The sequence below is a fragment of the Anolis carolinensis genome, chromosome 6 (assembly GCF_035594765.1).
Source record: "Anolis carolinensis isolate JA03-04 chromosome 6, rAnoCar3.1.pri, whole genome shotgun sequence".
Classification (NCBI taxonomy): Eukaryota; Metazoa; Chordata; class Lepidosauria; order Squamata; family Dactyloidae; genus Anolis; species Anolis carolinensis.
Genome location: NC_085846.1, coordinates 25,595,986 through 25,668,074, shown reverse-complemented (window position 1 = coordinate 25,668,074; position 72,089 = coordinate 25,595,986). Strand labels below are relative to the sequence as shown.

The window sequence follows — 72,089 nt, the reverse complement described above, 5'->3', positions numbered from 1 at the left end:
ATTCCTGATAGAGAACACACTACTCTGAACAACAATTTTAAAACTTCATTTTGGGTCTGTAACTCCTTAAATTTGCTAAAGGCTCTGTTGGCTAGAGGTTTGGGGAATTGCAGCCTACAATCACAACATTTCCAAGTTCTGCTGTCATCATGCTTACACAAAACCTCCAAAATAGCAACAAAAATCTACAATTCATGGCATAAAATTAAAAATGCTTGAAAACTAGAAAAGGCATAGAAAAGCAAAAAGTCCTGTACAACATATGTTCAGCTAGAAAGTAAGGAGTGACTGAAGATACATGCCAGGTTTCCAAACACACGTTCATATAACAAAGAACAATTAATTTGCACTCTTCCTTTTAACAGGCCAGGCAGATAAGAGGAGGAGTGTGCCATGATGAGCTTTATCAGTGCCACCATATCAATTTTGAAAGTAAAGGAAGATTGGAGACATGTGGGAGAAAATATGTAGACGTCATAGATTGAAGAAAAGAACTTCAAGACGCTTAAATAATCTGTTTATGGTTAATTTCCTTTGGATAAAATTAGCTTGGAATTCTAGGTTCCTGGAACTGAAACAGCCATCGTTGCCTTAGTAGATGATCTACATCGGGAACTGGACAGGGAGTGTGTGTCCCTGTTGGTTCTCCTGGACCTCTCAGCAGCCTTTGATACTGTTGACCATGGTATCCTTCTGGGACGCCTCACGGGAATGGGGCTTGGAGGTACTGTTCTGCAGTGGCTTCAGTCCTTCCTGGAGGGTCATTCCCAGAAGGTGTTGCTGGGGGACACCTGCTTGGCCCCACAGCCATTGTCTTGCAGGGTCCTGCAGGGCTCAGTATCATCCCCCATGTTGTTTAACATCTACATGAAGCCATTGGGAGAGATTGTCCGGAGTTTTGGAGTTTGATGTCATCTGTACGCAGATGATGTTCAATTCTATCAACTCCTTTCCACCTGCTACTAAGGAGGTTGTTCAAGTCCAGAACCAGTGCTTGGCAACTGTGACAGATTAGTTGAGGGCGAACAAATTGAAATTGAATCCAGACAAGACAGTCCTGGTCAGTTGGAAGGCCAAACAGGGAATAGGGTTACAGTCTGTGTTGAATGGGGTTACATTCCCCCTGAAGTTATAGGACTGCAGTTTGGGAGTGACCCTGGATTCTAGGCTTGATCGATCCATGAAAAATTTGATTCTAAACTCGTTTCAAAACTAGAGGGGGCAGTTTTTCGTTTTTGTTGCTAATAACGAATTTGGCCCCCAAAAATTTTCGAAATTAACGAAAATTCGTTATTTTCGAAATTAATTCGTTAATGGCGGACGTGCATGCGCGGTGGCCCAAAAACAGCCCGAAGGGGGGGGGACTTAGGGGGCTCTCCCGCCCTCATTTTTTGAGTGATCTTCTTCAAACTTGGTACAGTGGTAGAACACATTTAACACTGATAGCTCACCAAAATGTGGAACGTTTCCCTTATCCTCTGATTTTTGGCAAATTTTCATAGCTTTTATAATAAACCTTTTTTTAATAATTGCAGTAATCTGTTCCTGGTTTGAAAGTCTTATTTCCTGTTAAATTGGGTTGTCTTTACTGTGAAAGTCATTGTTCTACTTCAGAAACTTTGTTTTTGTGGCTGAAACTTTGTTAAATTGGTGTGTGTGTGATATATATTGTGTATATATATATATATATATATATATAGTCCCTGCTTTTGTGTGTGTGTGTGTGTGTGTGTGTGTGTGTGTGTGTGTGTGTAGGTAAAGGTAAAGGTATCCCTTGACGTTAAGTTCAGTCATGTCTGACTCTGGGGGTTGGTGCTCATCTCCATTTCTAAGCCCAAGAGCCAGTGTTGTCCATAGACACCTCCAAGGTCATGTGGCCGGCATGACTACATGGAGTGCCATTACCTTCCCAGAAACACCCAGAAAATGGGAATTCCAGACAGGAAACAATCAGGGCCAGCTAATACCTCCCAACAAAGGATTCCCCCAGGTAGGAAGCAGCCAGGCTTTGAAGCTGCAAGGCTATTCAATGCTAATCAAGGTGACCAATTGCAACATTCACACTTGCCTCCCACAGACAAGAGTTCTTTCTCCCACCCTGGACCTTCCACAGATATATAAACCCCACTTGCCTAGCTTCGCACAGACGTCAAAACCTCTATGTCTGCCACAGATGTGGGTGAAACGTCAGGAGAGAATGCTTCTGGCACATGGCCATAGAGCCCGGAATACATACCACAACAGTGTGATCCCGGCCATGAAAGCTTTCCACAACACAACCACAGTATCCATTCAAGTTCATGTAGCGTGGTATGGACTGGAGACCTGTATTGGGGGGAGGGAGGGTGCGAATCTGGGCCCCTGGGAGCAGCCGAGGACGGGCCTGGCCCACACCCCCTCGCATCCCGGGCCTCTTCCTTCCTCTTCCTTTTGTTATTTAAACTATATATTGTGAAATTATGGTGTGTTTTTTTTCATGCGTGTTCTGTGTTCAAGATAGGGAGACCAAAGAGGAAAAGCAAGGGAGGGACGGAGGCCCCAACACTTCCGGCTCCCATGCGAACTCCCCCCTTGTGTGCCTTGGAGGGTGGAGCATGCGCACTGGCTCTCCCTTTCTCTATGGCTCTTTTCAGGTCGCTTGGGAACCCGAAGTGCCTCCTCCCTTTGCCTTTGTGTCCAAGAAGGAGAGAAGGACGTTGCAAGGTTTGCATTGAGGGTGTTTCTCTGGTGGGTTTGGCTTGGAAGGGGGCTCATTAAGGCCCAATTAATTAATGCACTGAGCTGAGGCGAGGCGGCGGCGGCGGCGGCCATTTCCCCCCTCCGTCTTCCTCCTCCTCCTCGGCCTCCTTCCCCCTCGCCCCCTCCCATTGGCTGAGCCTCCCATTGGCTGAGGGGCAAAAGGAAAGGAGTTTGGGTGCTTTGCAAAAGCTCTTTTTTCTTAACGAAAAAAACGAAGAAATTAGAAAAAACGGCCTCTTGCGATTCGAAACCGCAATATCCAGACGTGTGGACAACCAAGGTTCGATATTGCTTCAAAACAATAGAAAATAACGAATCAATAACGGTAAACGGGGAAAACGAATTATTTGAGCAAGCCTACTGGATTCATCATGACGCCTGGTACCCCAGGTTTCGGCGGTGACCAGGGGAGCTTTTGCACAATTAAAACTTGTGTGCCAGTTGCGTCCATACCTTGAGAAGCCAGACTTGGCCATAGTGGTCCATGTTCTTGTTACATCCCAAATAGACTATTGCAACATGCTCTATGTGCGGTTGCCTTTGAAGATGTTTCGCAAGCTACAAATGGTCCAATGGGCAGTATTATTTTATTTATTTTATTTACATCATTTATATTCCGCCCTTCTCACCCCGAAGGGGACTCAGGGCGGATCACATTACACATATTAGGCAAACATTCAATGCCTTTTTAACACAGGACAAAGACGAACAACATAGCTCCGAGCAGGCCTCGAACTTATGACCTCCTGGTCAGTGACTCATTGCTCTCCCGTCTGCGCCACAGCCCCGGGCTGTAGCCAAATTCCTCACTGGGGTGGCGTACAGGAAGCACCTAACCCTGTTACATGAGCTCCACTGGCTGCCAGTCTGCTATTGAGCACAATTCAAAGTGCTGGCTTTAGTCTATAAAGCCCTAAATAGTTCTGGCCCAGGTTATGTGTCCAAACGTATCTCTCTCTACAATCCACCTCAGATATTAAGATCTTCTGGGGAAGCCCTCCTCTCAGTCCTACTCGCAGGCACGATTGGTGGGAACGAGAAATAGGGCCTTCTTGGTAGTGGCCCCTCGGCTATGGAACTCCTTCCCCAGCTAAATTAGAGCAGCCCCCTCTCTCCTGTCCTTCAGGAAGAAAGTAAAAACCTGGTTATGGGACCAAGCTTTTGGCTAGCAAGTTACTGCAATATAAGTACATGGAATAGTGAAATGACTAATGGAACAACCTTGGATATGGATTCGAAATGATGTGATTTTAATAATTATTTTAATATTGTTGTCTGGTTTTTTGGTTTTAATGTATATGTTATTTTTACTGTATGTATGTATGTATGTATGTATGTATGTATGTATGTATGTTCATGGCATCAGATTGCTACCTTTCTATAAGGCCGCTCTGAGTCCCCCTGTTGGGGTGAGACGGGTGGGATATAAATGTAGTAAAAAAATAAAATAATAAATGCGCAAGATGGGAAGAGAAAGACAAGGAAGAACTTCGCATGGATCCTGCTATATTGGTCCATGAGAAGTGACTGGCAATACCGAAAGTACTTGAAGTTGTGTTGTTTAGCTAATACCCAGAATCCACCAGCCACCAGGCTGACAAAAGGATGCTAGGTGTTATAGTCTTCAAAAATAATGTTATAACCTCTGGAAACAGTGATGACTGATCAAGGAGACCAATGCATGTGGGAGCAAGATAACTAGTCTCAACCAGGAGGAAGAAAGCTATGATGGCGACAGAGAGGGAGACAAAAAGGGAGTCATGATCCTCAGGGATCAATGAACAAAATTGCAGTGCAGGGCATCTGGATTCGTTTTTCTGTTAAGGAGTGCCAGATTGCACAGAAAGCGGAATGGAGCAAGAGGCTGGTCAGTCAGCAAGGTAATTCTGTTCAGGACTTTTTCAAGTCTGTCATAAGCTGCAACAGAGATGGTTTGGTTTGGAAGTGGGGTGGAGAGACAGAGACATTAATTTGCAGTCCAGAGCTTCTTCAAAGCTTCCTTTGTTCCCAGGGCCACACATCCATTTCCCTCGCAGCCTTCTTTCATCCATCAAATTGCAATGGGAAAAATTCCCCTACCAGACACCCCCAGATGCCCTCAAGTTTCTACCAATTAGTAGCTCAGATTTCGCTCAGCACAGCTCAGCTGGAAGTTCATGTGTTTCAAAATCCAAGGGGATTCTGTAGACGCCTATACAAAGAAGGGCAGCTGGTTCAAAACTATGCTGCCCAATGAAAGGCATGATTCACAAATGGCAGTGGTTATGGGGGGAAAGGACAAAAACAGGGTTACAGTTGAATATTAAGGGGAAAAAACTATGACATTGAAATTAATATTTTCTATGGCTCAGTCATTCACAAAAAGAGAGGTTGCAATCAAAAATTCAGAAGAACCCTAGGACTTCGAAGGGCAACTATGAACTAGATAAAATCCTGATTAGTAAAGATATATTATTAATAGCAGGAGCCCCTGATGGCACAGCATATTAAAGCGCTGAGCTGCTGAACTTGCAGACTGAAAGGTCACAGGTTCTAATCTGGGGAGCGGAGTGAGCGCCTGCTGTTAGCCCCCACTTCTGCCAACCTAGCAGTTTGAAAACATGCAAATGTGAGTAGATCAATTGGTACCGCTCCGGTGGGAAGGTAACGGCGCTCCATGCAGTCATGCCGGCCACATGACCTTGGAGGTGTCTATGGACAATGCCAGCTATTCGGCTTAGAAATGGAGATGAGCACCAACCCCCAGAGTCAGACATGACTGGACTTAATGTCAGGGGAAAACTTTTAGCCTTTCCTATTAAAAGCAGAGTCAGAATTATTTGTGCCATAGTATTTTCTGTTTCTTTGTATGATTGTGAAAGCTGGACAGGGAAGAGAACAGATGGGAATAAAATCAACTCATTTATAATGTCGTGTTGGAGAAGACAAAAACAAGAACAATTAAGCATCCTAAAAGGACACAAATCCATATTCTCATTCCAGCTAGAGTAGTCACATCGAATACATGGAAATTTGGAGTGCATCTACACTGTAGAATTCATGCAGTTTGAGCCACTATAATTGCTATGGCTTAAAACTATGGAATCCTAGGATTTGTAGTTAGGTTAGGCAGAAGTACTATTTGGCAGAGAAGACTAAAGGCCATGTAAAGGCCTACAACTCCTAGGCTTTCATAGCATTGAATCATAGCAGTTAAAGTGGCGTCATGTGACATCCACATTTCTGTAAGTTCCACAAAATGCTGCTAATTATGGTATCGCAACTGCCGGTGCTGTAGTGAAATTAGAACTCATAAGATTGAAGCTCTGAGACTTTTTGATTAACAGGAACAATGTTGTTGGCTTCAGTCCACCATAGCTATCCCTGTTCTTTTGTTGGCTTACCTGCAGACCTCACAGTAACAAGATATTTCCAGAGACAGAAGATTGTAATGAGCTATTCTTATTGTGATGCAAAGTATTACTAGGCTGGTCACCTTCATTAATGCATCTCTCTGTGATGCCAAAGCAATGTCACTTTGCTGCTGTCTGATCCCGCAGCAGGACTTACTGTTAGGAAGAGAAAAAAATCACAGTTCCATATCTCAGTAAGGTTTTAAAAAACATATTTTAAAAAAGAAACTACTAGTTTTGCAAAAATTAGTAAACAAAAAAGAAACATAAAATTTAATCCTTGATCATTGCACAAGATAGTCCTGAGATTGTGGCACAATCAGGGGCTCTTGACAGGTTTTCTAGTCAATAGCTAGGGATAGCTTTGTTGGAGAAAGGTGATAGATCAGCAATGGGTAGCACACAACATTATGCAATAGGGATTGTGACTGTCCAGGTTCCATGACAGTCTGTACCTCTGTACAATAAAGTCCCTAATCTCCTGAAGAAAATTAAAAATGACTAGGTCTAGATTATTGAATTTGAGAAACAATACTTTTCTTGGATGCTAGTACATCCAGCTTGGATGCTTGCTTATCCAACCTTCGCTCATCCAACGTTCTGTATTATCCAACACAGTCTGCATCCCGCCCGGATCCACAGCTGTTTCTCTAGGCAGCAATTCTATCTTTATTTGTAGTAAATTGTTTAGTAATCAATGTTTTTGTAGTCAATATTTTCGATACATTGTGATGTTTTGGTGCTAAATTCGTATATACAGTAATTACTACATAACATTACTGTGTATTGAACTGCTTTTTCTGTCGATTTGTTGTAAAACATGATATTTTGGTGCTTAATTTGTAAAATCATAATGCAATTTGACATTTAATAGGCTTTTCCTTAATCCTTCCTTCTTATCCAACATTTTTGCTTATCCAACGTTCTGCCAGCCCGTTTATGTTGGATAAGCGAGATTCTACTGTATGTACATCGTGAGACTGCACAATTCGAATTGTACCACTGTATCACCAGTGATGACCTTCTCTAGATGCATCCAAGTACCGTGTTTCCCCGAAAATAAGACAGTGTCTTATATTAATTTTTGTTCCCAAAGATGTGCTAGGTCTTATTTTCAGGGGATGTCTTATTTCCATGAATAAGAATTCACATTTATTGTTGAACAAAAAAAAAAGAACATTTATTATATACCATACAGTAGTTGTTATCACAAACCAGCATAACCAGACAAACTGTGAATCCTATCAAGAATTTCTTCTTACTACCAATATTTCCATGTACAACACTCTATGGTACTTACATTTACCGATCCTGCATGCTCTGGTGTTCTGTTCGTTGGGCATGCTTCCAAACAGAAGCTTTACTAGGTCTTACTTTCGGGGAGGCCTTATATTTAGCAATTCAGCAAAACCTCTGCTAGGTCTTATTTTTTGGGGATGTCTTATTTTAGGGGAAACAGGGTAGGTATGCCTGAAATCTGTTTTAAGATAAATAATTATATGCATATTTATGAATTGCCCCATTGTGGACAACAGAACCTACTCCCTGGCAAGGGAGTATTGGATTTCAGCCTCTGGCTGCTTATTGCTATGTGTTCTTTTTTAGGGACTAAGCCCCACAATGGATTAACTTCTAAATAAACATGCACATCACTACATGCTGGTAGATTTAAACTGATCCAACAACAAGCATAAACTTACAATGAAAGTGGGTGCTTGCTAACCAGCTCTTTCCAAAAACCACCCAGGCTTTTGAAACTGCTTAGCTTAATGGAATTTGCAAACATGGTCATTAAAATAAGTTGTTTATCTGTTGTTTTAATTGATTTTTGGACAGACTTCTAAATAATTTTCCCTTTCCTTGTGGAGATTAGTTTTTTGGCATCCATGAGTTATTCCTCCTCTTCTCCATCTCTAGAAAAAGGGTAGGAATCCGCTTGAACGTACACATTTCTGACACTTTGCTTTCAGTATTTCTCACCAGGAGGAGAACGGGAAGCAGAAATTATGGATGCCAAATTTATTCTAAGTAGAAACACATGGGACTGAAAGTGAATTTGCCAAGGGATCAACTCAGAGCATGGAATTTGGGGCAATAATAATAATTTTAAACACCATTCAAACTCAAAGCTTTTTTAATCAATGGAAGATCGCTGACACCGTGGTCAGATTATTAGACCTGTCCAGGAGGGGAGAGTGGACCCGGAGTTTAAGTAATCCAGGGGTTCTTGGAAGAAAAAACAATGAAATGCCAAAAAAAGGGGGGGGAGAGAAAAGATGCTCCAAAAATTTGTAGTGCAGAGGAAATTAAAAACCTTAGTAAAACAGAGCCATAAACCAAGCCAAAGCAACTGGGATCGTGTTGCCAAGTTAATTATGGTAAGTTTGCAAAAACAGAAGAGGGGAGTTATATCCAAAAATTTCTCACTGTGTTTACACTGCTTTGAATTAAGTCGGGACTGAGAGAAGGTTTGAATATATAGAAGAAAGGCCTTATCAGGTAAATCGTGAGCTCTTAAGATACCCCAATACACTGCCTCTTATACCTATAGTATGCTTAGAATTTTAAAATAACTAGGTACAAATAACTCATTTCTTGTGATTGTAATAACAAAGTTACGGCTAAATTACATTGCAGCTGTAGTTTAGGTAAAGGTAAAGGTTTTCCCCCTGACATTAAGTCTAGTCCGACCCTGGTGGTTGGTGCTCTCTATTTCTAAGCCAAAGAGCCGGTGTTGTCCATAGATGCCTCCAAGGTCATGTGGCCAGCATGACTGTCCACTGGAGGCTCTGTATAGCTTCTGTAAAGCTGTAGTTTACAGAAGGATAATGTCACTTTGTTTGCAATGTAGTAAAAACCAACATAGTGTATTGCTTTGAGTATTGGGCTATGACTCTGGACACTAGGGCTCAGCCTTGGAAATGCACTGGGTGACCTTGGGTAAGTCACAGTCTCTCAGTCTCTTGTCAAGAAACCCTTATGATACTTTTGTCTTCAGTTCACATAAGTCACACACAACAACAATTTGCAATGTTGCTATTTTTTCCTATTATTTTTGTAATCAGAAGAGCTGAGGCCTCAGTAAATGGTACTTCGATACTCAGTTGTGGATGAAAAGGCAGGTGGAAGAAGAGTACGGTATGTTTTATATCACAGGCCAGTGATATATAGCATGTGAGGCCTTTTAAAAGTACTTTAAAAATTTATAAATATAACTAACTGCTTGAAATGCTACCAGCTTCTTCCTCTCAGTCTCCAAGGTGCTATTTAGATCCCCTCATGTACTAATCGAGACTAACATCAACATATTTTTGGATATAAATGCTGTACTTGAAAAGAGATCTTGGAACCATAACGGTAATTAAACTTACAGTTGGCCCTCCACATTTGCAGTTGGACTTTTGTGAATTTAATTAAAATGTTCTTCTAGAGGTCCTCCAGTGTTAACTTCCAGCAGAAAAAGAACAAAGGTGTTGTTCTTCTGCTCAAAGAAAAACACCTCAGTTTAAAAAAAGCATATTGTTTATGTATTTAAAGATCTACCCAGAGGAAAGGTGTTCTTATGTTCTTACCATACATCAAGGGAACCACTGACCACATAGGCAAACTGATGAAGAAGCACAACCTACAAACTATCTACAGACCCACAAAGAAAATCCAACAAATGCTACGGTCAGCAAAAGACAAGAGGGATCCTCTCTCCTCTGCAGGAGTCTATCAGATACCATGCAGTTGTGGACAAGTCTATATAGGGACCACCAAACGTAGCGCCCAAACATGAGTCAAAGAACATGAAAGGCACTGGAGACTCACTCAACCAGAGAAATCAGCCATAGCAGAGCACTTGATGAACCAACCCGGACACAGTATATTATTTGAGAACACAGAAATGCTTGACCACTCCAACAACTATCATGTCAGACTACACAGAGAAGCCATTGAAATCCACAAGCATGTGGACAACTTCAACAGAAAGGAGGAAACCATGAACATGAACAAAATCTGGCTACCAGTATTAAAAAACTCAAAAATCAGAACAGTAGACGAGAAGCAACACTCTGAGGGCAGAGGAGCCCCAAGGACAGCTAATGACTCTGAACAAAGGATGCCCCCCAGGCAAGAGACAAACCTTTCCAATGCTAATTAGGTTGATTAACTGAAACATTAATGCTGGCTTCCAACTGACAAAGGACTCTTGTCACACCCTGGACTCTCCACAGATATATATTTTTACCTTCCTTGCCTAGTTTATCCATGCCTCACAACCTCTGAGGATGCCTGCCATAGATGTGGGCGAAACGTCAGGAGAGAATACTTCTGGAACATGGCCACACAGCCCGAAAGACATACAACAACCCTATATTGTTTATTTAATTGGCACTTTCACAGGACTCTTAATTTTCCACTTTTGTGGGATTCTTGAACCACAAACCCCAGTGAATGTGAAGGTTAACTGCTTCTTAAAGTAATATTCCAAGCTCTGGCTCCACTGCAGTATTATCTGCTCAGGAATAAACCTGAGGATATTAAGGGTTGTACAGCCTAAACTGGTCTTGAAGGAATTCTGACGCCTGACACTGCTGCCTTGTGGACTCCACACTTTCTAATACCATCTTAAATTGACCTTGAAGAGGAGACCATGTGAGGGGGGGGGGGGGGTTGGGCTACCACATGCAAAGAATTAAGAGCCAGCCTTCCCTGTGGCATCTGGCTGCTTTCTTTTCAGAAGACAGAGTGCTGAGTGGGATGGAGCCAGCCGGGGCCATGCATAGGTTCTCTCATATCACATTCCCTGTTTTGTCATAGGTCACTGGAGGCAGGGATGGAAATGAGGTGGGACTAAAATGGTCATGTTACTAATGCCTTGAGGTTGATAAATTAGCAAGATTCTTTTTTGTAGACACACAGAGCGAATTCGGCCAGGGTGTCCATCTGTCCCTTGTCCAGATGCTCCCCCCATCTGCTAAGATCCCAATCTAGTAAATCAAAACAAGATATTAACTAGCTGCTGCTGAGGTGCCCCACACCCACTCTCCAAAGGAAGGGGAAACTTCTTTTCTAATTCAGGTTTGCCCACCACCTGGCTGGCAAAGCCTTGCAACTTAATGTTCTACACAGAACTTTTGCAGTTTTGTGGGCTAGGTAGGGAGATGTGTTGTCGAAGGCTTTCATGGCCGGAATAACAGGGTTGTTGTGTGTTTTCCGGGCTGTATGGCCATGTTCCAGAAGTATTCTCTCCTGACGTTTCACCCACATCTATGGCAGGCAATCCTCAGAGGTTGTGCTCACAGTGACCCATGAAAACTGGGAATTTGCGAGCTGGCAAACCTAATTCAGAGCCAGAGATGGGGGCATATCTATGGCCATGTGGTTATCCCAGGTTATGGCAGCATCAAGAAGAGGGCTTAATGGCTTAAGTCATCCTCAAGGGTTGTGTAACTATCACCTTTATAACTTCTCCAAGACCCAGCTTCTGTAACATCACAAGGGTCCCAGGTTTGGGATGTGAAACCTCAGGGCCTGGGATAGTCCTGATCAGGCAATCCAAATCTCATACCGTATAAACCCTTTTCCCAACAAGGAGAACTGCCTTGCTGAGGCTCAATGTATAATGAATACATGGCCATTAGTTATATGCCCAGCCACAAGTCAAGATTTTTCTTCCCCCGCCCCAAAAAAAAGTAACCATGTGCAAAAGTTCATTTTATTTTTGCAGCTTAAGGATATTTGAATATTATATCTGGGAAACACAGGACATCTGGTAAATGTTCCACACTAATGTGAGTTCTCGCAGAGTGGTGAAATCATGACTTAAATCACCAAGAGAAATGACTGATTAAAATACTGGATTTAAATCAAGTTTCCCATTTGTACTTCGAAATGTCCCTAAACTGGCGCACATGCTAATTGGTTTTAATAAAGCCATTAAAACATGCTGATTTACAAATAAGCAGAGATGTTATATGGCCCAGGAGAACACCCTGATTCCTCCGATCTCTTAAAATTAATATTTTTACGGCATTGCTAGTTAAAAAAATTGCAAGCAATACATCGCTCGCTGTTTTATTAGATGTATAATTCAAGTAGCTTGTGACAGACTTGTACGGCTAGCCAAACGTAGATTCTGCTATGTGTGTTCAGCTGGCAAGATGCAGTTGTCACATATGAATGGGGATGTTGCTCAGTTTTCATTTTGCAAACCTTCTCCACCTCACTCCACTGAGCATGAAGCTGCTCATTACACTATCTGTCTATCTTCTGGCTCATAGTATACAGTGACAACACAACACTGAAAAAGAATGGATGCGTCAGATTTGTTAAAAGAGGGCAATAGAATGAAGAGGGCAACCTCCATGAAGGCGGGTATTGATAAATTGAATTTTAGAAAAAAATTAAATAGAAATCCAAGAGATCTAATTCAAGAGGAGAAGACTGTGAGGGGATGATTTGTCATTCTGACAGGTGGCATCTCTCCAAAGTCTCAGGCTGACCATATAATGCAAGTCAAACTGCATTTTATGGCTGTGTAGAGTCCAGCTTCAGACAATCTGGAGATGCAGTGAGACTGAACCAGAGACCTGCTAGGCAAGCATGTCCTCTACGACAAAGCTATGGTTCCTTGCTCATGGCATTCAAGGATCTGTCTCATTAGGACACCAATGCGAATATTGATGGGATGGTGGAGGAGAGGAAGGGCAAACAAGTTGAGGCTACCATCATTCATCTACAGCTTTGCTGAAGAACCTACCTAAGGAAGCCACTTAAGAATAGAGGAGATCACTCATTCTGGGCAAGAGATATACCGTATTTACTCGATTCTAACACTCACCTTTTCTGACTAAATTGCCTTCCCAAAATCAAGGTGCACATTTGATTTGCATAATATGGTAAATAGTTTTTGTGCGGTTCAGGGTTTTGAAAATTAAGGTGCACATTTGATTCGATGGCACATTAGACTCGAGTAAATATGGGTACTATGGAGTGATATTAGCATTTGACAATATCTGTTAGTGTTTAATGTGATTTTACAGATAAATGACCTTTGACAGACTACAGTGTTTCAAATTGGAAGCTTGCCTTAATATACAGAGAGAAGGGGTTCTACCCAAAGCATGGGAATTTCATGGTTAAAATGTCACATTTAAAATGCAATTTAACATTCAAAAAATCTCTCAATAAGCTGGAGAAAATGACCAAAAGATTTCAGTACAGTTCAACATTCAACAGCAATTCTCTCCATATTTATAAATTTAAAAAGAAGGAAGAATTACACTGTGTAATATGATTTTTGTTCCTGGGCTATAAATGTCATTTCCTAATTGGTTCTATCATAAAAAATGGAAAAGGTTTATTAAACTGCAAAAATGTTTGTTTTTGCAGCACATCCTACAGCACATTTTGCTATAGTTTATCAATGAATATCTCATAGAATCTCAACTAATTCAACATTAATTGAATTCTCCCATCTTGGACATTCCACAGATATATAAACCCCACTTGCCTAGTTTCCAAAAGATTTCACAACCTCTGAGGATGCCTACCACAGATGTGGGCAAAACATCAGGAGAGAATGCTTCTGGAATATGGCCATACAGACAAGAAAACTCACAGCAACCCAGTGATTCCAGCCATGAAAGCCTTCAACAACACAATTCAACATTTTTATGGAAGCCACAAAAATGAAGTTTCTGGAGTACAACCACTACTTTCAAAGTAAGTAACGTACAATTAAATAGAAATAACACTTTCAAAACCAGAAACATAGTGTTCTAGCACTATTTTCCATTTTAACTGTCATGGTTCCATCCTATGGAATTGTGGGATTTGCAGTGTAGGGAATGAGATTTAGAGTTTTCAGATGAAGAACTCTGGTTTCTCTGATGAAACTACAAATTTCAGGATTCCACACAATGGAGCCATGGCCATTAAAGTGGAATCATAGCAATATAATTCTATACTATGAATGGGCCCAGGTTGCATGAAAACCAATTTCGTCTGAAATCCCAGCAGAATCTTAAGAATTTCAGACAAGTTCCTTTTGAATAGATATGCTCAGCATATCAGAGCTTTGAAAAGTTACATTTCTGGACCACAAGCTTTAGAATTCCTCAGTGACCATGCTAACTGGGGATTCCAGTAACTGTAATCCAAAAAAAGTAACCTTGCCAAGCTCTTTTCAGAACATGCATCAGGAATAGGAATCATTTACTGGAGAACAAGGGAGTAATGGTAACACAATTCCAGGTCATAAGTGAAAAGCCCTTTGGTACAATGCATCAGAGTAATCTTTTGCTGCCACTACTGGTATGTCAGGTGCGGTTAAGGACTAAAAACCTTCAAATCATGTCCAAAAAATGTAAGAATGACTTATGGGTTAGAAATAACAAATTGCAGCCAAACTTGGAAAGTTTGCCTTCTTGGCTCTCCAGTTTCGCTGCGGATTAAGCCAGTCTCTGCTTTTGCAGGGCGTTCAGCCTCCCAAAACAAACTTTGCAAGTTTCAAATTGGCCAAAATAAAAGGGAGGAAATGGGAGAAGAAAAAAACAGAGAGAGAAGGAGAGGTGGAGGATTTCAAATAATAAGTGTGTTTACTGGGTTTAGGCTCTGATAAAATGGTTTCTTGCAGAATGGAGGAATTACATGGAAGGGGAATTGCCACTATGGAGAACTTCATCTCTATAGCATTGCGAAGGGAATAACCGTCATTGTGAATGTCTTCTCTGTTGATCAATGCACTCAGAGGTCAAAGCACTTGGAACTCAGAGGATCTCCAAATGTGTTGAACAACACTTTTCATTCCTCCCAGGGAATAGATTATGGGCATTATAGTCCATTGTATTTGGGGCCCTCCAGTTTGGGGGTGAAATTACTAAGGCAGCTCTTTAGAAGCTTACAAGTGAGCAAGGGTTGGGTTTTTTTTTTTTGGTGGGGGAGGCATGGAATTGTGATGAATGGGAGCAATGGGTCACATAGATACATGCAACTGGGAGACCTGGGGACTGCAGAAGGGTGAAAGGCCAAGGGGAATCAAAGTCATTTTCACTTGAACTTCATCTGAGATTTGTCAGCAGAATGCAAAATCAACCCCTACATATTTATTATTGTATACCTTCAAGTCAGTATCCTTCCACACACATATATAACCCAGAAATGTATTATTGTATGTCTTCAAGTCAGGGCCCTCCACACAGCTATATAACCCAGAATATCAAGGCAGATAATCCAGAATATCTGCTTTGAACTAGGTTATCTGAGTCCACACTGCCATATAATGTGAATTGTATACTGCTGTGTGGAAGAGGCATCATATCTGACTTGAATGTAGCCAACATACAACTCTATTATGGTGTTTTCTTAGCAACATATTTTCAGAAGAGGTTTGCCTTTGACTTCCTCTGAGGCTGAAATAGCGTGACTTTCCCAAGTTCATTCTGTGGCTTTTACAACTGAGCAGGAATTTGAATCCTGGTCTCCAGTCATAGTCCAATACTCAAATCACACTGAAATTCCACTGAATAAGTGGGACTTGCTTCATGAATCCATTCTACTGTTTTTAGATCCATCAAAAGAATTGCAGAATTGCAAGTTTTTCCACTTTCTCATCTGTTCATAGTAATATTCCTTCTGAGTATCAAATGAGACTATCAAATGAGACTAAGTTAGCTCCCACATTCAAATCCCTAGATGGCAAAACTGAAAACCACTGAAGCTAAAAGAAGTTCACTGGAGTTTGTATTGGTGCTTATTTTTTATTTGAGCCCTCGAAATGAAAAAAATAAAACCCACATTTGGAAAAATCTTTGTTTATTCCAGCCTGGCTTGCTTCAAAAGCCAAGTCACTTCCCAGCTCTGAAATATTAACAGGACACAGATCTCCCTGCCAATGTCCGGGAGATTTTATGAACTAGGCACGCACAATGCCTCGCTGATACACTTCTTGCTGTTTCCCTCCCCTGCCCCTCCCCTTCACCAGGTTGAACAGAAAAACGTGACCAAATAAAGCCATCCGTGGTCTCACAGTGGGCCTCCTCCTGCCTCGACATCACCTGAAGGAAAACAGACCTTCGGAAAAGGAAGCCGGGCTCTTGTTTCCACTCCGGCTTCTGTCGGAGGATCAGGGCCATTGGTGTCAGAGCGTTTATTGGGGTATAAATGTCAAAGAAGAGTGGGAGGGGGAGAGATGGCCTGGATAACATCTCCACACAGAGTGTATTAAGAAACAGCTGCTAACTTTCCAATATCAGAGAAGGGAATGGATGCTGATGCCCAAGGAGGCTGACTGGGTCAGATGGAGAGCCACTCGGTGGTCAAATGGCCGCTGTTCTGTTTTCTGGAGAGCCTGAAAGTTCATGGCAGTCTTTGAAATGCTACATATTCATGGGTCAATGTGAGTACTGCACCTTAACTCTTGTCAAAAATGGATCTATCCCTTTCTCTGAACAGAATAGTGAAAGGTGAGGACTTAATCTGTCCCGGGAGCATCCAAAAGAAGCACTGACCCACTCTAATCTCTTTACTGTGCTTTCCCCTCTTCACAGCATAACAGTCAACCTTTCCATGAGTCTTGTCCTATATTCAACTTGCCAAGCTATCTAATGGTATCTGAGGAGGAAATAATGAAGAGTTTGCTAAAAAATAAAATAAAATAATAAAGACTGGCATTTGAATATTTGGAAAGAAAGACAAATGTTGACTTTAAAGTAACCACATGGGGAATTTACTAAAGTAATTATAGCTTGGTGGCACAGTGGGTTAAACTGCTGAGCTGCAGAAATTGTTGACTGAAAGGTTGGCGATTTGAATCCGGGAAGCAGGGTGAGCTCCTGCTGTTAGCCCCAGCTTCTGCCAACCTAGCAGTTTGAAAACATGCAAATGTGAGTAGATCAATAGGTACCGCTCTGGTGGGAAGGTAACGGTGCTCCATGCAGTCATACTGGCCACATGACCTTGGAGGTGCCTACGGACTACGCCAGCTCTTCACCTTAGAAATGGAGATGAACACCAATCCCCAGAGTTGCACACAACTAGACTTAATGTCAGGGGAAAACCTTTACCTTTACTTTAGTCATAGTTTTATTAGATATAAGATTCACAGTGAGTAGCAACGGAAGTCATGGGTGGTGGGTTTACAGGTGAGGTATGAGGGAAAGGATTTGTTAGAATGTTGCAATGTACCTGTTTTGCTAGTTACTGTAATTTTTGCTTATGCTTGTCACATGTATACAATAAAATTTAAAATTTTAACCAAAAAACCTACAATTTTTCCATGTATCATGTCTAAGGATATTATCCCACTCAGTACTCTCTCCCATTTCTAAACAGTTCTAAAACATTAAAGAGACAAAGTAAAATTAAGTCTATAACACGACACAAGGAGACTTCCCCTATTGCCCTTGATGCTTTGTTAGGGTACTGTTTCAAAAGCGTAAAGAATTTGGGGAGGGTGGGAGGTAGAAGACAGGGAGAAATCATCTTCTGAGTACAAGAATCCCTTGGAAACCGAAGAAAATGGTGAAAAACGTGTGGGATGGGATCTGTCAAATTTGCCCGCATTGAATCAATTTGGTGATGCGGAGGAATGGGCATTCCTATGGGCGATGTCCTACAAAGAAGCGATTACCCAGTAATCTCCCAAAATACAGCAGCCTAATCCTTGCGTGGTATATTTTAAAAATTAAATGTATTCAGTAGAAATTGCACTATTTCAGGAGATCGCTACTTTGCTTTCACTTGATTCTAACCTTTTGAGATTGCACTTTTCCCTGGATTTTCTTTCCTTTTTTATTTAGTGATCCATATAAAGGCCACTTTTTATTGTGTCAGAAGTGAATTGAGAATATACTACAAGTTGCTTCTGGTGTGAGAGAATTGGCCCTCTACAAAGACATTGCCCAAGGGGCGCCCGGGTGTGTTACCATCCTGTGGGAGGATTCTCTCATGTCCCCGCATGGGTAGCTGGGGCTAACAGAAGGAGCTCACCTCATCTTGCGGATTCAAACCAGTGACCTTCAGGTCTTCAGGTCAGCAGTTCAGCCTGGGCAAGGGTTTAACCTATTTCACCACTGCGGCTATTAAAAAAAACCTACTGGGAAGGGGAGAAGAACAACCCATGGAGAGAAATGGGGTCTGCCTTAACTGCACTCGCTCATGTGATAAATCTGAAAACGGATACTTTCGAGAGAAAAGACAAGAAACATTACTGTGTGATGGTTATCAATAAATTGTACAATTCGCTTTTTAATGCAATGGGATTGAACACCATAGTAATATGATGCTTTTCCCCCTCATAAAGATGAAGTCCTGAATTTTGGTACCCAAACCTGCCGTTTACTTATATATGAGGTCAACTTATGCATGGGTATATACCAACAATTCCATCATTTTCTCTCAGCAAATATGTCTTATAAGCCACTCTTTTGTTTCTTCTATTCTGCTACTTATCTTCTTTTTCCTCCTATTCTGTTCCTATCTCAACTGGCACTCTCTCAGGGCACCATCACCCCTTGCTTCTTGCCCTTTAAAGATCCCATCTCATCAGTCTTAAACCTTTGCAATCCATCCCTCCATCACCAGCATGACTTACTCTTCTGCCTGAAATGTCAGTATGAACTTGTTTCTCATAGAATAATTTCACAGAATAGTGTCTCCATATTTTATTCTATAGCAATACTGCTACAAGAGACTTACTACCTTAAGTACAAGCTTGGAATCTGGGCCAGATGGTGGTTCAAACAGGCACCAGATGGCCTGCCTATAATCCAGGTAAAACCCAGCCAAAACAGGGGTATGGCAAGGCAACCCTATTCTATCCTACTTTGCTTGTTTTGTGTGGACAACCTCCATTTTCACTAAGCAAGATGCTCAAGAGGGCTGATGTCCAACAATGTCATATTTAGACCCTAGTTCCCTCTGCTCGATTAGATTTCAAAGAGACGATTCTTTGGTTCATTTCCAAGCATTCCACTACAGGAAAAGAATCTCTGTTTCCTAAGCACTTAATGCATGTAGCTTCCTGTTTCCCACATTAGTTCACTCCACTGAAAGGCAGGTCTGTCTATCTATCTATCTATCTATCTATCTATCTATTCCCCACAAATACTCTCTGAGGATCTAATCCATCACTCCCTTTCCAGATTTCAAAATCCCAAAATGCTCCAAAATCCAAAATTGTCCCGGAGGATGATTGAGATAGTGACACTTCAGTTTTTTGATATTTCAATGTACACAAATTATTAAAAATATTGTACAGCCTATGTGTATAAGGTATGTATGAAATATGAATGAACTTCATATTCAGACTTGGGTCCCATCTTTCAGATATCTCACTAAGAAGATATATGGAAATATGTGGTATATACATGTCAACAAGGGAAGGCTTCTCTGTTGTGCTGGCTCAGCTGGAGCCACCACACTTCTGCCCAAGTTGGGCGATGCGTCAACTGTGTGATGGGGAAGCATCGCTACACCAGCGTGGTGTGCGAGCGAATAGAGTCACCCTGTGTGCCTACCATTTCACCACGCTTGCTGGCAAAACAGCATGGGTATGTGTGTGTGATAAGGTCCTTAAAGATATAAACAATGCCTCAGGATGTGGTGGAGTCTCCTTCTTTGAAGATTTTCAAACAGAGACTGGATGGTCATCTGTCGAGAGTGCTTTGGTTATGGATTCAGATGGCTGGACTTGATGGCCCTTCTTACTCTATGTTTTAATGCACATGATAGCCCAAGGTTGCACTATAAATTCTGCAGTGAAGCAGAGATTTGAACTTGGGTTTCCTCTTACATACTTACATCTGATCCATTCCCTGAAGCCCATCTGACTTGCACTAGCTCTGCCCACCCCTCAGAAACTGTTTACTACTCAGGCCATTGGTGGTTTGTTTGATGGTGTTTTATACTGTATTATGTTATATGTTGTTTATTTTGTCCTGTAATGATGTTGTTTTATCAGTTTTATTATGCTATATTTTAACTGTGTTGATTGAGCTTGTCCCATGTGAGCCGCCCGAGTCCCTTCTAGGAGATGGAGGCGGGATACAAAAATAAAGTTGTTGTTGTTGTCATTTATTGTTGTTGTTGTTGTTGTTGTTGTTGTTATCTTCAAAGCCATACTGAACAATGGAATTCTGTGGCATATATCATTTGCTTGGTGGTTGGGAATGGCTGGTTATACCATCCAGCAAGACTGCATTCTACCAGCACTGCAGGACTCTGACTTTTATGGTATGTTCAGGGACATTTATGGTAATGGTATCAATATTTGTTCTCTGTGGTTGAAAGATCACGATCTGGCCACGATCATCCAGTGGATTACAGTGCCCACTGTGTCCTAGAGTCCTAGTCCAACATTCAAATACTACTGGATGATAGTTATCATCATCCCCAGGAGCCATGGTCAAAGGGGACAGAGATAAGACAGAGAGGAAGAAAGGAATACAGAAAGTTGGGGAAGAAAACATTTTTGACACCATTGCAACATACTTTATATGAGAATGGTTTCAGATTTGTGTAAAAGGGACCTGTTGTTCTAATCACCCCCAGACTTACCAAAGCTAGTGCTGCCCTGGGGCAGTTAACAAGGATTCTGATATCTTGGTTTATCACTGCACCCTAATTTATAGTTGGGTCAAAGAGATTAACTGGCTCATAATCCACCTCTGTGCAGGCAGCTTTGAAGGATAACCAAAGGGCAAAAGGTCTTGTGTCAAAACCATGGTTCCAATTTGTGAATCTCCTCCTAGCATTTTACTCAATTGCTTCTGCCACCCAACCTGCATTGATCCCATATCGCACAAATATGCACCTCTCGCCTCGGTCTCAATTGTAGGCTCAGACCAAGGCTTAGAAAACAGACTGTTGATTAGAACTGATTTGCAACTTCTGACCCTATCACTTAGATCATGAACTCTAACCTGGAGTGAACAATCACAATGGGAGGGGGCTAGGGAACTGGTAGAGGGGGAAAGCAGCAAAGATGGGAAGTAAGCTCATTCTTGTTACTTAGCACTTTCATTTTGTACTATTTTGTGTGGTTCAAAATACTTAAATTTGGATCAACCTCCACAGCCTCTTTGGCAAGTGGATTAAGGTGCTATAGAACTTGCTGCCCAAGGCTTTCCTGTGAGTCTCAGGGTCCTTCCACACGGCCATATAACCCAGTATATCAAGGCAGAAAATCCCACAATATCTACTTTGAACTGGGTTATCTGAGTCCACTCTGCCATATATTCCAGTTCAAAGCAGAAAATGTGGGATTTATTCAGCTGTGTGGAAGGGACCTCAGGTGTCTAAGGGTACATCTACATATAGAACTACTGTAATGCAATTTGATACCACTTTAATTTATATGCCTCAATGCTTTGTAATCATTGAAGTTGGAAGGGAAACTTCCAGCATATTCATTCCACATCCCTTATCAATTTATGATATGCTAGACTACAACCCTATCTCCAAACCAGGTTTCAGACAGGTAGCTTAAAGCATTTCTGATCATATTAAGAATGTCTTTGCTTCATTCAAGGGAGGGAAGGAGAGGAGAAGGAAGAACAGGAGAAGGGAGGAAACTACTTGCACACCTTGGTTAATTGATATAATTTCCAGGAGGGATGTAATCTCAACTCTTCAATTTTCTTGAATTGTTAAAACAAATTAATACCACTATTTAAAAGTTGATAGACTGAATATTCTACTTTCTGGCTAGAAACTATTTTGAGCCCTTTAGGTCCCCTTGTCCACAAGGAAACGCACAGGCTGGCTGAGATGAGAACTGTGCACACCAGGATTTAATAACTGAATAAGGAAGAGGAACCAACCTCAGAAGGGGGCAAGGGAAGGGGGAGAGCTTAACATCCATCCTAATCTCCTTATCGAGGAGACGGGCCAAAGAGGTGTGAAAGTTCACATTCTGGGGCCCACCGCTCATTGAAAGGAAAATGAAAACTCATTAGAGTGTTTGTTCAGAAAACAGGGCCTCCCCAGGCTTCTCTGCTTCAGCAGAAAACCGAGACACGGATTTTGATCCCTGCGGATCAGCCAAAACGTCTACACTGTTTAAATGGAGGCAGATGGACAGCGTTTGCAGGGCCTCTCCGGAAGTGCCAGAGCTTCTAGGGCTGACAGGAGTTGGGAGCTTTGGGGAGTGCAGAGGACTGAATGGTACCCAGATCCTGACAGCTCTGCTTCTTTTGAGGAGGAACAGACCAGGGCAATTTGGGGAGGGGTGCCCCCATGCCTAGGAGGGGAATGCTGAAATTCTACAAAGACACTTCGACAGCTCAAGACAACAAGACTTGATGGGCAGGAAAGAGGAAATCCAGCCAAAGATCCCAGCATCCTAAATATTTAATTTGCAGATTTTCCCAATCAATGCTAGGATGTACAAAAATTAGAGTTTAGCTCTCAGCCAAGAAAAATCAGCATGTGCTAAATATTTGTTGTTTCTTGTCATCGAGTCAGCATTGATTTATGGCAGGCCTGAAAATGAGAAAGCTCCAAGATCCCCAGTCATCAGCAGACCTGTTCAGGTCTTGCAAATAGGGGCAAAATAATAACAATAATCATCATCATCATTATCATCATCACAAGTTTAACACTTCCCAAGCATTTAGGAGTGTGCAATGTATTTTCAAATGATGTGCGCAGATCCAAGTAAGGTGGCCTTTTTCAGTTGACACTGATTTTGTCAATGTTTATTGTTTTCAAGTGCCGGTTGAGATCTTTTGGCACGGCACCCAAATTTTGTATACAAAATCTAGCATATATATCTCGTTTGCTGTGTCATACTGTGTTTTTGTGTCAGTATAATAATAATAATAATAATAATAATAATAATAATAATAATAATAATACATCACACAGTCCTAGACACTTAGGAAGTGTTCAACTTGTGATTTTGTGATATGAAATCCAGCATGTCTATCTTGTTTGCTGTGTCATACAATAAAATAATAATAATAATAATAATAATAATAATAATAATAATAATGAAAAAGTTACAGAAAACGAACAGGTAAAACTACACTGGGACTTCTGAATTCAAATTGACAGAGTTTTGGAGCACAATACTCCTGACCTTATGTTCATGTTAAAAAGCAAATATGGATTGTCGGTGTCGCAATCCCAGGTGACAGCAGAATCAACGAGAAGCAACTGTAAAAGCTGACAAATTACGAGGATTTAAGGATCGAACTGCAGTGATCCCAGTGGTGATCGGCACACTGGGTGCAGTGCCTAAAGACCTTGGCCTCCACTTGAAAACAATTGATGCTGTGAAAGGCCACCCTACTCGGATCTGCACACATTATTCACTGATACATCACATAGTCCTAGACACTTGGGAAGTGTCTGACATGTAATCTAATGCAACAGCCAGCATAGTCGCCTTGTTTGCTGTGTACTAATCTTATTGTGTAAATAATAATAATAATAATAATAATAATAATAATAATAATAATAATAAACCATAATAATGGTTTATTATCATAATATTATCATAATAATGGATAATAATGAACCATTGATCATATCCTCAGCTGCTGTAAGAAAATTGCACAGACAGACTACAAACAGAGGCACAACTATGTGGCCCAAATGATTCAAGTACCACCTGCCAGCAGCAAAGAACTGGTGGGATCACAAACCTGCAAAAGTATTGGAAAATGAGCATGCAAAGATACTGTGGGACTTCCAAATCCAGACTGACAAAGTTCTGGAACACAACACACCAGACATCACAGTTGTGGAAAAGAAAAAGGTTTGGATCATTGATGTTGCCATCCCAGGTGACAGTCGCATTGACGAAAAACAACAGGAAAAACTCAGCCGCTATCAGGACCTCAAGATTGAACTTCAAAGACTCTGGCAGAAACCAGTGCAGGTGGTCCCAGTGGTGATGGGCACATTGAGTGCCGTGCCAAAAGATCTCAGCCAGCATTTGGAAACAATAGACATTGACAAAATTACGATCTGCCAGCTGCAAAAGGCCACCCTGCTGGGATCTACGCGCATCATCCGAAAATACATCACACAGTCCTAGACACTTGGGAAGTGTTCGACTTGTGATTTTGTGATATGAAATCCAGCATATCTATCTTGTTTGCTGTGTCATAATAAAATAATAATAATAATTGTTATTTGCCTCTTCTCATGACACAACACAGTCAAAATGAGGAAATCCGTTCCAAAATAAGAATTCTTCCTATCCACCATTAAATTTTTCTTCTCAAATTTCTAGCATTGTAGTAACATACCATTTCAGCTGGACATTTTGAAAAATAGTATGATATAACATCAATATGGGATGTTATATGCAAAACAATAATAGCAAATCCTATTGAAATGAAGGATTTCTGCCCCAAGAATACTATAGAAACATGCTGGAGGGTTTAGAAAACGCTTAGATGGGTCAAATATTTTGTCATATGCAGATAAATGAAACCATAGGGCCTGGTCCCATGGATTCAAAGGTCATATTTCCCACTTTAGGCATCCAAGGAAAAGGGGCCGGCAAACATCCCAAGGGAATACAAACACAGCAAATATAAAAGTTCTAAATGTGAACAATTTTCAATGTCTCACTCTGAGCAACCTTCAAAATAGGGTACTAAAGGAAATAACCCCATTTTGCCGCCGACCCCCCCTCGCATTTATCTACATTCCCCAGATAACTTCTTTTATTGACTCAATCCATCTGTAATGTGGTTTGTCCTATTGCTTTCCACTTTGATGAACATTATGGCCAAAGCCTGTTATCACGATCTACATTTATGTATACGTAGCTAGTAACAGAGGCACTAGGAAACTCTGAATTGCAAAGTTGTCTAACAGGATGCAGGTAAGAATGTTGTGGCACACATCAGGATCTACTGAAAAGTCTCTTACTGATCAAGGATGTACAAAAATTAGAATGTAGCTCTCAACTACACTAGATCTGCTTAAGAAGATATACATCCCCAAGAGGAGGTAAGGTAAAGGTTTTCCCCTGACATTAAGTCTAGTCGTGTCCAACTCTGGTGGTTGGTGCTCATCTCCATTTCTAAGCCAAAGAGCTGGCGTTGTCCGTAGACACCTCCAAGGTCATGTGGCCGGCATGACTGCATGGAGTGCCATTACCTTCCCACCCGAGCAGTACCTATTAATCTACTCACATTTGCATGTTTTCGAACTGCTAGGTTGGCAGAAGCTGGGGCTAACAGCAGGAGCTCACCCTGCTCCCCGGATTTGAACCGCCAAACTTTCAGTCAGCAAATTCAACAGCTCAGTGGTTCAATCCGCTGCGCCACCAGGGAATCTACCCTATATTTTCAATATGTCATGTCATCTTGTGATGTGTCAAAAGTATGCCTGACTCAATTTAGTCTTTGTGGTTTCTAATGAGGAGTCCAGTTAAACATTATACACCTTTCAAAATGTGGCTTGCATATACTCTTTCATGAGGTTTTGTTTAGGGTTTTTGCAAATCGCTAACTGTATGCCAGGCAGAAACATATCTGTAAAGTCAGGTTTTTTTATAGACTTCCTGCTTTTCCTGTTGTGAAATGCATTCTGTGCTGGTTCAGAAATAAAACAATGATTTATAAGCATTTTTCAAATTGAAGCATTACTTGGGTACCACTATCTGCTTAAGTTCTGTGAATTTTGGAAAGGCGTGAGGTGGCGTTAACATGTTTTTCAAATGTGTGCATATGGGTGAACTCAGTTTCCCGCCTTTCTTTCATGGAATGCAAAATCTATGGTCTAGGAAGTACAGAATCAAGTCAATTCACAAAACAAAGTGCGGATGGAACAGATTATTCACACATTCCTAGTGCCAGGATGCAAAGGGATATTGTAACACCTTTGAGAGTAATGAAAATCATATGCTATAACCTTTCTCTCAGTTATTTTCAAAGGTGTTACAATATCTCTTTGCATACTGATACAGACTAACATGGGAGTTGCGGTTTTCCAAGGCATTTAGGCTTTCCTGCCAGAGTGCTGATGTCTTATCAAACTACAACTTCCAGAATTTCATAGCATTGAGTCATGACAGTTAAAGTGATGTAAAACTGCATAAATTCTACATTATAGATGCACTTTATGGTTTTGAATCCCTAGTATCTGTCAAGAGTGACCTTTAAATCAAGAATTTTCAGTGGGTTTTCATTTTCACTACACCATATGATGTATTGCTAAGGAAATATCTAGAGACTGTGTCCAAGTATTTTCCAATGTTTTTTTTGCATAGTGAGAACTGGCTTTTTTTTTCTTTTTTCTTCCTACACTGTTTGGGACTTCAGCCTCCCTTGCCACCATTTATCCATTTTCATAAATGCTGAGTATATTATTGAATGCATTTTCAATCATAATTTCAGATTCCAGGAGAAACAGGTGTGCCATAATTCCGGAAAACTCGGTCCAAAGACTCACATTCTGCTGCTCTTTCCAAGATAAAGAAAAACCTATTTTCCTAGACTTTATAGAGACCATATAAAATGAGTGTGGACAATCATTGTTTCCTCAACATAAAAGGAAAGGGCTATGTCAAGAGATCATGGAAAAGTACTGAGACAAGACGTGGTTGAAATTAGCCCTTTGAAATGAGTAAGGACTTCATCACGTGCAAGATCTTCCCCCCTCCCTGCCCATTTCCACAGACTTCTAAAACAGTTAATAGACAAAATAGCACAGATGCTGTCATACGATGAAGCAGACCTCCACCAGACATTCATGCTACTTTGGCTATGAAGTGTTTCAGAAGTGTGGGGAAACAGGGAGAAATGGTCTTCTGAGATTCTGGTGTGCATAGAAACAGGAGAAAGTAATGATTAACACGTTCAATGGGGTTTTTAAGAACAATGCCTTGTGTCACCTTGAGAGTAAGGGGCTTGAGAGGGAAAGTAAAGGAGCCCATAGAAGTGGTGTCTGTCTTAAGAACGATGTTGTGTGTCTCCTCTACAGATGGCTGAGCTAGAAGCGGGGAGAGGCTATCTTGTATGATAAGGTAACTAAATTCTCCAACTTTTAAAACATGGAATACTATGCAAAGAGGAAAATTCTAAAGGCAAAGAAGATGATTTCCCCCATTTCCCCCCCCCCCCTTGGCTCTGCTAGATGAAGTCCTAAGTCTCAACATTGGTTTAGTCCCATTGATTTGAAGGAGACTACTTGGGTATGACTCAGGACCTTTTCACACACACTTATAACCTGTCAGAGGAGCCCCGGTGGCAAAGTGTGTTAAAGCACTGAACTGCTGAACTTGCAGACCGAAAGGTCGCAGGTTCAAATCCCAGCTACAGCTTCTGCCAACCTAGCAGTTCGAAAACATGCCAATGTGAGTAGATCAATAGGTACCACTACGGCGGGAAGGTAACAGCACTCCATGCAGTCATGCCGGCCACATGACCTTGGAGGTGTCTACGGACAATGCCAACTCTTTGGCTTAGAAATGGAGATGAGCACTAACCCCCAGAGTCAGACATGACTGGACTTAACGTCAGGGGGAACCTTAACCTTTACCTTATAACCTGTCTCTGATGCTCTTTGCTTACAGGCACTATCACATGGTGCAAGGCTTATTTCATCTAACATTTCTTAGGCACTCATAGGCAAAGAAGCCACTGTGAGTACAAGCTGCTCTGAGTCCCTTGTTGGGAGATGGGGCGGGGTATAAATAAGTTGTTGTTGTTGTTGTTGTTGTTGGAAAACAGGAAACAAATTCATTCATCTTTAATTTGTCTGTCAAAAGTGCATTTTTGTGTATGATGGTAGATCGTCTGCAGCTCATCTTCAGCTCTTCCTCTGTGCTATTGGTATGTCTTTCAGTGCATTTTTGGGGCTCAATTCTCAATTCTCCTGCTCAATTCTCCTTTGCCGAAACGATGGGCAGTACACTTCTAGTGGCAGTCAGAGAAAGACCCTGAATAAGGCTTTCCCATTATTGTTTCCTTTTCCTTAACAATTTTTTTAAAAAAAAAATTGGAACTGCACAGCTCCCTAAAAACAGAAATACGTTTCTCCATTGGGATGGTGGCCACAATCTGCATGGATCATGAGATAACAAAAAATAAAAAGGAAGACAGCAAAGTTGGGCAGGGCGTTTTAAACTTTTTCAACTTTTTCAACCCCTTTGAACCAAAATAATGTTTAAGGGAAGGCAAAGAGACACAAACATGTGTGGGAGAGAACGGAAGGCTACCCCAACATACAGTTATGGCTAGCCCACTTGGCATCCTGACCTATAGGATCACATCCCATGCATTCTGGGTCTCTGTTTCAATGTGCTTTGGGAATGAAGCCCCAAGGAGGCCATCACATGACGTAAAGGCACTTCTGGTGAAACTCTGTGGGACTCTGTTTTTGCACATGAAAACGGAGCCCAGAATGGGTTGTAAGGAGTCTAGTGCTACCTGACTCCAAATAGGGAAAAGTAGGGGAAAGACAGACTTCAACGGGGAAAGGAGGTGGGATGGCTGGCCATCCTAGAAGATGGATCTCAACAGGAGAGAATGGAGTAAAATCGTTCCTTCTGCTTTCCTTCGCTTTCCCCCAGTTCATAGGACGAGATCCTTAGTTTACGAAGCTGTGATGTAGAGAAACACCACATGGATTGAGAGAAGCCATCCCTCTGCTATGTGATAAGTCAGACAGACACACGTTGTTTTTTAGATACGGAAAAGAGAAATGTGTTTGATATGGGTGAGCAGGTATCCTGTTTTCATCTGGCATTCTTCAACAGGTTGCCTACTTAAAATGTGTTTTCTAAGGTGTGTATGATAAGGTACTAAGTCTAGATCTAACCCATAAAGGCTTGTGTCATTGACTCTCCTTTCAGAATGGAACTGCTGGTTTCTCAGAGATGAAACTAATTATTTCCTTAAGCTTTTCTTTTGTTTGGACCAAGCTGACAATACATGATAACCTAATGAGTCATATGTAATTTCCCCCATCACATCATTACTTCCTATGACATCATTCTAATTGTTTTTGTAAAATAAAGCAAAATACAGAACCTGTGACAAGGTGATTTTGCTTGTTTAATTGTTCCAGACAGCCTCCAGCCTATGGAAGGTTTGAATAATGTTGTAAAAAAACTAAATGGGAAAAAATAATTCACACACATTTACTTTGGTTGGTTTATTACAGATCTACTCCAGATCAATAAAAAACAGCTGTTAACCACCAACGAAACTTTTTGGGCGAAAAATTAGGGAGACGTGTCTAAACATTTCAATCATTCAGTTTAATCCGGTTCTAACATGTGGCGCATATGGGGCAGTGAAGTGAAGCCATCTATTACTTCAGTATTCTGGTTTTCACATCGCTGGGTGGATCTCAAAGGCTTGCGAGCTCTTGAAGAATCAGTCAGTTTCAATCTTTAATCCTTTCCTCATTTTCTACTATTCTTTCTAACCCACGGATGTGTATCCCAACTCTCTGCTTCCCCCTACTGTTGTCCTTAGCTTTGTCACATGCAAAAAGACTAAAAACAGACTGCATTCATTTGTCACAAAAAACTGACATGAAAATAGTGAGCTGGATTTGAAATCAGAGTTTGGAAAAGTTGTTGTGTATCTTCATGTTGTTTCCAACCTATGGCAACGCTAAGGCAACCATATCACAGGGCCTTCTTGGCGGGATTTGTTGGATTGCCATTGCCTTCCTCTGAGGCTGAGAAAGTGTGACTTGTCCCAGGTTTCCCAGTGGGTTTCATGGCCAAGCAGGAGTTCACACCCTAGTCTCCAGAGTCATCGTTGAATGTCCAAACCACATTGGTTCCAACTTTTTGAACAATTGTCTTCAAAATCATCCTTCCAATGTGACTGCTAACCATGCTGATATTTGGATTATTGGCATTATAATCCTGCTACAGATATAATAAAATCAACAGTAAATAGAATTTCTGTCATTTTGACCTAGGAGTCCGGTCCCATCTACACTCCCATATAATATTGTTTGAAAAATAAAAATAAATAAAAATAAATTGCATTATAGAGCCAGTATAGACCCGATACACGCTACAATATAATGCAGTTTCAAATTGCATTATATGGCAGTGTAGATCCAGCCTCAGTTCTAAATTGAAGAGACTTAATGAATCAGTTGAGTTTGTCAGTTTGTCTTATAGCCTATTTTTCTCTTTAAATGAGACCCAGGATGACTCCCATCAAATTGAGCCATCACAGGTTATCACTCGAGACTAAGTATGATTGTCTTCCAGGGGTAAAATCTTGATGATGGATCTGTAAGTGACCATAGAAACCTATTCTGGATCTGCATGCTCTTTTGCAGTGAAGGTGGAAGGCGGTCCTGACAAGGGTTTTCTTGGTGTGCTTTCCTCTTATTTATTTATTTATTTATTTATTTATCTATTTATTTATTTGCAGTATTTATATTCCGCCCTTCTCACCCTGAAGGGGACTCAGGGCGGATCACATTACACATATAAGGCAAACATTCAATGCCATAACATAGAACAGAGACAGAGACATATGCAGGCACCGGGCTAGCCTCGAACTCATGACCTCTTGGTCAGAGTGATTTGTTGCAGCTGGCTGCTAACCAGACTGCGCCACAGCCTGGCCTCTATTCATGCCTCTTCAAAATCCATAGCACTTTTGGTAACAATTTACCTCCAGTTAGAACATTCAAGTGCCAGGGCTTCTCAGTTCTCAGTTCTCTGTGTTCATTCCACATTTTAAAGACGATATTAAACTCATCTTTAAATCTCTTTTGTTGTCCACCAAAATTCTATTTTCTGTTCTTGAGCTGAGAGTAAAGTAACTGCTTTGGGAAAGAGTAAGCAGGGATTCGAACAATGTGGCCAGTCCAGTTAAGTTGATGGCAGAGAATCATCGCTTCAATGCTGATGGTCTTTGCTTCTTCCAGAACACTGATGTTTGTCCACCTGTCTTCTCAAGAGATTTGCAAGATTGTTCAAAGGCAACATTGATGGAATCATTCCAGAAGTTGAGAATAACATCTGTAGACTGTCCATGTGTTGTGGTCTTTCAACAGACTTGGGAGGACAACAGCTTTATAAACAAGCATCTTAGTATCCCTAGAAATGTCCCAATCTTTAAACTATCTCTGCTTTCTTCAAAAATGCTGCACTCACAGAGCTCAGAAGGTGTTGTATTTTGGTGTCAATGTCGACTTTTGTGGAAAGGTGGCTGCCTAGATGGAGGAAATTGTCAATGTTTTCTGGCATTACACCTTTAAGCTGTATTTCTGGCATTGCAGAGGGATTGGCTAGTGCCTGCTGGAAAAGCACTTTGATTTTCTCAATGTTCAGTGAGAGGCCAAGCTTTTGTATGCTTCTACAAAGGTGTTTAGAGTGGCTTGTAGGTATTCTTCTGAATGAGCATAGACTACATTATCATCAGCATATTGTGTTCTATAATAGAGGTTGTTGTGACTTTACTTTCGGCTTTCATCCTGCTGAGGTTAAAGAACTTGCCATCTGTCCAATAGGTGATTTCCACACCTATCGTCCCGTCAACAAGGTGCATAATCATAGTTATGAACATGTGAAAGAAGGTTGGGGCAGTAACACATCCCTGTTTTACACTGGATCCCACCTTAAATTGATCACTTTGGGAGCCATGGCTCTCCAAGACTGTTGCCATTGTGTCATCATGGAGGAACTGCAGGATGTTCACAAATTTATCAAGGAACCCAGTTTTTGGAAGGATGGTCCAGAGAGCATTGCAATTCATTGTGTCAAATGCCTTTGCAAGGTCAATGAATGCCATGTACAGAGGTTGATTTTATTCCCTGCATTTTTCTTGAAGATATTGCACAGTGAAAATCATATCAGCATACAGATATGATTTGAAATGCCGACCTATTAGTCATTGAGAATTCTACTAGAACTGAGGGTGTATCTACACTTTGGAATTAATGCAGTTTGACACCAATTTAACTGCCATGTCTCATTGCTATGAAATCATAGAATTTGTGGTCTGGAGAGGCATCAGCACTTGTGGAGAAAGTGAAAGATCTTGTCAAACTCCAACTCCCATGATTACATAGTATTGAGCCATGGCAGTTAAAGTGGTGTCAAACTGCATTAATTCTACAGTGTAGATGCACCCTCAGTTCTAGTCACCAAATAATAGCTTTGAGAAGCCAGTATATTCCTTTGGATCATCACATAGTTATTAACATCACATTGTTAATATCTCCTTTCTCATTTGATCTTTATTGATGTTGAGATGGTCTCTTTATTTATTCCTTTATTGCTCAATTTTTTTAAAAAATGCCACATTAATCCCTCCAAAGCAGGACAGAGCTTTTAGAAATGTAACTCTTTATATAATTATATATTAAACAATAAAAAATAAGAACAAGGAACGAGCAATGACTGCCGATTCACTTTGGGAAGACAATAATTAAACATGTTCTGATTAATGCTTAATATCAACCCACACAGTCTACTGGATTTGTCACAAGAGGGCAGCACATTTCCAAGAAAAGCATTAGTGAGCAAAGAATCAGGGGCCACGGGCTGCATTCTGTAAAAATACATGCCAAGTTGAGTCTGTCATCTCTGGGACAAATCCCAAAGCATCTCAAGTCATTTGCTGCTGGGCTTTCATTCAGTTATCATAAGCCTTTATCTCATCTGTCCCTCAATCTTTGCTTGCTTCTTACTTCCCAAAAGAGGAATTCTTTGGCAGGGAAAGAGAATATGGAGGAATCATTAGCAGAAAGGACAGCAACCCAGACTGAAAAGGAGCATGTGAAAATGTGTTTGATATAATAATAATAATAATAATAATAATTATTATTATTATTATTATTATTATTATTATTATTATTATTTATTTCCTACCCACCTTACATCAAGGCTCGAAGCAGGGTAGAATATAGTTTTATCACATCAGAAGCAAATTGAGAGTACAGTTATAATGTATTTTTTTAAAAACACACACAAAGTTAAAAACTTGGCATTATACTACCCTGTTTCCCCTAAAATAACACATCCCCAGAAAATAAGACCTAGTACAGGTTTTGCTGAATTGCTAAATATAAAGCCTCCCCCAAAAGTAAGACCTAGAAAAAATTTTGTTTGGAAGCATGCCCAATGAACAGAACACCAGAGCATGCAGGATCGGTAAATGTACGTACCGTAGAGTGTTGGACATGGAATGAATGGTAGTAACAAAAAATTCTTGATAGGATTCACAGTTTGGTTATGCTGGTTTGTGATGACAACTAATGTACAGTATATAATAAATGTTCATTTTTTTGTTCAACAATAAATGTGAATTCTTCTTCATGGAAAAATAAGACATCCCTGAAAATAAGACCTAGAGCATCTTTGGGAGCAAAAATTAATATAAGACACTGTCTTATTTTCGGGGAAACATGGTAGATCTCCTTTGACCAGAAGCTGGCCACTTGGAGTGACTCTGGTGTCGCTGTGAGAAGGTCCTCCATTGTGCATGTGGCAGGGCTCAGGCTGCTAGTAAGTGGTTTGTAATTTGTTCTTCTCCACATTTGCATGTTGTGGACTCTGCTTTGTAGCCCCATTTTTTAAGATTGACTCTGCATTTCATGGTGGCAGAGCGCAGTCTGTCCAGCGCCTTCCAAGTTGCCCAGTCTTCTGTGTGCCCACGAGGGAGTTTCTCATCCCGTATCAGCCACTCACTGAGGTTCCGGGTTTTAGCCTGCCACTTTTGGAGGCATTCCTGTGAGTATCTCTGTAGATCTTAGGAAGCTGTTTCTTCATTTAAAGCATTGGAATGCTGCCTGATATCTGAACAGAGGATGGGCTAGAGATATCACTACCTTGGTCCTTCATTATTGGCTGCTACTTCCCAACAGATATCAGGTGGTGTAATACCTACTAAACAGTATAGTTCCTCCAGCAATGTAGGGTGTAGACATCCTGTGATCATGTGTCATGTCTCATTAAGAGCCACATCCACTTTTTTAACGTGGCGAGATGTATTCCACACTGGGATGCGTATTCAGCAGCGGAGTAGCAAAGCGCAAGGGCAGATGTCTTCACTGTATCTGGTTTTGATTCCCAGGTTGTGCCAGTCAGCTTTTGTATATTATTTCTAGCAACCACTTTTTGCTTGATATTCACTTTTGCTTGATATACTTCTTATAAGTCAGAGCATGGTCCAGAGTGAATCCCAGGTATTTTGGTGTGCTGCACTGCTCCAGTGGGATTCCTTCCCAGGTAATACTCAGAGCTCAAGATGCTTGTCTGTTCTTAAAATGAAAAGCACACACCTGCATTTTAGATGGATTAGGAATTAGCTGGTTTTCCCTGTAATAGGCAGTAAGAGCACCTAAAGCTTCAGAGAGCTTCTGTTCAACCATTTCAAATATATATGCAGTATATATATTTACTATATAATATAGTTAAAGCACATAGCTAAAAACATAAAACCATTTAAAACACGTACGCCTTAAAAGACATACGATCAAAACACATTGAAATCATTCATACTAATAAAGTGCCACATTAAAATTCATAGTTTAAAATTGACTGACTTGTCCTGCATTTGAATAACAATAGTAATTGTTATTGTCATTGTTCTGATATTTATTATGGATGCTAAGACTCAAGGCAATTTACAAAAAAAGAAAGAAAGAAAACAAACCCAAATTAACGTACATATAAAACATCTGTAAAGATATATAGAAGATTAGCTACAGTTTTTGCCCTTGGAGAAATTATATCGGTCCAAACATTGATTCAAATTTCTGTTACAAAAGTGAAAGGAGATCTTCCATTTCATTCACAGGACTAGGTTTAAATCATATAGAAGGAAATGTATGCAGCATTTTGAAACATCATTTAGATTGAGAATTGATACTTGTCTTATTGATGTCAGAGAGACAGATATGCCCACGTACACGCATTCATTACTCTTTTTGATTGTGAACAGTTTAAATATAATTTAAATGTAATGAAGTGTAAATATATCTGCTCTAAAAAGTTAGTGTTTAATTAGAAGAGGAAAAAAGGAGAATGATTGTAGTCTGCATGAATTCTTGTTTTTGTACTTAGAAGCAGAAAAAAATGCAGATACGTATTTGGCTGCTTTCTGCATCACCTTTTTAAAAAAATCAGAAAAGTCCCATGCAAAGCTAGCCTCACTAGGCCCTTCCACACAGCCATATAACCCAAAGTATCAAGGCAGAAAATTCCACAATATCTGCTTTGAACTGGGTTATCTGAGTTCACACTGCCATATATTCCAGTTCAAAGTAGATAATGTGAGATTTTATTCAGCTGTGTGGGAGAGGCCCAGTTAGATTTAAATCTCTTAGAGATGTATCTATACTGTAGAATTAATGCAGTTTGATGTCACTTTAACTGCCATGGCTCAATGCTATGGAATCATACAAGATCTCTAGTCCTCTATATAGGTTCCAGACTTCCAAACATGGAACCCCATCTATCTAATTTTTAAAAAATCAAATTTACCATTGAAATTGCGTTTAAAAATGCGCAGTCTTACATACAGAGGATTCCGTTTACTTTTTGACCTGCTTGCCTTGGAGCTGCCCCTTCCATATGTTCATCAAAGCCAAAGAGGTTTTTAAAAATCTCTCAAGGCCACCTGACAGATGAAATAGTTTGTGATGAAATATTGCAACAGCCAGTGTCATTTGCTTCCTTTCCAAACCATTTTCCCAAGGGACCTTCCGGGGGAAAGAGCAACAGGTGTAAAAGGCCAGGTAGTTCGGCTAAAAACGGCAGGCAGGTATTTTTGTGCTTGATTTCTGTGGCCGTGCCAATGTAAAATTAAACCCATTAAGTTAAATAAATAAACCCGCCTGATGATATTTTGCCAGCAAAATGAAGGCGCTCTCGTCAAGGTCGGTCGGCTTTTCAAAGGGCCGCCTCCTTCTCTGCGGTCTTATTTTTAATTCTATTTATAAATAGACTTGCCAGCATTTTTATTGGTCTTGCTATTTTGCCTTTAACAGGCGAGAGACACTCAGATGTAGGAAGTGAAGCCTCTTCCACTGCATATTTCCTTGCCAGGAAAAAGCTCGTCTTGTGATGTTTCTGCAAGTTGGGCAGCTGTTCTTCAAGCCACAGGATCGAGGTTGTTGTTCTTCCATCTGTTTTCCTTTTACAGTAATTCCTTGTTCGCCCTGATGCACGAATTGGGGTTGGGGTGGTTGAAAAAGAGGACAAGGCTACTGCTTATTCGGTCAGGAAGAAGTCAAAAACATCATGCACGTTGCACAGTCGCCAGTTTGGGACCCACAGATCTGTGGTGGCATGAGTTGCAGTGGCACAGCGTCAGCTTAAGATGTGACAAAATGCACATTCACACTACACAGTTATAGCATGATGATTCCACTTTAACTGCCATGGCTATATCCACTGGAGCTTTGTAGTTTGGTGAGGTACTACAGTTTTCTGGCTGAGAATTCTAACAATTATAGAGAAATATATCACTATGGAGCCCCCAGTGGCGCAGTGGTTTAAAGCGCTGGGCTGCTGAACTTGCTGACTGAAAGGTCAGCAGTTCGAATTTGGGGAGTGGGGTGAGCTCCCGCTGTTAGCCTCAGCTTCTGCCAACCTAGCAGTTCAAAAACATTCAAATGTAAGTGGATCAATAGGTACCGCTCGGGCGGGAAGGTAACGGCGCTCCATGCAGTCATGCTGGTCATATGACATCTACGGACAACGCCGGCTCTTCGGCTTAGAAATGGAGATGAGCACCAACCCCCAGAGTTGGACACAAGTAGACTTAATGTCAGGGGAAAACCTTTACCTTTACCTTAACTCGCCTCAAGGAGAGGAGAGGCGGGGGAAAAATAAAATTATTACCATTATTACAGGAGATTCCACCGGAACATTAGGAAGAACTTCCTGACCACAAGAGCCATTCAACAGTAGAACTCTCTGCATCAGAGTATGGTGGATGCTCCTTCCTCAGAGGCTTTTAAACAGAGGGTGGATGGCCATTTTTAGGGGTACTTTTATTATGCTTTTCCTGCATGGCACGTGGTTGGTCTAGATGGCCCATGTGGTCTCTTATCAAACTGCATTCATTTAACTGTGGAAATGGACACTGAGAAAACCATCACTTCTGAATAGGAGAGAGCAATGTTGAGCCCTCCAAATAAAGCAGGGATATCAAGGGGAAAGAGAAATGTTCCATTGCATCCCTATCTCAGTTTGACACCAATTTAACTGCTCACTCATAGAATCATAGTTGGAAAAGACCTCGTGGGCCATCCAGTCCAACCCCCTGTCAAGGAGCAGGAAAATCGCATTCAAAGCACCCCTGACAGATGGCCATCCAGCCTCCAAAGAAGGAGTCCCCACCACACTCCAGGGCAGAGAGTTTCACTGCTGAAAGCTCCCACAGTAAGGAAGTTCTTCCTAATGTTCTGGTAGAATCTCCTTTTCTGTAGTTTGAAGCCGTTGTTCCACTAGTCTCCAGGCCAGCAGAAAACAAGCATGCTCCCTCCTTCCTATGACTTCCCTTCACATATTTATACATGGCCCTTGTGATGGCAAGGCTGAGCCTTTGGGGAAACTATAGTGTCTGGCTTTACTCGGGGGCTATCTGTATACCTTCTGTTAAGATCAAGACCCTTTACATACAAAGGCATTTTAAGCAAGGTGGAAGGATAACCAAAATGAACAAGAAGAATAAAGGATTAACTCCCCCCTGGACTATTGGAAGATAGCTTTAAAAAATACATTACAAATGGAGATTTTGCTGGTTGCAGTCATCTCTCTGGAATTCTTGAAAGGCTTTTGCCTCTGAAGCAAAGTGATGGTTTACAAGCTGGTACTAGTAAGCTGTCTCAATCTTCTACTTTGTGAAACTTAGGCTGACCAAAAGCTTCTGTTGTCTCTGGGACTGGTGGTATATGCATACTGCTGAATGCAGGTGCTAAGGATGCCTGTTTTGGATTGCCTGGGCCTAGGGTTACCAGACAATGACCAGGCCTGTAGTCTCTATAGCTCTACTGCAGAAAAATCCAGCAAGAGAGCTCTGAACAGGCAAATAGAATAGACCAATTAAGGCTAGCCTCTAGGGGGATTTTATGATCCACCCAAAAACTAATACAAAATGAGGTATCTACACTATTGGGAAAACCTATAAACAGAGGAAACTAAAGCAAAGGAGAGGAAAAGGCACAACCAAGACTTCACAGCCCTCATCATATCGCATCTCCGTCTTCTCTTCTGCAGCCTAAACATGCCCAGTTTAAGGCGCTTCTCGTAGGGTTTATTCTCCAGACCCTTGATCATTTTCTTCTGGGCACATTCCAGCTTGCCAACATCTCCCTTAAATTGCGGTGCCCAGAATTGGACACAGTATTCCAGGTGTTGTCTGACCAAGGCAGAATAGAGGGGTAGCACTACTTCCCTAAATCTAGACACTATACTCAGTGCTATGGAACCATAGAAGCTGTAGTTGTACAAGGTCTGTGCTGCTACCTCACCAAACTACATTTCTTGTGATTCCATGGCATTGAGTCATGGCTGTTAAAGTGATATCAAACTGCATTCATTCTATGGTGCAGAATCATGCACGCTCGGTTACATGAAGTGAGCCTACTTTTAGTAAAGTGAAAACAGAGCTTAGAAAATTAATTTTTGAACTACAGCTCTCAGCCTTTCCAATGCAATATTTCAAGTACTGATGGTTCTGGGAGTTTAGTTTTTAAAAGTTACCACTTAACTCCAACTGAAACTGGGAGAGAAATTCCTAAGATCTACACAGGGCAAGAACGGCTTAACCAACATACTGTTACTCCGAGCAGAGAGTTAATTAGTAGTCAAATCCTCGATGAATTTCATTGCCAAAATGAGCACGAACGAAAAGTAAGGTGCCTGTTTAAGTTCTATTGGGTGATTCATTCATTTTTGTAATAAAGGATTATTGCTTGAATTATGCAAATGTTTGATAATGTCTACTCTTAATTTCAGCCATCATAAATAATTCCTATTTTCTCGAGTTCATAAAATATTCCTTTTGTGTTCCATTAAAGTAGCTATGCCTGTCTAGTTAATTGCTCTTCATGGTTATTAATGAGTTTATCACCATTAAATACAACATCCTAAACTATATAACACATTTATCGTGCCAATATTTCATGTATTTTAAAACTGTATTATTCTCTGGCAGCACCGGGAATGTTCTCTAGAGTACAATGCAATGCAAGATTAAGAGGAAAGATCTGTGTGGTGTAGCAGTTAAAGACTGCGATTGGGACTAGGGCATGCGTCTATACCAAGAATGGGCAAACTTTGGCCCTCCAGGTGTTTTGGACTTCAATTCCCACAATTCCTAACAGCCAGTAGGCTGTTAGGAATTGTGGAAGTTGAAGTCTAAAACACCTGGAGGGCCAAAGTTTGTCCATGCCTGGTCTATACTGTAGAATTAATGCAATTTGACACCACTTTAAGTGTTGTGGCTCAATGCTATGGAATCATGGGAGTTGTAGTCTGGTGAGGAACTTGCACTATTTGGCAAAGATCTTATAAAACTACAATTCCCAGGATTGCATAGCATTTAGGCCCCTTCTACACTGTCATATGATCCAGTATTTGATCCCAGATTATCTGCTTTGAACTGATTATATGGCAGTGCAGACTCATATAATTCAGTTCAATGCAAATAATCTGGGATCAAACACTGGATTATATGGCAGTGTAGATCCAGCCTGAGTCATAGCAGTTAAAGTGGTGACAGGCTGCATTAAATCTACAGTGTAAATGCATTTTAAGAGCTAAAAGTGGCCAAAAGGATATTTCAGGCTGGATCTTCACTGCAATATAATACAGTATTTGATTCCAGATTATCTGCTTTGAATTAGATTATATGAGTCTAGTCTGTCATATAATTCAGAATGGATCTACACTTGCCCTGTATCCCAGGATCTGATCCCAAATTACCTGCTTTGAACTGGATTATATGAGTCTATACTGCCACATAATCTGGGATAAACAGATAATCTGGGATCAGATCCTGGGATATAGGTCCGTGTAAATCCAGCCTCAGTCCAACCTCCTACCCAACTAAAGCAATCTTAAATGATACCCATCCAAACTCTCTTTCAAAGAACTCCGTCACCCTCTGAGACAAGTAAAACAAACAAGTAAAAAAGTTCTTACTTATGTTTAAGTGAAATCTACTTGTAATTTAAATCCACTGGTTCATTTTCTAGTCTTGGAAGCAGAAGAAAACAAGCTGTCTCCATCCTCTACATGGCCTCCCTTCTGATATGTAAGGAAAGGTAGTAAAGTATATTAACCAAAGAAATAACTAATAAAGGAACATGTAAAAGGAAATAACCAAACTGTTTTGTTCTGGGATTTAGAGCTACATCTACTCTGTAGATTGAATGCACTTTGACACTACTTTAACTGCCAAGGCTCAAGGCTATGGAATCCCGAGATTTGCAGTTTGGTGAAGCCACAGCACTCTTTGGCAGAGAAGGCTAAAGATCTTGCAAAACTACCACTCCCATAATTCCATAGCATTGACCTATGGCAGTTAAAGTGGTGTCAAACTGCGTTAACTCTACATTGTAAATGTACTCCTCAGGAATATTTACAGAAAGAAGAATAGCACCTATATAATTCCCTGATCGTTTTTGTTCTCAACACAATAAAACCTTCACACAAACTGATAATCTATAAGCACACACCCCCCCAAAAAAGGTTACATTGTTGTTACTGTATTTACACGCAGGAAAATTGCACATTTTTTTAAAAAAAACCCAGAAGACTATACATTAAAATCTCTCTATTTGTGCTGTACTTCTGTTTGTGTTATAGACGATGTAGGCTTTGTTTCACATTTGGGACTATTGTTCCCATTCCTATTTTAAAACCCCAGCTTCTTCCAACCTAGCAGTTCGAAAACACGCAAGTGTGAGTAGATCAATAGGTACTGCTCCAGCAGGAAGATAACAGCGCTCCAAGCAGTCTTGCTGGCCACATGACCTTGGCGACATCGATGGCTCTTGGGCTTAGAAATGAAGATGAGCAACACCCCCCAGAGTCGGGCATGACTAGACTTAATGTCAAGGGGAAACCTTTACCTTTAACCTTAAAGTGTCACTTTCCATTTTGTGCTTTTTTCCTAGATCTTTTTTTTAAAAAAATCTCCCATAGATTTCCTAGTTAAAGTGCACAGCTGCCTGGGATTTCTGGGAGTTATAGGCCAAAACACCTGGGGACTCACAGGTTGAGAACCACTGCTCTAGTAGATAAAGCTAAAACCTTGTGAAACTACAACTTCCATGATTCCCTATCATCCAGCCATTGAAATTAAAGGGATACCAGACGTCATTAATTCTCCACTGTAGATGCAGCTTCAGTCAAAGTACCCATGGCAATGAGATTGTGAGATCTTTGTGGGTCTGTTTAGAGCAGGCACCCCAGGGTCTCTCATTCATAGGATCATCACAAGCCCAAGTTGACTGGATAGCACTAACCAACAAGAGACACACCAACTTCGGAGAGCTACCCCAAAGGTCATTCAGTGGCCAATGGGAAGAGAGGTCCATTGCAGCATCTAGTTCAGTGGTTCTCAACCTGAGTGGTTCTTCAACTCCCAGAAATCCTAATAGCTAGTAAACTGGCTGGGATTTCTGTGAATTGTAGGCCAAAACACCTGAGGACCCACAACTTGAGAACCATTGATCTAGCTTATGGTAGAGTGGAAGGCATTTACATTTTCCCAGAGACAATACCTTTGTGAGAAGGGTGAATCCCAACTGAGTGGATGAGTCAGACTGACTTCACTGGTGCCCTGCGAGTGCACCTTTCCTGTCCTCTGCAGCAGCTGCTGTGGAAACAGAAGAGAGCGACAAACCGAACTGTCACATCATCATCATCACACACAAGCCATGAAATGAAGCCTCATGCACCAGCAGTCAAGGAAAGGGAATGAGGGTGCTGGAGTCTACATACCTGAGTCAGACCATTTTGTCCATCTCACCTTGTTTAGGGCAGCCTCCCACATCCCAAGATGAGTTTCGCTACGATTCTGAGGACTCACAGGCATCAGTTTGTATTGTCTGATCAAAATCCTTTGTTGTATGAGTGTTGTTTGAGTGTTGAACTAGGAAATTCACTTTGTGGTCAGTATAAGCTGGAAAAGACCTGAAGGCAAGCAACAACAAAAACAGTAGCAGCAGCAGCAACTGATTGAGGGCTTCAGGAAGAGACCTTTTCCATCACCTTCAGGGCTTTAGAATATGAGGATCCTCAGATTTTACTGAATTAGAGTTCCCAGGGCCGTAGCCAGAAAAAAATTTCCGGAGGGGTTTTGAAAATTTCGGGGAGGGGGGGTTGAACCCCTGACCCACCCGCCCCCCAGGTTCAGACCTGTCAATATCTGCTTGAGATAGTGCCTGGAGGGACTCTTAATTTTTTGCGTCTCATAGACATAGCATGGGGATTTGGTTAACCAGTTAAAATTCATGAGTAAACCAGGTTTTTTTTAACCTGAAAAAATTCAGGGGGGGGGGGTTGAACCCCTACACACACACACACACACACACACCCCGGCTACAGGCCTGAGAGTTTCCATCACCTCTTACTAAGGGTTAGACTGAAATTGGCTGCTAGAGACTGGAATCCAACATCTAGACCAGCAGTTCTCAACCTGGGGGTCGGGACCCCTGGGGGGGGGGGTCTTGAGGGGGGTATCATCGGAGTCATCAAAGACTCTCTGGAGGTAGGTGAACTACATCTCTCCTAAATCACTGTCAATTCTTCCGAAATCCCTCCAATATTTTCTGCTGTTCATGGGGTTGGTGTGTGGGAAGTTTGGCCCAATTCTATTGTTGGTGGAGTTCAGAATGCTCTTTGCTTGTAGGTGAACTATAAATCTCAGCAACTACAACTTCCAAATGTCAAGTTCTATTTTCCCCAAAATCCATCAGTGTTCACATTTGGGCATATTGAGTATTCATACCAAGTTTGGTCCAGATCCATCATTGTTTGAGTTTACAGTGCTCTCTGGATGCAGGTGAACTACAAATCCAAAACTCAAGGTCAATGCCCACCAAACCCTTCCAGTATTTTCTGTACATCATGGGAGTTCTGTGTGCCAAGTTTGGTTCAACTCCATCATTGGTGGAGTTCAGAATTCTCTTTGATTGTAGGCGAACTATAAATTCCAGAAACTACAATTCCCAAATGACAAAATCAACACACACACACACACACACACACCGAACAACCTCAGTATTCAAATTTGGGCATATCGGGTATTTGTGCCAAATTTGGTCTAGTGAATGAAAATACATCCTGCATATCGGATATTTACATTACGATTTATAACAGTAGCAGAATTACAGTTATGAAGGAGCAACAAAAATAATCTTATGGTTGGGGGCCACCACATCATGAGGAACTATATTAAGGGGTCGAAAGCTGAAAACCACTGATCTAGAAAAACCATCAAGTCATTGAATTTAGATGCCAAGGAAACCTCTCAAGTGATCATTTGGGAACAAGTACCCTAACATTACCACTAATTGGGAATGGGTGAAATGAGAAACTTTAACTTCGAGTCTGTTCTGATACTGGCATATATGTATATGGCAGCAAGTGAGATAGAGATTCGAATCCAGTGTCCTGGGAGTCATATTAGTGCTGATTCCAAATATGGAGCATCTTGGGTTTTTGTGAGTTTTCCGGGCTGTATGGCCATGTTCCAGAAGCATCCTCTCCTGACGTTTTACCCACATGTATGGCAGTATCCTCAGAGATTGTGAAGATGCCTTCCATAGGTAAAGGTAAAGGTTTTCCCCTGACGTTAAGTCCAGTCATGTCTGACTCTGGGGGTTGGTGCTCATCTCCATTACTAAGCCAAAGAGCCAGGGTTGTCCCTAGACACCTCCAGGGTCATGTGGCCGGCATGACTGCATGGAGCACCGTTACCTTCCCGCCGGAGCGGTACCTATTGATCTATTCACATTGGCATGTTTTCAAACTGCTAGGTTGGCAGGAGTTGGAGCTAACAGCGACCGCTCACGCCGCTCCCGGGGCTTGAACCTGGGACCTTTCGGTCTCCAGCTCAGTGCTTTTACACACTCCGTCACAGGGGCTACTGCCTTCCATAGATGTGGACAAAACATCAGGAGAAAATGCTTCTGGGACATAGCCATACAGCCTGGAAAGCTCACAGCAACCCAATGATTCTGGCCATGAAAGCCTTTGACAATACATGGTGCATCCTTGTCTATAATGGTGCATTTCTAGAGTAATTCCTATGTTAATTTCAGGGGACTATATCATTCAGCCAGCCTGGACGATTCTAGGAACCATTCTTCCAAGTACTGACTCTATAGTCAAAACTTCATGTATTCTAAGAAGATGCCTTCAGCCTTGAAAACAAGTTTCAGAGTTGATCCCAATCTCACAATTCAAATAAAAACTCAGGCAAATTTAAATCAGGAGCATCATTTTCCCTTTCTGCAAATATAACCGTGAAGCAAAACTCGCTCCCTTCCCTGCCAATGCCCTCTCCCAAACCTCTGGTTTCTCATCCTGCTGCAAATTCTGCCAGACTGTTGAATTCATCTGGAGTCGGACCCACCACCTGCTCATTCTGCAGCATCCTTCCTCTTGAGCCTCCCATCCGCTGCCCTTCTCTCCTGGATCCTGGCCTAGAAACAGACCTCCCGCCTTCCCATTGTGCCAAGTTTTCTGTTTTGCTGAGTTTTTATAAAAGTTGGTAGGCAGGCAGGCAAGGGTTAAGGCAGGACTCCGCTGCTCCAGTGGTGGCACCTGTCAGTGGGAGGGAGCTGGTGGAGAGCAGAAAGAGAGAGACACAGAGAGAGCGGGAGACTGGAGTGAGTTTACCAGAGTCTCCAGCAAAGCAGGGAGGCAGCCTGGAGAAAGCCACATGGAGGTCTCCAGCTGCAGAGGGTGAAAAAGAGGCATCTTCCTGCCCACGCCTGGCTGGAAAGAGGGCGAAGCCTGGCATGGGGGGATCCTAAGGAGGGCAGAGTATAACAACATCAACAAGGAGGAGGCGGAGGCAGACTAGACTGTCCAGACGTCGAAAGGAGGGAATAGAGGAGAAGAGGCAGAAAAATGCAGCTGACACGTTGCTGTTTCATATTCCTCATCCAAGGGAGCATCTATCTGCTGGTAAGTGACCGACAGGTTTGGGGAGGGGGCGTGGGTGGCTGAGCAGAGAGACATGCCCTTGCAGATGCCTGAAAGGAAAAGCCAAGGGTCGGCTCAGACCACCGCTTGCCTACAATTAGGACATTTCCAAGCAGTTTTCATGGTCTGGCTGTTTCCCTAACCCCCTTCTTTAGCATGCGCTATGCATTTTCCCTGCTCTTAAAATTTGTCCTTGCATCAACTTTGTCGGAGAGGTTACAGGGCTAAAGAAATAATCGAGATGCTATCCAGTCCAACCCTCAGTAGTCCTTGTGCGGTAGAATCATCCACTTGTTAAACAAATTCAATTCTTTTTTTTTTAAATGGTCTTCTGTTTTTCCTAGAAGCCAAATCTATCCGGCAGTTGGGAGTTTTTTCTAATTACTTTATTTTAACTCTAGGAGCAGTTTTCTCTTGCTTCATAGCTTTGTGTTGATTATAGGTAACAAGATAAGGATTAGATGGGGTGGAAGGTGGCAACTCTGCCGTTGCAGAGAAAAAACTGTGGGGCATTGTGCATGACCAAAAGACCCCTGTCAGATAAATATTTCCAGCTGAGTCAAGCTAGTGAGCCAGATCACAAAGAAGCTAGCCAGATATGGCAGAGGAAGGCTAGATCATCTATAGCAAATCTGTCTGAGCCAATAATGGGTAGGATGAAGTCTTCTAGACAGCAAACTATCAGATCCTAACTAAGCCAGTGGTTCTCAACCTTCCTAATGCCACAACCCTTAAATACAGTTCCTCATGTTGTGGTGACCCTCAACCATAAAATTATTTTTGTTGCTACTTCATAGCTGTCATTTTGCTACTATTATGAATCATAATGTAAATATCTGATTATGCAGGATGTATTTTCATTCACTAGACCACATTTGGCACAAATATCCAATACTCCCCAATGTGAATACTGGTGGGATTGGGGGGGATTGATTTTGTCATTTGGAAATTGTAGTTTCTGGGATTTATAGTTCATCTTCAATCAAATATCATTCTGAACTCCACCAACGATAGAATTGAACCAAACTTGGCACACAACAGAAATGATCAACAGAAAATACTGGAAGGGTTTGGTGGGCACTGACCTTGAGTTTTGGAATTGTAGTTCACCTACATCCAGAGAGCACTGTGGACTCAAGTTATGATGGATCTGGACCAAACATGGCACAAATACTCAATATGCCCAAATCTGAACAGTGGCGGAGTTTGGGAAAAATAGACCTTGACATTTGGGAGTTGTACTTGATGGGATTTATAGTTCACCTACAATTAAAGAGCCCCTTGAACGATAGAACGATAAAATTGGACCAAACGTCCCACACCGAACCCCCATGACCAACAGAAAATACTGGTGGGATTTGGGAGGAATTGACAGTGATTTAGGGTATTTGGTGACCACTCTGAACCCACCTTGTAACCCTCCCAGGGGTCCCAACCCTTAGGTTGAGAAATGCTGTCCTACAAAGAATGGGGGACAGCATGTGTAAGTTACAGTGAACAAAACTGGGAAGCCACAAAACCTTTTTCCTCTACTCATAGCAGCTCTTTATACCCGAGAGGGATTGCGGAACATGTCACTCGTGGCAGTTTTACTGGGGGGAGGGAGGGAAGAAGCGTTCCAAATCCAGTGGGACACAAAAGGAAGCAGCTGAGCTGAAAATGAATAACAAAGATGCTGCTGAGTGAGATTTAAAACTGGAGGTAGATTTGAACACAGGTCCCAGAGCCAGCCGGAACCAAACCAATCATGTGCCACCACAAAATCAACATCCCCAGCTCTCTTCTGGAAGATGCACCAGTTCCCCAATGCCTCTTTGAAAAAGCTGCTGAAACTAGCAAACATTCCTTGACAAAACAGGCCATAGGCACAGTATAGGTTTGAGTGCTTTCTTGAGCCTGAGAAGCATTGTTTACCTACAGAAAAGGGCGGATTTGCGTCAGTCAGTGAAAAATGCATGGTCGCAAGGTTAATTTTAAACAATCCTCTACTTGATGCACTTTGAGATGCAAGTTGGAGATGCAATCTCACCTTTGGCTTGACAGGAGTGGGCTGGTATGAAACCGTCACTCTCAATCCAAAGAGGTGATCACCGAGTTGTTTTCCAGAGGGTAAGCGAGCAGGAGAACTTATTCTAAAGCTTTTCCAAGCAGTGTTTATATTTGAGCACATAGCTTTAGCTGTGATGGATTGGAGTAAGTGGGGAATGATCACCATTTCCGGTGAGGAGGGCAAAATCATGACTTCTTCCACCCACCATGTAATAGTTAATCCATGAGCCCACTGTGAAAATAGATCAGAGAATCCTGTGAAACCTTGAAGGCTCACACTTTTTCAGGGCTGAGGTAGGAATTGTGCTATGCTCTGACCATAAAGCAGTGGTTCTCAACCTTCCTAATGCTTCAATCCCTTAATACAGTTCCTCGTGTTGTCGTGACCCCCAACCATAACATTATTTTTGTTGCTACTTCATAACTGTAATTTTGCTAGAGTTATGAATCATAATGTAAATATCTGATTATGCAGGATGTATTTTCATTCACTCGACCAAATTTGGCGCAAATACCTGATATGCCCGAATCTGAATACTGGTGGGCTTCGAAGGGGATTGATGTTGTCATTTGGGAGTTGTAGTTGTTGGGATTTATAGTTCACCTACAATCAAAGAGCATTCTGAACTCCACCAATGATGGAATTGAACCAAACTTGGCACACCACTCCCATGACCAACAGAAAATATTTGAAGGTTTTGGTGGGCATTGACCTTGAGTTTTGGAGTTGTAGTTCCCCTACATCCAGAGAGCATTGTGGATTCCAGACAATGATGGATCTGGGCCAAACTTGGCACAAATACTCAATATGCCCAAATTTGAACACTGGTGGAGTTTGGAGAAAATAGACCTTGACATTTGGGAGTGGTAGTTGCTGGGATTTATAGTTCATCTACGATCAAAGAGCTCCTTGAACCCCACCAACGATAGAATTGGGCCAAACTTCCCACACAGAACCCTCATGACCAACAGAAAATACTGGAAGGAGTTGAGTTCCTAAGACCTTCAGAAAAATGTGTTGTCTGATGGTCTTTGGTGACCCCTCTGAAACCCTCTTCGCAACCACCCCGGGTTGAGAAACGCTGCCACAAAGGAAGAAAACCCATTGATTTATTTGATCAGTATTCTGTATAGCACATAGCCTGTGCTGTAACAAATGTGCTAGTCTTTAAGATGCTACAGGACTCTGTTGTTTGGGGTGCAACAGACCAGTATGAGCAAAACACACACACTATTCCCACCCCACTTTTGAAATGGTAAAATAGAACTGGGGACAGCCACAAAGGTACCAGCCTCACCTCCTGGAAAAACCATTTGGGTAATAACTGTTGGAAACCTCTCTGTGTTGCTCTTTAAAAGCAGGGCTCTTCTCTGCTACTTGCTTTCTCCAATCATTTTGTTGTTCTTCCTTGCACAAAAACACATTTCAGATCCACGGGGAAATGAGCCCAGCATTTTCTTTGGCAGCCGCGTGTCCTTAATCCCTGTGGGTCTGGCATGGATACATCTTCCTCCAAAGACTGCTTGGCATGGGGCATGGGGAAACGGAGGATGACGGCTGGCAACGGAGTTGAATTGGATTGGGTTAATCTGGTCTGGTTCGCTTACTCTTTTAAAAAATAAAATAAAAATAAAAATACTCACTGTCTACATCAGTTAACGGGACATCTGCAGACATTAAATTAAATGCAAGTAAAGGATTGGGATGCTAGGCTTTTCACTTTTCCTAGAGGGGGACACACGGGCTTGATGTAATTAAAGGTTGGATTTACATTGCCAAATAATGCAGTTTGAACTGTATTATATGGTCAATGCAGAGCCATATGATGCAATTCAAACTGAATTATATGGATCTATGGCCTCTTCCACACAGCTGTATAAAATCTATATTAAATTGGATTATATGGCAGTTCAAAGCAGATATTGTGGATTATCTGACTTGATATTCTGGGTTATATGGCTGTGTGGAAGGTCCCTACATTGACCATACAATGCAGTACAGATCTACCCTTGGATGGACCCAAAAGTGGCTTCAGACCACTTCATGTCCTCCAGGTCTGACTTTCCACAAGCAAAGCTTGTGCCCTAACCACCCCAACTGAAACCAGCTGGAGATTGCTAGGGATTATGCCCAGGCAAAGCATTTAATTGTGCCCCGGAGCTGGAGGGAACTTACTTTTTATGTACCACAACTCCAAGCACCCCCTAGCCAGCTTGCTTGGTGGGGATTCTGGGAGTTGTAGTCCAAAAATAAAACCTGAGCTCTTCTTGCGAAAAGTAAATTCCCTGAACTGTGGATATAGCCCGTACTTTGCTTCAGGAACATTTATAAAATCAAACTGCTCTCCTCTATCCTTTTGTAAAGCAGAACCTTCTTGTCTCTATCAAATTCTTTGTGTGCAAGAGAGAAGGACTAAGGCTGGATCTACAATGTAGAATCATAGATTCATAGAGTTGGAAGAGACCTCACGGGCCATTCAGTCCAACCCCCTGCTAGAAGCAGGCAAATCGCATTCAAAGCACCCCTGACAGATAGCCATCCAGTCTGCTTAAAAGCCTCCAAAGAAGAAGCCTCCACCAGACTCCGGGGCAGAGAGTTCCACTGATGAACAGCTCTCACAGTTAGGAAGGTCTTCCTAATGTTCAGGTGGAATCTCCTTTTCCTGTAGTTTGAAGCCATTATTCCGTGTCCTAGTCTCCAGAGCAGCAGCAAACAAGCTTGCTCCCTCCTCCCTATGACTTTCCCTCACATATTTATACATGGCCATCATGTCTCCTCTCAGCCTTCTCTTCTGCAGTCTACACATGCCCAGCTCTTTAAGCCACTCCTCATAGGATTTGTTCTCCAAACCCTTGATCATATTAGTCACCCTCCTCTGAACACATTCCAGCTTGTCAACATCTCCCTTCAATTGCAGTGCCCAGAATTGGACAAAATTGGACACTGTCATGTAATGCAGTTCAGTGCACTTAAACTTCATAATCTTGGATCTCCACTGGCCACATAATGTAGTTCCAGACTGCATTATATGACAGTGTAGATCCAACTTGAGAGAGAGAGAGATGCCCTCCATCAAACACACAGCATGGATTTATTTGCTAGGATCCAAAGCAGAGACAGGATGCTCTGCATTTGGAAACAAAAGGATCCTGGGAGGGGGGGGGGGTTGAATTTCCCTCTCAGTGTCAGAATAAAATTGTGATTCAAGGTTTTTCATTTAAAAATGAGCTCTCCTTGCATTGGAATTTACCCTCTTAATGCCGTCACATCTAAAAGATGCTTCACGGTGGTCTGATTCCAGAAGACTATTAGTGATTTTATTTCATGTAACCTTGTACTTATAGATGAAATGCTCTGTTTCGCTTTTCAAACAACAACAAACAAACACACTGAAGGTGACTAATGATCATTTTAGAGGTGTTTGTTTACATCATTTAGAGAAGAGAGGATTTCCATCTGTTAAATAAAAAAGAAGGATCAAGTGCCTTATGAAGTGGGCAGTTATTGCCGTCATTTTCCTACTCATAAAATGGAAGATGAATGTTGGCTTTTGGTCTGATCCACCGTGGCTATTCTTAATATAATGGTCCCCAATTTTTTGTTCTCTAGGCATTTTAGATTTAAGCTTCCAGAAACCGTAAACATCATAGCTAAAGGTTAGATTCGGGAAGCTGAAGTTCAAAGCAACTATTACAAAGGACCATGGCATTCTGATGAACTCACTGCTGAGATCAGATTTGAACATAGGTTCCCTAAATCTAACCAGAGCTTGGAAGAGTGATCTCTTGGACTACAACTCTCAACATCTTCCTGTCAACATTCTGGGAGTTGTCCAAAAGATATAGCTTTAAACTCTGCTTCCTAAAGTCCTAACAGAAGTTCTTTTACAGTCATCTTCACACATGCTGTTTCATCAACATATGTCACAGTGCTATTCTATGAGCTGAAGGTATTATTTATTTATTTATTTATTTACAACATTTTTACCCCACCTTTCTCACCCAAGGGGACTCAAGGCGGCTTACAGCAACTGGCAAAATTCAATGCCGCAACAAAATCAATAAAAATGAGCAATACCATTAAACAATTAACAATAATTAATAAATAATTAATAAAAACACATTATGCAACTATGCATGGCCAATCTTTAAGTGTATTAGTTTGATTCCGGAAAGATCGATCAGATGTCACAGGAATTTCCCAGACTTCGCGGGGAATATCTGGTCTTTGATCTCATTGAAAAACAACGCCCATAATCTCTGGTTGAAGCTGCTAGGAACTGAACTCCAAAACATGTTCCCACCTTTGATATAATGTAATAAACCAGCCATTCCTAATTCGATCCACAAACAGCCTCTCCAACAGTGGAGGCTCATTGAGTAATAGCCACAGAAGGCAGCTCCTTCAAGCACATCTAATATGCTATGCAAAATAAAATAAAAAAAACACAAATAAAACATAACTTAACTACCCTACTTAAACAATTGCTCAGATATAGAATCAAAATACAGGAATTGGTCATGCTATCTGTGCTGCAGAAATGTCTCAAAGCACGAGTGTTGTTTGTGCGCCTTCAAATCTCTGACTTATGGCAACCCTAAGATTTTCTAGGGATGAGAGTGTGTGACTTGCCCAAGGTTACTCAATGGATTTCCCTGGATGAGCAGGGAATCAAACACAGGTCTCTTCCCAGAGCCGTAATCCAAGTATCATCATCATCATCATCATCATCATCATCATCAATACATTCAAAGCAGCATCCCAACAATCTTGTGAGGTAGGTTGGGCCACACATGAGTGAACAACAGCCCAAACATACTCAAAAAGGTACATAGGAGTGGAGTTATAATCCTACCCATATACATTATTTTCCATGGTAACATCAGTATTATAACTTATTTCTTTAAAATAGTCCACTACAATCTTTGGCTTATTTGGCTATCGAGCCGTAGTGAATTATATATTGGTGTTATGCCTATTTTACGGAAGGGAAAATGAAGGTTCAGAAGATATTTTAATTGATCCTGTATGCTATTGCTACATCTAAAATGCTAGAAGCCGTGGTGGCACAATGGGTTAAACCCATGTGCCAGTTGAACTGCTGACCTGAAGATTGGTGGCTGCCTACCTGAAGGTTGGCTCTGCGAGACGGGGTGAGCTCCTGTCTGTCAGCCCTAGCTTGCGGGAATATGAGAGAAGCCTCCCAGCAGGATGGTAACACATCCGGGGTCCCCTGTGCAACGTCCATGTGGATGTCCAATTCTCTCACACCAGAAGCAACTTGCAGTATGTTCTCAATTCGCTTCTGACACAATTAAAGAAAACCAAAAATGCTGGTCTGATTCCAAAAGCTGAGAACGAGCTGCAGCAAATTTAATAAGACCTGCTTCTTGAGTAGGCATACGTTGCGCCTAGTAAATAAATGAATTAACAATGATGGAGAGGGTGAGTAATGTAACATTCCCACGTTTTAGTTATTTTGACAACACTGCCGCAGGCCTCTGCACAAGATTATCTTGAAGGGATCCTAAGTCAACCACAGCCCCCATTCTTCCTCTTCCCCATTCTTTCTTTAGAGCACAGCAGCCACAATGCAATTTGTGCTCTCGTATCATGGGTCATCTGCCAAATGCAAGGTTGGAGGAGGCGGCAGGCTTAATTTGTGTATTTTAATTTCAGACCAGTGGAATGATACTATAGGTCAGTGGCAGAGCACTTGTTTTGGCTGCAGAAGGTCACAGGTCCCATCCTGGCCACTATCAGTTTACAGATCAGGTGCCTGGAAATACTTCTTTAGAAAATTCAGCTGCTGGTATTGCCTGTCAGAAAACAGACAAAACAAGATGGGGGTAGTAGCCACTCTTGGACAAGGCAAATACTTCTCAGCAAAGTTGTAGGATAAATGCAGTCCAGTAGAGGTAGAACAACTTGGGATCACGTGCCAAATGTGGTGCCCTGCAAGTGTTTAAAACTACAGCTTCCATCAACCCTGGCAAATAAGTGTGATTTTCCTGCTTCTTGGCAGGGGGTTGGACTGGATGGCCCGTGTGGTCTCTTCCAACTCTATTATTCTATGATTCTAAGGGGGAGGAGAAATGCAAGTTGGGATAAAGCCTATCTATCTTGGATTTCTCCTCCCCACTGAAGACATTTTGTTTGCCCTATATATATTTCAGCCATGGAAACCTGTTCGGTGCCCTTGGACAAGTCAGTCTCTCTCAGCCACAGAGGACAAAACCCATCTGAACAAATTCTGCCAAGAAAACCCCACGATGTCTTTGCTTTGGGGTTCCCACAGTCAGAAATGACTTGAAGGCACACAACAGCGAATTCAAATCAATCAAACATTGTTATTCCCAACTAGAGTCACATTTACTCAGTGAAACTCTGATTATTAGTTCAATAAATTTCCATTAATACAAATTGTTTCCGTTATTACCATTATCTCTGCTAAGTAGAACTGTCAGGGAGAGTTCGGCCATCTTTTCCCTCCACCTTCTTCTACTAGTAGTATAAGTATTACATAGATTTCTTTTTTACAAAAAGGCAGGCGGATAGGGAAGCTTGTATCATATAGGAAAAGATCTGTTTGGGGCAGCATCAGGTGAGAGGAGGGAAGACCAGAAAAGAAAAAAGAAATTGGTGCCTAGAGATGCTATAAGACTGACTGAAAAGCAGAGCAACATAGCAGGAAAGATGCATTTCAGTTCTGCATCAGGCAGCACAGTGTCTTGGGTCGGCACTACAGGTGTGCGTGTTATAGTAAATGTCAAGTGAGGTTATCTTATCTTACCAGAAATTCTTAAAAGAACTCTGAAAAGCCACTGGAAAATGTCAAAACAGTCTCGGTGCATATTGATACATCTCCAGGTTTCAGCATTTTCTTTTCTGAACCATTATCTTTTACTGGTTGTTGATGGGGAAGCTGCCAAGGATGGCGGGGATGAAGAAATATGGACGTTTATGAAAGGCACTGGCTTGTCCTTGAGATCTGCCAGCAAACACCAGGATTTTACTGATGCTGCAGCCCTTTTCGCCCAACTGCACACAGACCCGACTTGACATATCCAGGAACGCTGCAAAAAATGTATACGACTTGAATCTGGGTGTAGACTCTGTTACGATGGCAGGATCAATACATCTAGGCAGTGGAGTGAGGAAGGGGGAGGATTTACTCTCACTTCCTTCCTTACATGTTAATCCTTTTGCACAACTGCAGCGTGAGAAGGCTTTCTGGGTGGCTACCCCGCTCCCTTCAGAAACCCATTTACGACCACTAAATGTTGACCATGACAAATGCAATCCACATGACTACTTTACTTGTGGTCCTTAGTTAATGTTGTGGTTTCCAGGAGAATATTTATAGTACAAGAGCTTAAAAGGCAGCTGGCATCCACAAGAAACTCAAGACTGACAGGGAGGCTTTAGGTCAACTTTCCCCCTTTGGCTTGTCCTGATTGAAGGGCTTTGTTATTGTTGTGTGCCTTCAAGTGGTTTCCATCCTAAGGAGTTTTCCTTGGCAACTTGTATTCAGAGAGTTTGTCATGATCTTTCTCCAAGGTTTTTTTTTTTTTTTCGTGTCAGGAGCGACTTGAGAAATGGCAAGTCACTTCTGTTGTGAGAAAATTGGCTGTCTGCAAGGACGTTGCCCAGGGGATGCCCAGATGTTTTGATATTTTGCCATCCTTGTGGGAGGCTTCTCTCATTCCCTGCATGGAGCTGGAGCTGACAGAGGGAGCTCATCTGCACTCTCCCCGGGTTAGATTCAAACCAGCAACCTAAGGCTTCTTCTCTAAGGCTGAGAGAGTGTCGCTTGCCCAAGGTCAAGTAGGTTTCCATGGCTAAGCAGGAATGAATTCTGGTCTGCCAGAGTTGTAATCCAAAATTTAAATCCCTACACCACACTGATTCTCAGTTTGAATCTTTGTGTGGTTTCAAGTTGTTTCTGACTTATGGAAATGCTAACGTGAACCTATCATGGGTTTTCTGAGGCTGAGAGTGTGCTTAGGTTTCTATGTCTGAGCAGGGAATCAAACTCTGATCTCCAGAGCTGAAGTTCAGTGCGCAAACCTCTACACCATGCTGACTTTACTTCTTTTAATAATATCAAAAGAGAGAGAGATGTTGCAGAGTAAAGCCAACCTAATACTGTCTTCTAATGTAAAAGTTCCCCTTTCCACTCCCTACCACCAGCCAGATCTTTACAGCCTGGTTGGAATTAGAGCAGGGCTGGGAAAACTATGAATCTCCTGATGTTTTAATCATCTGCTCCTATCCTCCTTGACTCTTGGTCATGCTGGGAGGAAGGGATGGGGACTGAAGTCAAAGACATCTAGCGAGTCAAAGATCTTCTGCTTCTGGATCAAAGCAAGGCTTTCTGTGCATGTTCCCAACCAGAGGAAGAAATCCTTGACTGCTCTATCTTCACATGTGGGAACAAATAATTGTTGCAGTTATCTAATTTCTGCAGGAAGAAACATGGCTAATAATTGGGAGGAAATATTTCACCCAAGTATTCACCATGTATTCAAACAGAGCTCCTGGTGGCACAGCGGATTAAACAGCTGAGCTGCTGAAGTTGCTGACCGAAATGTCGGCGGTTCAAATCCAGGGAGCCGGGTGAGCTCCTGATGTTAGCCCCATCTTGTGCCAACCCAGCAGTTCAAAACATGCAAATGTGAGTAGATCGATAGGTACTGCTCCGGCGGAAAGGTAATGGCGCTGCATGCAGTCATGCCGGCCACATGACCTTGGAGGTATCAATGGACAGCTTAGAAAAGGAGATGAGCACCAACCCCAAGTCAGACATGACTAGAATTAATGTCAGGGCAAAACCTTTACCTTTACCAATTCACCATGTATTCAAACAGTGTGTATTATCATGGTAGGAATTATTTTGTGTAGAAAAATAGGTGGCTCTTTTGTGCAAAACCTGTTTGTAGCACAAAAAGGGGGGGCGGGGTTCTCCACACAAAAAAACAGGATTTTCTGAACAGAAAACAGGATTTTTCACAGAGGGAACTTGTTTACTGTGCAGAATACAGGTTTTTGCACAAAAAGCTACATGTGTTCCAAAAAATAATAAATATTCTACAATCATATGGAAACTTGAATATGGGAAAGCAATTGAGCCTGAGTCTCTCTGGTATGCTGTTGTTATGGAGTTTGCTGACTACCAGGTAACACATTGTTTGACCCGAGAGTGAGTAATAATAAATATTCTTTCCATTGCTGTTTGAAAACACCTTCCCTTTCAAATGCTCTGCAATACCAGTTGTGAAACAAGGCTGATTAAAGATTATTCCTCCTCCTCCTCTAATCATTGAATTATTCTATTGTGATTAATTACCAATAATATCAATGGTTAGCAACCTATTAACAGTTACAAATGCACAAGCGACACCTTACACATTCATAACTATTTGGTGTTCATAATTAGGATCATGGCACTATGCTCACAATCAGAAATGCCCTCCCCATCTCCCTAAGAATTAGAAGTTGCATAGGGGACAGAGATCTGTTATGTTCATAGTCATGGCTCAGCGGGTTGATGTTTCCAGCCCTCTCCTGCCAGTGATCTGCGAGGAAACAAAATGAGAACCAGAGCTCCTGTTGCAATTCCTTGTCCCCTGATTCGAACCGCCGACCTTTTGGTCAGCAGTCCTGCCGACACAAGGGTTTAACCCATTGTGCCACCAGGAGCTCTGGGTCAGGAGATGATACATAATTATATTTTTAATGAAGTCTGTGATGTTGGATCTCAGCCTATACTATTCATAATATTTATATATTTTAAATACCAGCTGACTATCCCTCATCTGAAATGCTTGGGACCAGATAGGATTTTTTTGCTTTGGAATTTGGAATGCCTGTATTTGCATATATGTATATAATGAGATATCTTGGAACCCAATTCTAAGCACAAAATTCATTCATGTTTCATATGCACCATGTGCACATAGCCCGAAGGTCATTTTATATAATACTTTTAATAATTGTGTGCATGAAACAAAGTTTATGTATTATTGAAGGCTTTCATGGCTGGAATCGCTGGGTTGCTGTGAATTTTTCGGACTGTAAAGATGCCAGCCACAGAACCTCTGAATATGCCAGCCACAGATGCAGGTGAAACGTCAGGAGAGAATGCTACTGGCACATGGCCATACAGCCCAAAAAACTCACAGCAACCCAAAGTTTATGTACATTGAACCACCAAAAAAAGCAAAGGTATTACTACCTCGGCCAATAATGTGGGCAATTTTGAATTTTATCAAAGTAGCTGATGATGTTTGAGAGATTCAGCACATGGGATATTTCCTCTAATATTCTGTTTAAAACCCAGAGCAGACAAAGGTAGGTCGCTATTATTATCCCCCCATATTGCAGACTGTCAGACAGAGTGGCTCATCTAAGGGCGTTTAATTAATTCATGATTTGAACCTGGGAACTTTGGATTTATAGCTTTGTTTCTAAGGGAATACCTCTGAACAAACACAGTGGGGGGCTTTGGCAGGCCACACAGCAGCTAGGAGCTCTTCCATTTATTCATGGTAAGACGACAAACACGACAAAATGCAGTGTCTTTTCTAGTTCAAGTAATAAACCAAGTGCAGTGCAGAGATCAAGTTATAAACCATCTCTGCTCAGACAGATCCATTTTTCAAAGTCCCCATGGGAGTTAAATTCACTCTCCATTGGAGCACATGGAATTAAACACAGAAAGTTTTTAAAGAACACAGAGATGCTGGGAAGGCTTTTTCGTATTTTTTTTTAGTATTAATACAAAATTGGCTGGTTTCAGTAATCAAACAGGAGCAGTGTGTGGCAACACCTATTTCCCAGTAGAGTTTGATACCTCTAAAAGGAGGTACAGACCATGAAACTATTAGGAAGCCCTTTTCTTTTATCTTAGGCATGAAAGCATGGGGGCATCTATTCAATGCACTTTGCACATGGTCAATGTCACTCATTACTTTAGGGCCACACTAGATACATTTTTATTCAGACATCTCCATCCACAGATAACCGTGCTGTTTAATAGTCATGCAAATAAATTGCAAAAACCATACTGGATTTTAGAAAAGAGATTAGAATATATTGAACTGAGAGTCTGGATACTTACATATTGGCAATTGGCTACAAGTTCTGAGTTTGGGAAGCTTTAAGTGAATGATGCTGTCCGTCTCCTTGTATTCATATGGACATAAGAACAGACAGTACTTAGTTTCGTGTTTGGCTATTTGTGGACAGTCCCAAATTCTACTCTGAAAGCTCTAGTGCTATTTGAATATATAGACTTTCAGAAATTCAATGTATGCCTTTGGTCACTTGGAATAAACTGCTTTATTTCAACGACCTGTCTCTTGTCATTTATTTTAAGTGTGCCAGGGAAGATTTGTAGCTCAGGGTTTGGTTACCCACTTGCCCATGGAAACATATTAGATGACCTTGAGTGAGTCACACACTCTCAACCCCAGAAAACCCAGTGAAAGGTTCACTTAAGGGTCACCATAAGCTGGAAATGTGTAGCACACAACAACAACATAGAAGATCATATGTTTTAAAATAAAATGCATTGTGATTGTTATCTCCAGCATCTTTTGCTGGGAAAGACTTTTGCCTGATACATGCGAAAGCTATACCAGCCAATGCAGAATGGTCTAGTATTAATCAATCGTCTAGTATTAATCAATCCGTGGCCCACTAAATGTTTTTGACTTTAGTTCCCAAAGGCTCTGATCACCAGTAGTCAGGAAATATGGGAGCTGAATTCCAAAATGTTTGGAGGTCCAAAGATTGACCACTCAAGTAAACAGTACACAGCAAAGTGGTCTAATGCTTTGGCTCTAGAGAACACTGGTTTCCATCTGAATGGCCACTGTTCATAATGTCACTGTATGTTGTGCATCTGAGTTCACTATGGAACTTATCACATTAGAGCAGTGGTTCCCAAACCATTTGGCCTGCCGCCCCCTTTCCAGAAAAAATATTACTCAGCGCCCCCTGGAAAGGGGGCGTGGCTTAGAGGGGTGGGCGTGGCTCCTGTTCAAGAGGGCGGGGCTGAGCCTCTCCCCTAGTCCAAGATGCAGGGCTGGGAGGGGGAGGAGGTGGAGGGGGCCACAAATGGGTGGCCAGAACTGGGATGAGCAGAGTTACGAGCTCTGAGGCAGGACTGAGCTTCTATCCCTGTCCTGCGGCACCTGCCAGGACACAGGGGGCGGGGCTAGAGGAGGGGGCAGGGCTTCTTCCCAAATGACTGACGAGGCTGAACCTCTATACCCTGCCCCGTGTTCTAACAAGCGCCTCAGGGGAGGTATAGAGGCTCAGCCCTGTCTCGGGCTCTTGGAAGGAGGCTCCGCCCCTTCCCTAGCTCCGCCCTCTGTGTGCCAACAAGCTCCTCAGGAGAGATATAGATTCTCAGCCCTGTCTCGGGCTCTTGGGAAGAAGCCACGCCCACTCCTCTAGCTCCACCCCCTGTGTGTCCTATCAGGTGCCTCAGGTGCTCAGTCTTGTCTCTGGCACTTGGGAAGAGGCCCCGCCCCTCCTCTGGCCCCGCCCACGTGTCCTAATAGGTGCCATCACCGCCCCCCTGGATCGCTCCAGCGCCCACCAGGGGGGCGGTAGCGCCCACTTTGGGAATCACTGCATTAGAGCTTGGATCCATTTTAAATCCACTTTAGGGAGGGGGCTTTAAACAGCTCAGCCAGACAGGTCCTGGGCCTCACCAGACTACATAATTCTGCAGGGGACAGAAACCAGATTTAATGTGGATTCACGAGTCAGTGTGTCAACATTTCTCCTTCCAACCATCTGAATAGCTGGACAATGGACTAGAAGGGCACCCTTTCTGGCTGTAGAAGATATACACATCCTATTATTTGGGGCTCTTCTTGAGGGCCATAACCATCCTTGAGGCCATTTTGAAAGGGGGGTTTGCTATTTCAAGGAAAAGAATCAAGCATTTTTGGGAAATTTTGGGAGAGGTCTTTGTGAGGGTCACTCGAAGTCCTAGGGGCTCCACCAAACCCCCTCCCACAGTGAGAGGTCCATATGCTGAACAATCCCTCCCCCTTCTTCTGATTATGCTTCCTATGTCAAGAAATAGGCTGCACTGTGCAAGAGTTCATACAGCAATAAATCTGTTAGTTTTAAAGGTGCCACAGGATTGTGTTATTTAAGGCTCACTGTTGTTTCACCTTCCAGAGACCCTTTGAAAACCGTTCCCCCCTCTCCCTCCTCACCACCCCTTTGGTCTTCAGAAAACACTGCTGGTGCCAGCAGTAGTTGATTACACACAGAGACCTATTATTTTCTTTGCTTCCTAGTTTTCCAACCATTCACTTGAGCCACCAACCAATTAAAGGTCCTTTCAATCAATTAAGTGCCTGGCCTTTCCCTGATTAATTGAATAAATGTTAGCATGCCTGTGGCAAAAGCTCAATGGTATGCCTTTCCCTTCCGAAAGGCAGGAGGCAGTTTCTCTGCTCGGTGCGACAGTTCGATACAGACCAAAAAAAGCCACAATGCACTTGTAAGAAGAATGTTTAGTCTTGGGAACATTCTCTGTTACAGAAGCACATCAAAGCTAGAACATGCTTCAAAAGCTAAACTGAAGATACATCGGCCTTGTGGAGACCAGTTTCAAAAGAAAGGTGCTGTGGGTTTTTCAAGCAGGCATTTTCCAAGAACCCCTAGATCCCGCTGCTTGAAGGAAAATCACAGAAGCTTCACCCTGAAAGACACAATTGCTGTCTTTTGAAGGAAATGTACCTTCCTCCCTGAACTGTTCTTAACCTTGACGAAGCCACTTCCTCCAGGAGCCCTATTTCTCCTTAAAGGCCTTCAGACTTCTGGCTCTTTTATATTGCTCGATTTACTTTGTTTTGCTATTCCTTTTACTTGGAATTCCTTCTCTGGTCGCCACAATATGAGGAACAATATGAGAACCACTGATGTAGACCCATATGATACAGTTTAAGTGCGTTGAACTGCATTACAAGACCGTGTAGATCCAGCCTTAGTCTTTCTCTCTTACACACAAAGAATTTGATAGCGACAAGAAGGTTCTGCTTTACAAAAGGATATAGGAGAGAAATTGATTTTATAAATGTTCCTGAAGCAAGGTAAAGGCTATACTCACAGGGGCCATGGTATTAGGAAAGTTGAGAACCACTGCCTTATTATATTCAGCCATGGTTGATCATAAAAACAATGAGCCTAATGTCCCCTGAGTCCAGTATTCTTTGTTTCTTTTTCTGGGGATGCTGATGAGTAATTTGTAAACATTTACTTCTATTGTTGATGAACCACAGTTTATTGGGGTCCGACTACACATCAAACAATGATTATTATTAACTGTGATTTGTTTGAAACAAGCCAACTTCAATCCAGCTGTTAGGAAGTTGACTTATTTAAAATGTACTGTAGTTCAGATTAACCCCAATGTAGGGTTCAGATGCAGTGATGAATTGTGGTTAATTGAAATATGAACAGAAAATGTCTGGTCTCCTCCTTGCAATCATACCAGATAAGGGGATATACACAAGCCAAGAAGAAAAATAAGTAAATTATAGTTTATCATAACATGGAATCTCGCTCCCCTTTTCTCTCTTTTCCCACCACTTTTAGAATCAATTTTGAAACCCGTTTCCATGAATTGTGTGACACAGCATCCTGTAAGAAACAATGTCAACTGAAACAAAGCCTGTGTAGGCACAACTCACTTGCCCATTCATCCTCCCAGTTATACCTACTCCTTTCACTTCAATAAATTCCCTGGGGCAGAAATTACTTTGTTGACAACTATATATGTTTGTGCACTGTACAACTCGGAAATAACAGCATGATGCATACTGAGAGCTGACAAGGTGGCCTGCACAAAAGCAGAAACTTTTCATTTCCCTGAGCTCTAAATATTTCCCCTATAGAAATACTCACTCATACATGAAATTAAATGTTCAAACACACATTAATCACTTATAGGAGGGGTGTGGAACCTGTGGCCTTTCACATGTTGTTGCATCTCCAAAGCCTGTCCATCCCAACCTCCAAGACTAATAACTATGATGGAAATTACAATCCAGTGACATCCAGCGGACCAGAGCTTGCTTCCCTATCCCTGGCTTACAGCCTTAGTATTCATTGTTATATGCCTATTTTCTCTACCTGTAAGGTTCATGTTATGCCAACAGTGGCTGATAGGTTTTAGTCTGAATATCAAAGGAACTATCTAAGGTGCTGAACAGTATCAGTGCTTTGGCCAGTACCTTTAAAGTTCAGGCTTAAAGAAGAGATTCAGAGCAGCAGTGCCATAGGAACAAACAGTTACCAAACAGCTATGTCCCCATGCAAAAAAATTCACAAATAGTGGGCCCTTTGATTTCTGCTGGATTTTGGTTCCGCGATTTACCATGGATGCTTATTTATCGTGTCAGAAGCGAATTGAGGATACATTTATAATGTATTTAAAAACACAAAGTTAAAAACTTGCCATTATACTAGATTTCCTTTGACCAGAAGTTGACCACTTCGAGTGCCTCTGGTGTTGCTGTAAGAAGGTCATCCATTGTGCATGTGGCAGGTCTCAGGTTGCATTGTAGTAAGTGGTCTGTGGCTTGCTCTTCTCCACACTCGCATGTCATAGACTCTACTTTGTAGCCCTATTTCTTAAGATTGGCTCTGCATCTCATGGTGCCAGAGCGCACTCTGTTCAGTGCCTTCCAAGTCACCCAGTCTTCTGTGTTCCCGGGGGGAGTTTCTCATCTGGTATCAGCCATGAATTGAGGTTCTGGGTTTTTAGCCTGCCACCATGGATGCTGAAGTCATATTATATACAATTATGTAATAAAAATAGTGTCCCTTACAAATGCCAGAGAAAGTATAAGGATCTGTGATATAGTGGGAGGCTATAGTAGGATATGCCTACACATCAGCATAGTGCTCTAGATTCCTCCTCCCATCCTATTAAGAAAACTCTATGCTCTATGTGGTCATGATCTCATCTCCTTTCATGCAGGTCATCTGTGGTCAAGATGAAGCTACAGAAGAAGAGGAAGAAGACAATGGAAAGCCACCTAAAGAACAAAGATCCCAGGTAGAGAAGAAGAAGAACCAACTGTCCCTGAAGTCCTCGTCAATAGCTTCATCCAACTTACAGAACACAAGTCTACTAGAGTTGACCTCTAACAACAACCAAGAATTTTGGGATGTCTTAGAGAATTTGTCTAAGCAAGGCCAAGGCCCACAGCCCTTGCGTGGCCGAAGGGACTCTGCCGCCAGCCCCAGTAGGCTTAAGAAAATATTTGGCTGGGGTGACTTCTACTCCAACATCAAGACGGTCAAGCTGAATCTCTTGATTACAGGCAAAGTGGTTGACCACGGAAATGGCACAGTCAATGTCTTCTTCCGGCACAACTCCACTGGACACGGTAACATATCTGTCAGCCTAGTGCCCCCCAACAAAGCTGTAGAGTTTGACCTTGAGCAGCAAATCTTCATTGAGGCAAAAGAGTCCAAGATCTTCAATTGCAGGGTGGAGTATGAGAAGGTCGACAAGGCAAAGAAGACCACCTTGTGTACGTACGACCCCTCCAAGACCTGCTTCCTGAACCACACACAGAGTCAAGTTTCCTGGGTGTGTTCCAAGCCCTTTAAGGTCATCTGTATCTACATCACCTTTTACAGCATAGACTACAGACTTGTGCAGAAAGTGTGTCCTGACTACAACTACCACAACAATGTTCCTTATTACCCTTCTGGGTGACAACGTACCTCTTCTGAGCTCAGAAGCAGCCCAAGTCCCAAGCACAACTTGGTTTGGGATTTGGGAGCAGGAGATTGAGGCCAAGGGCTGGGAGAAGGATGAGTCATGGCTCTCCAGTGCTAGAGAAATCACCAAACAAGCCTAGCCTCTGCTAAAGGAAGGGAGTTTCAGAGAACACAGACCAACAGACCGTGCTTGCAAGGAGCTCTGCAATCTATAAAAAGAATACCATCATTAACCAAATCCACAACCTCCACACTTTCATGTGTACACTCAGACCAAATCATTAATATGCGCAAGGCAGACATTCGAAATTGCACTTTCTCTCCAGTGTTGCTCTTTAACACAGGGTTCAATCCATTGGGGAATTCTGCTATGAAAGCTTCCACGTGGCTTGTGCAGAAGGGCTGAAGGAGCAGCTAGTGCCTCTAAGGCAAAGGCGGGCAACCCTGACTCACCAAATGTTGTTAGATTGCAACTCCCAGCATTCTTCAATTTTGGTTATGCTGTCTGAGGCTGCTGGGGCTTGCAGTTCATTGAGTCCTGCGGGGGGGGGACAATTCTTGCTGTTATCCTTTGATGAAAGGCAGATAACTCTGGCTCTCCAGATATTTCTGGATTGTAATTCTCAGAATGCCTTGTTATTGGCTATGATAGCAAGGGCTGATGGGAGTTGTAGGACAAAGACATCAGGAGCCCCACAGTTGAACTATCCTTACCCAGGGTCAGATTCCTCTATAGTTCATTAAACCACCCTTAATGACACATGAAATCTGCTAGCTATTGTCTTGCCCTGCTTCATCTCCCCTCCCTTCCAACTAAGTCTCTAACTGAAAATAGAAAAAACAGATTGAGCCAGTGCAAGCTTTCAGTTTCCAAATGGCCATCCCTGGACCATAAATTGTGAATGATCACCTACCTGACAGAAAGGTGAAAACCTAAGTACTTGGCTATAATTGTTCCTTCTTTCCAGTCCAATTGCCCTATTAAGGCCTTTTTCTTGCAACTTTTTTGGCCTAGCCCCAGTTATGGCTAGGGCCCTTTCCACTTCCAAGTGAGGTGAGGATGACTTGAATAGAATACTGATATCATTGATCTGTTGTTGTTACAACAAATATATCAAGTACTCAGAGCACAGCATAGGGAGTGGCACAGGAGAGAATGTAACCCAAATAAAACAATTGCACTGTCACTTATTTTAAAACAGGGGTTGGAAATGTGCAGCTGGCTCCCAAAGGATATATTTATGGGCCTCAACCCCTCCATGCTCACCAGTTTACCATCCCCAAAATGATGAACTGCCTCTTCTGGGAGCCTCCAGGATCAGGAATGTATGTTCCAAATAGAGTTCAGGGTTCCCTTGAACAGTGCAACATAACATATAAAAGGTAAAGGTTTTCCCCTGACATTAAGTCTAGTCGTGTCCGACTCTGGGGGGTGGTGTTCATCTCCATTTCTAAGCCGAAGACCTGGCGTTGTACGTAAACACCTCCAAGGTCATGTAGCCAGCATGACTGCACAGAGCGGTACCTATTGATCTGCTCACATTTGCATGTTTTGAACTGTTAGATTGGCAGAAGCTGGGGCTAACAGCGGGAGCTCAACCTGCTTCCCAGATTTGAGCTGCCAACCTTTTGGTCAGCAAACTCAGCAGCTCAGTAGTTTAACCCACTGTGCCATCAGGGGCTCCTAACATAACACATACTTATTTTTAAAACCTAGAAATGGACTTCCAACTGCATCTCCTTTAGGGGAGAGGATGGCATTTTGAGCAGTCTATGGGGCTCTGGGAAGGTTGCAATGGCTTTAAATTGGCCTCTGGGGCTGCCAAATATGCTCACCCTGGTTTAAAGACATCTTAGCCAAAAGCAATTTTAAAAATAGATTGAACTTGCATAAGTTAAGTCGGATGAAGAGTTTGTGGTGGAAACATAATAGGTGGGCTGAGGTAAGGGAACATGCTATATATATGTATATATATATGAGGTTACACTTTAAAATGTACCTGTTCCAACATACAAACAAATTCAGCTTAAGAAGAAACCTACAGAACCTATCTTGTTCATAACTTGGGAATGTCCTAGTCTCTCTCTCTCTTCCTTCTACATACTCCCTTTGTCCTCAGCTTACTTCAATTGCTGGTGAGCTCAAAGGACAAAGTTTGCACTCAGTAAATTCAACAAGGAGAATTGGGAGCTGTCCTTTCCAGTAGGCTTAGTCAAAAGCAAACTGCTGCAGCCTCTCCTAGCCTGTGTGTTCTTCCTCATTGCAATCTTTACCATCTTGACCACACTCTGGTGTTGCTTAGCCACATCTGTCCTGGTTTTCATCTTTGAAATGTTGAAGGGTATGAAGCACATGTCACAGTAAATACCATGTAGAAACTCTTGCAAATTACACAGTTATAGCACTTTGATACTACTTTATTTGCTATGGCTTAGTCCTATGGAATCCTGGGATATGTAGCAGAGAGCTCTTGTTTTCTCTCCACATTGCAAATCCCAAGATTCTCAGAGTAGTAATGAGCCCTTGAGGCCCACTTTCCCCTAGTTATATTCTACTTAAAAAATAACTATATATATGCATGCACAACCTTAACTCCTGGGCAGTCTACCAGTGTATATGTGTACACTCATGTACTACTAAGAAACACACCTTTAGGAGTTAGAATAATGCATCTAGATTTCCATCATGTTGCCTTCCAGTTTTTACATAATGAGGATTTTTTTTACAAATACTAGGAATATGAAGCCAGAAGGCAAATTCGTGGGAGATATGGCTATCCGTAACTGTTAATCTTGATGGCTATACAATATTTCCAGTTTCAGAGAAAGTATGTTGGGAAATACAAGCAAGTGGTACAAATGTTGCTTGTGTCCAATTCAGGACACCCACTTAGCTACCATGGAGACAGAATGCTGAACTAGATAGTGCATTTGTCTCCTTATATTTTTATCAATTAAGAATAAAGCCCAACTCTTCTTAAATTCTTCTAAATTTGGGGAGGATAAACCTAGGTGGACTTCTATTTTGGATGGGACTCATTTCTCAGACTCCAAATGCGTGTGTTTCTACCTAAATAGTAGTCTGGTGTGAATTTTTGGACATATTAAAACCCTCACTGGAGAAAACAACTCAGGCTGGTAGAAATTTCAAGTTACTATGGATTGCTTTCCAACTTTCATCGATGGTGGCTTAGGGACTAGCCCTACTGATCCTATCACATAGGTTAGTGCAAATATTACATGTGTGCTTTCAGATTGCTGGGTGTGGTTGCCATCCATGAAACCATGGATGCTTTGAATCCCAATTTTGGGAGGAAGGTAGGATACAAATAAAACAATAACAATAATGCATGGAAACCAGAAATAACTTGGATCAGGACATTTGGTACTGTTCCATTATCTCGGAGGAGGCCACAAGGGGACGCTAAACCGAGAAGGATAGTCCATTTTATGGGGGAAAGGGGGTTGAAGGAGATAAACAATTTCCCCGTTTTCTTGTTATTTTCCCCACCCATGTTACTGTTGTCGAAACAACCATCATTTATGATATGGGAAAGGGGGTGAGGGAATAACCTGAGAAAATTGACAAAATGATTTTCCTCCTTCAACTCTCCCCCTCCCCCTCCCTGCCCCAAATAAAATGGACTATCCTTTCCTGTCTAGGCCCACTTTTGGAGTCCGCTCAGATAATGGAACAGTACCAGGCATTAGACATAAAGCTGGATTTAAACCTAGATTTCATCACTAAATCTGAATTGCTTGCTGTGAGCAAATCATTCTTAGTGTGTTCCCTAGAAAAAGCTTATAAAATTACTTTTACGGACTACAACACTCAGAACTTCAAAGCCATGCTGGGAACAACGATGCTAGAGGTTCTGGGTGATGTATTACACCCCCCAAAAATGCATCTAAACTCTGTCCCTAGCTGTGAAATGGAAACAGGATCTACCTCAGAGGACTGTTGTGAAGATGATAGTGCTGATGACGATGATGTCATGAAGATTGTAAAGCATTTGGTGCTATAAAGAAATGTTTCATAGAGGTACTCTCCCTCCCTTTCCAATTTTCTCTGCTTCTCTCCCCACCTCTTTCTCCCAACAAACCTTTTCCCAAGGAATTTCCCACTCCCTCAAACCAGATGTTTCTGTTGTCTCCAATTGCTCCATATCTTCTCTCTTTCTTTCTGATTAAAGGATGGGCACATCTCCTTGATATCATATATTTATTTTAAATACTGTCCTTAAAATGAAGAATAAACCTTCCCTCTATATTATAGAGGGGCAGAAATGATGAGTGGATTCTGGATTTTGTTATTCTAGTTGAGAAGACCTCTCTTGCTCTCCACTAATAACATGTGAAGGTTTGAAGGTATCGAATTTGCATTGTAGATAGTTCTTAGATAGGTGAACAATCCCAGATTGGCTCCAAATGTAATAGTTCTAGAATTGCTAATTAGAAGACATAGCACAACTAATCTTCTTAACAGATTTTCTCTGGTAAGTAAGAAAGATGGGAAAAGAATGTGAAATGTGAGGTTAATAACAGAAAATTGCATTTGTCTGGAACGCCTGTATAATTCTGAGAATTCTGTGTGGTGAATGCATTTGAGAACAAATCAAGTCCGAACTCTTTCTAGAAACCAAAATGACTAAACTGAAGCTACTATACTATGAAAACAGCATGGGAAAACATAATTCATTTGATGATACTTGATAAAATTGAAGGCAGTAGAAAGACTGAAAAGCCACATTATAGATCAGTGGTTCCCAATCTGTGCTCCATGGACCATCAATGGTCCCCAAGAACTAAAATATGGTCCGTGGCCTCACCATTACTATACTGTTGCAATGAGAGCAACTGGTTTTGTGAAACCTTCTTATAGTGCTGTGGCAACGGGGATGTCGGGAGGACAGAGGATGACTACCCACACGAGGTGCGACAACAAACCTCTGACTGCTGCTTCTCCTCCTCCCTCCCTCCCTCCCACTGAGCAGAACTATTCCATGTGGTACCTGGAAGTGGTTTTTAGGCCTGTTCCTAGAGTTGTTTGGGTGCTTATTCGGAAAATTGCATTGGATAGACCACATCAGCTCCAGATTATTAAATACGGTTTTCTGTGGGTGAGCAGATGGCAATGACTGGATGGCATATGTTCTGTATCAGCTGATGTGGTCTATCCAATGCAAGTTTCTGAATCAGCACCCCAAATAACTAAACGGAATCTAAAGTTGACCAAAAACTTAATCGTGACCATTGTTGGAGAGTGGTTAAAGTGGTCCCTGGTCAAAAAAAAAAAAAAAGGTTGGGAACCCACTGTTATAGATTGACTATGTCACAAAAGCCACAGTTTGGAGCTTGCAATGCTTGAGCAGGCCTGTAAGCCAGTGTCACATTCATAGGGGCACCATAAGACAAAGCCAAATTGATGGCAATTGACCCCCAAGAAATTGCATAATAAAAGTAGGGCCAGTGTGGTAGAAATGGGGCATTTTTGCCCTTCCCCAAAAGCTCAAAGGTTGAAATATCTCTTTGACAAATGAAATATTTCAGTCCATAATATCAAAATATGATCTCTAGAAGTTGTGGAGTGCATTTTCTGGTATGCTTGGAGTCCCCTGGACCCAAACCGAAAATCTGTGAATAAAATTTAGAAATATATATATATATACACACACACATACACACACTGTATATATGCTGTGTATCTATATCTATATATGTATATGTATATGTATACATATAAATCATCAAAATGTTCCAGTTGCCTTCTTGGAGCCCAGTAATGTTATGATACATAACAACAATGCAAGGAAACACCCTGAGTTTGGAAAATTGAGTTGTAAGCCTATATCATCTCTTCCAAGTTTTAAAGTCAGTCTAAATGATGATGGACAAATGATCCCCCACACCTCTTTTTGGAATGTTTAACTACAAGTTGATATCTAGATTAGTTTTTATTTGGCTAAGTTTTATCTGAAGTCTCTCAAAATGAAGGGGCATTAATGTTCTGCAAAGTTTAGTGAAACAAAACACATTGTACAAAATGAGAGGTATATTAGGGGTACGGGCTGATTGCTCATTAGAAAAGTAGACCGGCTTCCTAAAAGAGAGGTTGAAGGGGAAGGGCAGGATGAAAGAGATAGAAACGTTGGTCTCCAAAATGGAAAATGTCAGGGCTTGATTGCAGCTTGGTGGCTCTGATCACAGCAGAAGAAGAGGGTGAATTTGCTTCCATCTACAGAATACTATGCTTGCCAGTTTGCTAATAAATAGGTTCCTTCGTCTCACTGGGAACGGGAAGGAGAGGGAAAAAAACTTCCTCTAATTTAAATTTAATGAGCCTCAAATGCTTGAGCCTTCAATAACCTTTGCTCCAGCACATCCAGAAAACCAGCCACTTAGAACAAACACCAAGTCAAATCTACCACATTTAGCTGTTAACAGAGAAAGGGAACTAACACAGCTGCCCACGCTGCAACCATCTGCCTGGCTGAACTCCACATGAAGGACATGGAGGAGGAAAAGATATCAGAAGCAACCAAGAGACCAAAGAGAAAGATGTTTGTGAACAGCAGCTTTCTTGTGTATTGTATACAGAAAAATAGAAATAATTATATCGAATGTAAAATTAGGGTTTGCTTCTCAAAGATCTCCCTCTTCCTCCTATATCCATCACAAACGCCAGTGTGGTGTAATGATCTGACTGTTGGATATGTCTCTGGAGACTAGGGTGCAATTCTCACTCAGCCATGGAAACGCACAACATGACCTTGGGCATATCACACTTTCTCGGCCACAGAAATAGGCAATGATCGACCTCTTTTGAACAAATATTTCCAAGAAAACTCTGTGATAGGGTCACCATAGGTCTCAATTGGCTTGAAGGCACACAGCAGCAACAACAGCAAACAAATTTTACAATGACCTGCCTTCCTACCTTAAAAACAGTTTCATTGTTCTGGCTGCATGCTTGTTCGCCTGGAGGCATCCTTAGTTGTGAGGAGTAAATCTTGTCCTCTCTACCCCAAGGCAATAACTATTCAATATTTTATAGGTGCAAAGAGGAATACAAAGCACATTGATTCTCAAAGTTAGGGACCATGGCTATGGCTTACTGAGTGAGAACTAAAAAGTAAGAAGTACTGTAGTCACCCCCACCCACAATGTGGTCACCACCACCATCTTGATTGTCAGGGCAATAGGGCAGTGGTAGCTAAACACCTGCAGGGACCACTAGTCTTCTGTAGAGTCCTGTAATTTATTCTGTTTCTCCAAAGAGGTAATGCAAAGTCACCTGTAGGGGGTACCATAGTTCTAGATCAGTGGTTCCCAACCTTTGGCCTCCAGGTGTTTTGGACTTCAACTCCCAGATATCACAGCCAGTTTACCAGCTGTTAGGAACTGTAGGAGCTGAAGTCCAAAACATCTGGAGGCCCAAAGGTTGGGAATCACTGCTCTAGATTAAGCAGGAGTTGGTTCACATGACCCTATAAGTATCCTTCTGAAGGCTCCCTTGACAGTGGGGGTTAGGACCCATTCCAGGGCTTGGCTAGTTTTGGAGGAGCTGTCTAGTGTGCTGAAGCTATTCAGAACTTAAATTATAGATTAAAACCTTGGGTTGACATAGGAGCGACCAGTCACTATTCCTCAGTGCATGAACTGAGAGATCCTTTATCATCTACTAAGATGTATTCTGTTACTCAGCATCCGTACATATTGCACTAGCTTCTGAAGCAAAGCATGTTTTTCTTTTTAAATGACATGGCTACTCTATTTAATAGCTGCCTTGCAAATGCTTTCAAGTACAACTTTCATAAACCCCAGACAGCATGGTCAATGGTCAGGGATTATGTAAATTAACAGTTCAAAACATCTGGAAAGCCCCAGATGGGTTCCTGCCTTTTTGAAATAAGCCACAACTTTGGAATTCAATTTAATATACTTTTATATATTTAATATCTTTTTACTAGCCTCATCAAAAGATTTTGCAATCTTTTGCATCAAAGATTTTGCAATACATCTT

General features: G+C 41.8%; 1 protein-coding gene and 1 long non-coding RNA gene across 2 annotated transcripts; one reads left to right on the top strand and one right to left on the bottom strand.

Annotated features, from left to right (window-relative positions):
* Positions 1 to 32,291: 32,291 nt before the first annotated feature.
* On the bottom strand, positions 32,292 to 44,728 carry LOC134292618 (uncharacterized). The gene is made up of 3 exons (XR_009999868.1): positions 41,817 to 44,728; positions 40,231 to 40,335; positions 32,292 to 34,334 (listed from the first exon to the last, which is right to left on the bottom strand). It is a non-coding gene; the product is annotated as an uncharacterized LOC134292618 (long non-coding RNA).
* Positions 44,729 to 44,907: 179 nt separating this feature from the next.
* Positions 44,908 to 68,356, top strand: nxph3 (neurexophilin 3). Its single transcript, XM_008113513.3, has 2 exons — positions 44,908 to 45,231; positions 63,315 to 68,356. The coding sequence occupies exons 1-2, from the start codon at positions 45,175 to 45,177 to the stop codon at positions 64,059 to 64,061; spliced, it is 804 nt and encodes a 267-aa protein (XP_008111720.1). The 5' UTR covers positions 44,908 to 45,174; the 3' UTR covers positions 64,062 to 68,356.
* The last annotated feature ends 3,733 nt before the right edge of the window (positions 68,357 to 72,089 follow it).

Excerpts from the sequence above, each read along its gene's own strand:
- nxph3 (XM_008113513.3), top strand. The coding sequence starts at position 45,175 with ATGCAGCTGACACGTTGCTGTTTCATATTCCTCATCCAAGGGAGCATC. Across the intron at positions 45,232-63,314 it reads AAGGGAGCATCTATCTGCTG|GTCATCTGTGGTCAAGATGA; the intron begins GTAAGTGACCGA and ends CCTTTCATGCAG.